The sequence below is a fragment of the Polyodon spathula genome, chromosome 2 (assembly GCF_017654505.1).
Source record: "Polyodon spathula isolate WHYD16114869_AA chromosome 2, ASM1765450v1, whole genome shotgun sequence".
Lineage (NCBI taxonomy): Eukaryota > Metazoa > Chordata > Actinopteri > Acipenseriformes > Polyodontidae > Polyodon > Polyodon spathula.
Window position 1 is genome coordinate 57,799,529 of NC_054535.1, and position 72,089 is coordinate 57,871,617.

Genomic DNA, 72,089 nt, shown 5'->3' on the forward strand with positions numbered 1-72,089 from the left:
ACCCTGCATACCAGGAAAGTCTGCATTTACAAATAAAATTGAATTTGTTTGGTTTTCCACAGGTCCAAGGCTCTGAGTTTAATGATAAAAAATAGACTGTGTATACTGTGTGTCTATATTATTTACGAACACTGCCTCACCTTTTACAGATGCAGAATTGCATTAAATATTTAATTAATCTGATCCAATTTCAGTGTTTACAGTGACAGCGTAATGAAACATTATTTAAATTAAATTCAGCCCTCTCGTTCTTCAAACAGGTTAATGGAATGCGTTGTGGTTTTGCATGTGGATAGAGTTTTGGAGCTCCAGAGATTTTGGGGGTGAAAGGTATTTAATATCAATAATAAAGATACACCAGTACAGTCAGTGGCACTCTTATACCGCAGCACAAAGTGACAATTCACTCAAACCACACAAGGACATCAATATGGTTTGCTATGAACACAGGAATATCAGCGTTTGATAGAAAACACCACCTTTATAAGAAGGGCTAGACATTACTTTGAATCCATTGATTAAACCACACAAGCAAAACACTGATTGTCAACACTCATTTCATAACAAGTGCATTTCAAGTGCTACCAGCCAACACCAACCTCAGAGTCCATTCCAAGTTGTCACACTATTGCACTCCTTCAATTTGCATGGAACTAAGGATCAAGTAAACGCAGCACTGGAAAACAGCCAACCTGAAACACTGAACATGTGTTGTATAATCCCCTGATTGACCATTGAAAGGATGCTGGATTGACAACTATCAGTATTATTTACTTGTTATTCAAGTTTCCAGATTCAAACAACGTTGTAATACAGGGAAGAAAATTGTGATGAAATATTTTAAATGACTTAATTTTCCTTCATCTAAATTTTATTTTTTTCATTGGCATGTAATATAACAATTTAACCGCATAAACACACAACCTATATTTTATATATATATATATATATATATATATATATATATATATATATATATATATATATATATATATATATATATATATTACGCTGCAAGTTCTACATCATGCAGGGAAGGAGTCCGTTCTCAACAATACGCCACTAACACACGTTACATGTATCCATCGGCTTTTCAATGACTTCACAGCAAGTGTATTAGGAAATTTACCATTGCCCCTGTTGTTTGCTACAGTATCTTTGAAGACAAACGTTTACTATTTGTCTTCATACAGATAAAATATTTTGTTGCGGTATTTTTTAAATATGTATCGCTATGATCAATGTAAAGCTGATATTCGGACTCACGATGTACTAAAGCACCAACCTCCAATCCTTTTGAATAGGTGTACGTGCAAAACAATAACACCGTTCCTCAAAACGCAAAAACATTTGACCGTACAGAACATTTTTAAATCAGATTACTGTACAGACAGTATGGCGTTTCTGAAAACTTGATCACCATAGATTTTTACCACAAAAGAATGTTTGATTTCTTTCTTTTAATTTTGTACTGTATAAACCCAAGACCAGGAAGAGGTTTATATTTCACTTTAAAGGACACACATTTGCAAACTTACGTTTGTTTTTTGTTGCCTGCTAAAAACATGGATGGCTGCTCGGGATTTTTTTTTTAAGTGGTGCTTGGGGTGAGGGAAGAGATTGCCAAAACTATGCTGGAATATTCATTTTGTAAGCTTGCTCGAAAGATGCCTGCAACGTAAGCAAGCACACCCACCTACCCAAAGTGAAGTGATGCCTGGATACATTTTGGATTTACGAATCTTTCTACGCACTTTAAGAATATACAGAGAGCATATTGTTTCATTGAAAAAATAAATACATAAATAAATATAATAAAAAATCTTACCATTAATAATTAAATGACTAGTAAATCAGTGCATTCTAGCCAGCTTCATAACAAACCACCAAACTGTTGGGTTTCCTGATGGATTACATTCCTTTGGGAACTTTTATCTGCAGGCTTTTCCCATTCTTCAAGCAATGCCTAATTTTGTGATCTAAACATGTCCCTAGTACTAAAGCAGCAGCAGGATAATTAATTCATCATTAAAACTCCACTATAGCCCAAGCAAAAAAACACAGCTATTCAGGAAGACTACCAGTAGAGGTCAGTATATTCTGTACGTCACTTTCTCGGCGACTTGATTGCGGAAGGGATTGAAAGGATTGACCCCTACACTTCGACCTACAGAAATATGCCAACCACAGATATAAAATGATTAGATAGAAAATGACGTCACTTTGATGTGCGTTTAAGGCGCCATCTTATCTAGGGACAATGTAACAGGGCTCTCAGATTGGCGGTTTTCCAGACAAATTTGGCTTGTTTTTAAAACATCCAGCGGGTAAATATCATCTTTGGTGGCATGTTTTTTTTTTTCTTTCTATTCCTTTTGATTATGCCGCCATCAGTTGGACTTAGATCACCACAACAATGTCCTGTATATTCTTACCATATACTATTATGAAGCTCAGCATCCAATAAAATGACAAATCAGACAAATGCCCACTTGCTTCAGCAAATCTGGCTGAAGAAAATTGTGAACCAGCCTACTTCTTTCCTCGGACTGGTTAATATAGGAATTCGTACATGTGATTGACACGTGGATGCATTTGACGGGGATTCTCTTGGTTAACTGTAAAATAGGGAGAAACAAAAAGGTTTTTTTTAAAAAAAAAAAAAAAAATCTAACAAATTAAGAACGGTATCAGTACAAATACAATTAGAATTTGTTATTTAATTAATTGTTTTATAGACTATACGCCGACAGTTAAGACAATATAATTGTACTGATTACAATTTTAAAAAATGTGGATCACATTTGATCCCATCACAAAAAACAGGAGTGCTTGTACTGTAATTTTTTTCTCACAAAAAACAAGCAAAGCACATATATCATTAAAGTCGTCCATATTATTTCCCTGTGTTATTTTTTTTATTTTGAATAAATATGTAGCACTTATGTCTGTTTTTGTAATATTTTAAGTCTTAAATGTAGGCTTTTTGTTGGTTTAAAAAAAAAAAGGGCATCAGTGAAGACCTGTTGAGGAGGTGGGGATCACACCAGTAAATTGACCTACCGAGCAAACACAACGTTTGCACAACGCGTTGTTGTTAAATTGTAATAAGGTTATGTGAAAAAATAACAAACGTTTTGTTTAGGTATAGTTTACTATTATTAAAACGTTTTGTAAATTCACTGACTTGACGGAAACTGCCGTAAAAGGCCTTTGCACACTAGATCCGTTCCGTCATTTAGAAACCGTCATCCAAAAAATTCGTGTCAATCCATTGCACACTAGATGCGTTAATCGTACCTCAATGTGCTGATGTGCAGAGTATGTTAATAAAAAAATAAATAAAATAAAAACAATCCTGTTAATTCTTATATAAAACACAACAACATTTAAATGTAGTATAAACTTAATGATCAGCAAACGTTTTATAGGCAGTTTGAAAAATTAAATACTGGTCATATGGTGTGTAATATCATGTTTTGTATGTATTGCGTAACAACATTATTGTAGTAGTTATAAATTATTGCATTGTATATAAAAGTTGGGAAGCTAGCAATGAGCTACCGAAAATACTTTCCATCACTTTCATGTACTGCCCCTCTTTTCTGGCTGTTAAGCCTTGACGCTCTCGCCCTGTCAGGCTTCTTACTCTGATGTGTCTCCAGGTTAGGCCATTGTTTCTTTAGTTCTTCGACTAAAATTGAAGTAAAAAAGTATATGCTTCTGATAACCTATACTACACAAAATCCACGTTTTCATGTTTTATAATACATATCATCCATGCCCAAGTTCACGACAATGTCTTTCCAAATATGTTCTTTTTTCCCCCCAGTCTTTGTAATCTTTGTTGGATTTATCATAAAGTAATTTTTGTTTGGCGACACACACAATTAGATTTTCCATTTTGTTCAGGGTACTGCAAGAATCTGTGTGTCTTCCCAGTCGTTTTTCATTGGTCAATGTCATTTTTAAAGCATTTCAAATCTTTTTTTTTTTTTTTTTTTTTAATTGGATCAAAAGTCAAGAAAAAAGCAAAACAGAAAATAGAGACAAAATAGTTCCATACACTAGATATCAGTTGTAACTAAAAATTATCATGGGGGGGGGGGGGGGGGGGGGGGGGTGGGGGGGGGCAATATATAACACCGTGTAACAATTTTTATTTATTGTTTTTTTTTTGTTCCTGGGTAGTAAGTGTTATTTCCTAATTGCTTATGCCTCAAAATTATAGAAAATGGCTATTATTCCCCACAAACTTTGCTTTTGTGACAAGGACAGTGATATTTCAAAATATCACTATTTCCATTGGGAAGTCGGGCAAATGTGTGTCTTTTTGTTCACATAAAGTCAGAAAAAAACAACATATGAATCCAAATTAACATGGATTTATACTAGAGTAATACAAAAATGACTACAAAAGATTTAGAAGTGAGTAGTTTTTTGAGATTTACATAAGAACATAAGAAAGTTTACAAACGAGAGGAGGCCATTCAGCCCATCTTGCTCGTTTGGTTGTTAGTAGCTTATTGATCCCAGAATCTCATCAAGCAGCTTCTTGAAGGATCCCAGGGTGTCAGCTTCAACAACATTACTGGGGAGTTGATTCCAGACCCTCACAATTGTCTGTGAATAAAAGTGCCTCCTATTTTCTGTTCTGAATGCCCCTTTGTCTAATCTCCATTTGTGACCCCTGGTTCTTGTTTCTTTTCTCAGGCTGAAAAAGAACCTTGGGTCGACACTGTCAATACCTTTTAGAATTTTGAATGCTTGAATTAGGTCGCCACGTAGTCTTCTTTGTTCAAGACTAAACAGATTCAATTCTTTTAGTCTGTCTGCATATGACTTGCCTTTTAAGCCTGGAATAATTCTGGTCGCTCTTCTTTGCACTCTTTCTAGAGAGCAATATCTTTTTTATAGCGAGGTGACCAGAACTGCACACAATATTCAAGATGAGGTCTTACTAGTGCATTGTACAGTTTTAACATTACTTCCCGTGATTTAAATTCAACACTTTTCACAATGTATCCAAGCATCTTGTTAGCCTTTTTTATAGCTTCCCCACATTGTCTAGATGAAGACATTTCTGAGTCAACAAAAACTCCTAGGTCTTTTTCATAGATTCCTTCTCCAATTTCAGTATCTCCCATATGATATTTATAATGTACATTTTTATTTCCTGCGTGCAGTACCTTACACTTTTCTCTATGAAATGTCATTTGCCATTTAATAGAGAAAAGTGTAAGGTACTGTACCACTTACCTTACCTGTAAATACAGTATAATCGTAAATCTCGAAAAACTACTCACTTCTAAATCTTTTGTAGTCATTTTTGTATTACTCTAGTATAAATACATGTTAATTTGGATTCATATGTTGTTTTTTTCTGACTTTATGTGAACAAAAAGACACACATTTGCCCGTCTTCCCATTGGAAATAGTGATATTTTGAAATATCACTGTCCTGGTCACAAAAGCAAAGTTTGTGGGGAATAATAGCCATTTTCTATACTTTTGAGGCTTAAGCAGTTAGGAAATAACACTTACTACCCAGGAACAAAAATTGTGTTACATAGTGTAATTATACATAGACTTTATCACTTTTACATATATTATAGTTCTTAACAGCTTTTTTGTTATTAGATTTTTTTTTTACTATATACTAACATAGTGTTCCATTCCTTTTGAAAACATGAAAAAATTAGGTTTTTGGAGAGTAAATGTACATTTATGGATATGGAATTTGGCCAACAAGATCAAGAGATTTACCAGAAATATTTCATTTTGATCTGTTTTCACATATTTTGTTATTCCGAATAAGATGTAGCCCAGATTTAATTTAATTTTATTATTTATCTTTTTATGTATATAGATGATTAGGTCAGTCCCAAAAAAAATTGAGTAACTACAGTTCCAAAATAAGAGTCATAGTTTTAGAGTAAATATTGCAGAAGGAGCAGTTAAGGTCAATGTCAGGTTTTAATTTTTTAAGGTTGTATTTAACTTGGTAACATTTATGAATAATCCTATATGATATCTCCTTAACCTTGTTGGTCAATAAGTATTTATTACAGTGTCCAGGAGCCTTCCCAGTTAACACCTACAAAAATGCAATTCCAGTATGCAACAGCAGAGGGAACAGAGATATTATCACTTTGAATTCTTGTCACTTTGAATTGTCACTTATTCTTTTCGTTATGAAGAAGGTAATCATGTCCTATAAATATATCATTTGGTTCTAAAGAGGGTAAAGGACAAGAGGCACCTTAGGTTGCACTCTGTAAAAGCATTCTCACAGCACAGGGAATGGCATCAAAAACAACAGCATATCCCTTAACTGTGACAGGAAATGTGAATTCAGATAGAAACTCTGCATAACTGAAAAGTTGGCCTGTAGGGTTGAGAAGTTGACTAACTAAGAGTATATACTTATCAAACCAATTGGGAAAAATAAAGACTTATTTTTGTATCTAATATCTCTGTTGTTCCAATGAAATATTTATGAGGTAACAAGTTATGTTTGTAAATTAGAGACCAGCATAAAAGAATCTGTTTGTGGAAATTTCAAAGTATTATAGGAATTTTATTAATATCATAATTACATAAGACTATGAAATTTAAGCCACCTAAATTATTAAAGACATGGGCACGAATAAAGTTCCAAATTGAGGCAGGATTCTTAAAAAAATGTTTAATCGATTTAATTTTAAAAGTTTTGTTTAGGGAGAAGTCTAAAAAATTTAGACCCCCTGATTTATAATCATTCATTAAAACAGATTTTTATATATTGTGGGTCTTGTTTTTCCAAAGGAAATTAAATAATATTCTTTCAATTGTTTTGCATATTTCATCAGAAACATCAAGCGATCAATTTGGATAAAGCATCCACCTTACACCCCGTTCACACTTACTGAGTCGGCTTTGGGCCGCCTCCAAATTTCTGTTCACAGTTGAGGTTTTAGGGGGCCTAAGTGCGTTCACATATGTGGCTGTGTTTACACAGCACTCCTGGAAGTCAACATAAGAGACCGATCTGGGAAATTTGCAGACATAAATATGGCAATCTTATTTTTAGTAACGCTGTGGGTACTGTACTTATTGCATAAGATACGATAATGGTGTGTGTTGGCAGTGCAGTTGGTTACTATGGAAAGAAGCGATCGTGTTGTATCATGCGTAAATGCGGCAAACAAGAAAGTGTACATTACATTAGTCACAATACAGATTATTATATTAACGGTGACTGAATATGCAACGTCGTATGCATTATTTATCAATATTAGATTTACAATCTTAGCTACAATCTGACGTGTGTGTGTGTGTATATATATATATGTGTGTATATATATATATATACACACACAGAGAGAGAGAACACAAGTTTTATCGTTTTAATGAAAGCTGCACGATGAAGCAATACTTACCATTCATGACTGACCCAGCATCATCATCGTCAAAACTGTTGGTGTATTCATTGCTATTTAACAGGCTGGAGATCGCCGTAGGTTCCATGAAGTCCATGATCCGTGGTGGGTTTATTTCTGGCCTGCTGATCAATATTTCCGAGAGTTCTCTGACAAACTTGCAGGTTTTCACTAGAGATAACACAGACATAAAGGAGATAGCTGCTTCTGCATCCAGCGCTCAAAGAATATCACGGACATCTGCAGAGTGTTTTGGGAGATGCTATAGTAATAAAATAATGACTTGGATCGCATTATTGAGGAGTTTGGTGATAAAGAGTGATCGGGAGAGTATCTTTGTCTATAAAGAGGTATGTGAAAAATATAGTGAACAAGGAGTGGGGCTTGGCTGGAGATGCAGGACTGTCCTTTTCCGATTCAATACATTTTGAACCTGCTTTACTCTGGGGGAAATATATATTTAAAACAGCGCATGTGAAAATAAATTGGACCGGACGCGCCTGACAAGCGCTGAATAAATGGACCGCTAAGAGTTCATTTCTGCATCGTCCCAGCTGCTACCCCTTAAAACCAACATTGTTTTGAACTACTACGCTCAACCTAGTAGGGGAGTGGTTTGAGCTCCGTCACCACGCTGACTCATTAAGGCCGGCCCAGGGCCTGCGTTGGGTTCACACATGCAGATAGGCCGGCCCTGAGGCGGAACTGGTACTTTAGGCCGCATCAAAAAGCTGGTCAAAATTTCGCCCGGCCCAGGACCGCCTTTTCATTTTTTTGAGCGTTCACATATGAGATAAGGCGGCCCTGGGCCGGCCAAAACCGCAAGTGTGAATGGGGTGTAAGTCACTAAACATCTTCCACTCAATGATAAATCTCTTTGGAGCCATTAATTGAGTTTTTGTTGTACACTGATAAAGAGTGGGTTAAAGTTTTGGGAGATTCTTGAGAGTTGGTTTTTATTAATGTTAATTCCCAGGTACTTTACATTTTCTTTTACAGGGATGCCATAAATCTCTGCATCTGTACATTTATTAACAGGGAGGAGCTCACTTTTTTATATTGAGGAACAAACCAGAAGCTTTTGAAAAGAGGAGTATTGCATCAGTAGCTTTTGACAGTTGTGTTTGGTCTCTTAAGAAAAGTGTTGTGTCATCAGCTAACTGACTAATAAGACAATTTTATTAGCAATTGAGATTCGTTCTATTTGGCTTGTCTTCATGTGAATTGCTAATAGTTGCATGGCTAATAAAAATAAGTATGGACAGCTAGGGAAGGGCTGCCGAATCCCCCTGTTTACATTAAATTGTTGAGAGGTTCCATGTTGTAATTTGATGGAGCAATTACCATTTCTATAAAGGGTTTGAATGGTTTTAATGAAGCCTTAACCCAGTGCCGTTTCTAGGCATAAGCGACATAAGCAGCCGCTTAGGGCCCCCTAGCAATAAATAAATAAATAAATGCATAAATATATTTTCTGTTAAATTTATTTTCATAAATGATTACAGTGATCAGTTTTCAAAGAATTTACAGATTTTGTTTGTGAGTGAGTCATGCCCAGGGCCATCATGGAATCATGCATCATTCATGCATGCGCTAGGCACCTGCCACCTGCGGCTGCATTGCGTTTGGTTTGCCTGCTAATGTTTGGATGTGGGGGGAAAAAAAGAGCAGCCTCCGGCAGCTTCTTTGAGAATTGCGACCAAATTATGTCTGAAAAAAGATCAAAAATGTTCTAATCTGGCACAAAGCGTAAAAAGAGAAAAACTGAAGGAGGAAAACAACAAGAGAAAGGTATTGTATTATTTGATTTTGCTTTGTTTTTATTGCTGTAGCTTGCTTGCATACTGGCTGTGCCCAGGCGCGTAGCGTCCATTGAGGCAGCCAAGCCCCTGGGTAAAAATCGACTCAATTCTTAATTGTGAAGACCAAAATGACAATAAAAAAAAGTACCCACTTTATTTTTTAAGAGTGTAAAATTGAGATATATATAGAGAGTAGACATATATATATATATATATATATATATATATATATATATATATATATATATATATTTTTTTTAAATTTCTTCACATTACTGTGATCTCGGGCTGTACAGACACTGGGGTGTGTCACATTCGCGTCAGCGAGACCTTTCCCTTTAGTCAGTTTCTCAAGTTACTTTGTAATCTGGTTTACAGGGCAGCACCAACATGAAATTGAGAAAAACACAACCAATTACACATTTCTTTCTGAAGAAGCCAACTCTTAGTAAGAATCAATGTTAAGTGAATTTATCATTTATATTGTTGTTTTTCCTGTGCAATGTGATGTTTAGCTGCAATACGTTTTGATAAATCTTTTTTTTTCCATGTAGAATGTTTTGACACCAGCACAGCAAAAATCAAAGTACCTGTTTTTATGATGACATTAAATGTGTAGCTAAACCGGGATAGCTGGCTGTATGTTTTTTTTTTTTTTTCTCGTCACTTTAACTGGACAGTCAGCTTGTCCAAGTATCACCCTACGTGCCATAGCATAACATTTTATTATAGCATTAGGCTGTGTATTTGCATCTATAGCGACCCGGCCTGTGCGCTAGACAGCACCAGGACCTCTGCGAACGGTTTCCTCCTCCTGAAGTACTGTACTACTTCCTATCGTCGATTTTTATTGAGAAAAGAATATTTGAATTGAGTGAGAATCCTGCTTAGGGTCCACAAAAGGCTAGAAACAGCTCTGCCTTCACCAAAACCAAATAAATCAAGGGTTTTAAAAATAAAATGATGCTCAACAGTGTCAAAGGCTTTATAGAAGTCTAAGAAAAGAATAAGACTGTCTTCTGATACCACATCAGAGTAATCCAAAATATCGAGGACTAGTCTAATATTATTTGCAATGTGTCTGTCTTTCATAAAGCCAGATTGTGATTAGTCAATTATATTATTAAGAAACGCACGTTGAATCGAACGTGTTTCAATCCCAAAATTGACGCATCACTGTTGTACGGCAATTACGGACTCAGTGCGCAAGGTGCATCAGGAATGGGCATGATCATTTCTTTCTGTTTAGATGCACGTTACACTCAGATGCGTTATTGAATCTAGTGTGCAATGGCCTTTACTCGCTATAGTTTAGCTGTTTTCACCATGTTCAAGCGCCAAAACTAAAGAAACAGTTTTAAGCTTTCTTAGGTCAAATGTGAAAAAAATAAATAAATAAATACATCTTATAAACAAAGAGAACTAAGTCGTCAATCTAAGGTAAAATTGTTCATCTCCTTCCGTATGCACTAAACACGTGTTTGCATTATTGAAAAACCGGGCGTTGTTGTGATTTACTGTGCTTACATTATAGACCAACTTACTTACCTAATCTATTAATAGTACTGGGTCTTAATAGTAACAATTATCTAAACAGTGTTTCTGTGGGTAAAAATGTCAACATACAACTGAAACAGCATTTAAATCATTTAACAATCTGCTTTTCATCTCTGTCACTAAGAATTACAGAAAAACTAGCAAATATACTATGGTAGTTATTTAGTCAGAGAACAGAACAAAGAAAACTCTGAGGCAAGCAGTAGCAGTAACACTATTCAAAATCCATCTTGAGACTACCCAAGTCTCACTCAGCATGTAATATACTGTATATTTAGTAGTGGCATCTACTTATTAAACTAAATATTGCCTTATAAAACTGACTAGTGAGTATGCAATTTTTAAATTCGACACAACAGATACATCTCACCACTACACTTCGATTTCAGAAACATATTTAAAACAAAATTAAAATCTCTCCTTCTTTCTGCTGACACAACCGTTGGGCTTTTAAACAAGGTCGGGTTTGGCATAGAATTCTGTTGTGCTCGCACTGCACAAACTGACACAGCAGTCGTTTAGTCCGGTTACCAGCATTGGTGTGAATAAAGCCTCAGAAATTATTGGTCAAAACCTGAGTAGGATCATTTTCTACCAAAAAAAAAAGAAAAAAAACAACACTTGGAAGCCCCTCCCTCGAGTGCAAGTGCAGTGCAGTGTTTGGCTGTTCCATGAATCCTCCCTCAGATGTGGGAAATCAGTCTGCTTTCAATTCACAAATGTCATTTTAATTTAGTGAGCAAACCATATTTATATGTATATAACTAGAGGTCTACCTAAATCGCAATTTCGCGGAAATCGTGAAATTGAGGGGTTACTGCGATATTCACCTCTTTTAAGGGCCAATGCATACCGGACAAGTATGGAGAGAGAAATAAAAAAGAAACCTCATTTCAATGAACTACTGCAAACGCAAGCGATGTGTCTTCCATCTGTAGATAGCCCTTTTTTCATTCGCCGTCCTGTGTGCATTGCACTTAGGTAAGAAAATAAATGTCCTTAGACAAATAATATTTACAAAAAAAGTCTCCAAAGCAGTTAATGTTCTTGTTTGCTGTTCAAATGACAACAATGTTTTAATCCGCCTATCAGTGCGTCTGTACTGGCTTTTCTGTGACTACAGTAGGGGTGAGACAAAGTCAGTGCTACATTGTTTTGCTTTAGGTTGCTAAAATCTGTTTTTCAGCATTGGAGGTAAAATACCAGAAATGGACGACAAAGCAAAAAAAAGTTTGCTTCACAACTCCTCCTTCTCTTGAACTCTGTAGCTGTACCTATCTTCCTTCCCGGGTTTATTTTATTCCACACATCACTGTATATATGTAGATTTGACCCTTAAAATTGAAGTAAGAGAATAAACTTTAAAAACAAAATCAATTAAAAAAAATAATTAGACACCACAATGAAAAATGTAACATGACAGAAAGTGTTGTTTTAAAAAACAGTACTTGGCTCAACAACTTTTTTTTTCTTTGCAAATGGAATTAAAGTGAGTGCAGTAAGTGATTAATTAAAGAGCTCCCTGTGTACAATTGGGTAGATGGATGACTTTACTATTAAACAATGTCATAGGCAGCACATAAGTCTTTCATTCAGGAGGCTATTCCACACTTTTCCCCCTGCATTTATTGCACCTGCATATCAATGCAGACGTTTACAGACAGCAGCACAGTCTGCATCTTTGAGTTTTTTAAGCAACATAGGTTTAGCTACAACAATTTCATTGGCCATGCCATTTTTGTCAACAGCTATCATCTGAAAAGGCTCTAACATGGTAACGTCAAGTATTATACTAGATTGGGGAACAAGCCAAGATAAAGACTTAATTAAATCCAGAGTCTTCTGAGAAAATATGTGTTCCATCTCTGACACTGCTATATCTATAATGTTTAACATAGGTCTCTAATGTCAGACTGCAGTTAGATTTGGCAGTAGATTTAGCAACACAACAGAATCAGCTAGCTGCTTACTCATGGTTCTCTGTCTCTTTGTAGTATGCAAATCTACAGCTGCACTACAGTGCTCATTCCAGAAATCTTCATCTTGACAGATATTTTTTTATTGCATCCAGTGATGCATTTATTACCTCACCAGCAGAGCACTAATCAACAGACTGTGACAGAAGAACAGCATTGGCTGGTTTTAAAGTACCAAGAATATGAACTAGGAACTTTCCAAGAACAAAGAAGCTCTGCCTCTTCAGCTGAGAAAAAAAGTCTGGATGCTTCTGTACATAAGTCTATGGAAGCAATATTATCCTTTGAGACTTCTGACAGTATATCAAGAATACGATCCTGATTATCAACACCACATTTGGCCACTCAGAATGGCTTGTCCAGCAAATTTCTAGCAATCTCTTTAGTGAAGGGCCATTGTACTTTTGAGTAATGTAGTGCCGATGGAAGAATACATACAGGGAACTACAAAGATCAAAAAATCTCTTTGCACATGGTTCACTTTGAATTGCATGCATACTAAGTGCAGCTGATGGTTATAACAATGTATGTGCCTTCATAGTTTTCTTTGTAGCTAAGCCTGCACACCTCCATTAACCCCACTCATCACTGATGCACAATCACTAGAATCATATTTACATTTAATTTCATTAAGAACCGTTTTACTTAATGTCTCTATTACTTCATTTTCTTCTTTTGATGTATACTTTGCATTTTGTGGTATAGTCTTTGGGATCTTTTTGTAGCGTGTATTCAAATAGCTTTATGAAAAGGCCAGTTGTAAAATGTTCCACATCATCTATTTTATCACTATCCCCATGAAGGGGGAGTTCATTGACTACAAGAAATTGTACTATCTCGCCAATGCTTTTAATGTAGTACCTGTTTTCCAATTTAAAAAAATTGGCAGACGTGGCAATATTAGAGAATCTTTCAGGTCCTTAAAGACCATCTACGGCCCTTCGAGGAGATCTACCATCCCCATAAAAAGTAAAGATGAAGCCTGCCTCCTCACAAATTGTGATGATATCAAGGCATTTCACCGAGCTCCTTGGTGTGTCAGGGGTTGCAGTCATGAGTGTCATCAATAGTCTACCACAAAGGCCCATAATAGATGCTCTAGACTCCCTCCCGACAATAGAGGAAATTGAGAAAATGGTGGGTGCAATGAAGAGTGGAAAGAGTCCAGGCCCAGATGGTATTCTGGCAAAGCTATATGCTCAGGATGGCCTCCATATCATCTACCTCCATAGAGTGTTCATTAAGGCATGGGAGACAGATTTTCTTGATCTAGACCTTTGAGATGTCAACATCATTACCGTGTTCAAGAAGTGTAGCAGAAATAATTGTAACAATTATTGGGGCATATCCTTTCCCAGTACCGCAGGCAACATCTTCTTGCATGTCTTGCTGAACAGGCTACAAGCTTCCATCACAGTATGTATTACCAGAAATCGTGGATATAATTTTCACTCTACATCAGCTGATGGAGAAGGCTAGAGAGCAGACCTCTACATGGTCTTTGCCGATTTTTCAAAGGCATCAGATCAGGAAGCTACACAAGCTCCAACAACAGCACTTGCGTTCCATCCCAAATATCCACAACACCGAGGGATTGACCAGCGATGAAGTACTGGACAGGGCGGGCATGGTGGACATTGAAATACTGCTGAGGCAACAACAGCTGCGATGGGCAGGACACGTAATGGTGTTACCGGAGTATCCCAAACATTACTTTCTTTACATTTCTTCCTTTAGAAAATAACTGCCAAACATCAGAAGGCATTGTAGCTCGGTCGATACAGTATTTGTACTTCTAGCACAACACTCTTTAACTTGCTGTGTTATTTTAAAGACTGATGCACAGATCCAATCCCATCAGTAAACACTTTTAGGGTGCGTGGCAGGGGGGAGGTGGTGAGCTCAATCGCGTTCAGATTCAGTGAGTCAGACCTGAGGGGAGCAGAGAAGCTCTGCAGCTTAATGCAAAAATAATTGCCAATTTCAAATCTAATAAAAAATAAGCTTTCCTTTGCTTAAATCCTTTACACAAAAATGATGCACAGGCTTGATACATCGCCTCAGCCTTATATTGCAGCGTGAACTGTTTAGTGTAACTTCCCCTTCATGTCTATTTATTTGTCTATTAATTTATTTATTTATTTATGCAAATAAATGCAGTTGGTAATTTGCTGCTCATTTAGTAACTAACTGAAAAAAAAAATTGCGTCTAAGGGAATCTGACTTCCTTACGGGAACTTATGCATCTACATATGCAAGAATGTCCAGTCAGTTGAAAGTAAGCATTAACTGTAGATTTGTTACTTTGCAGTAGTTTGGTATGTGTCGGTATTTGTTTACTGCACTCCCTTTGGGACTGCGCACTGTATTCATTTTTAACTTGTAGCTCCGAAGTAAAGGTTGCAGATACGTTAAGAAAAACGATTCTAGCTGGGGGTCGACCTTGGCCTTCATTGTTGTGGAGTGAGGCAGTCCGTTGGGTGCCTATCCAGGGGTGAGGGGTGCGTGGTATTGAGGGGGTCCCGGACTTTGGCCCGCCATCCTGAGTCAGGTGGAGGGAGCAGAGTAGACAGTGGGGTAGGCTGAGAATCCTCATATCCCAACTGGACCGCTGCATCCAATGTGGTTGGGCAGTATCTGCTGACCCAGTTTTGGGTTCCTAGCCCCAGCACCTGCACAGACTGTTCAGTAGCAACAAGTTCGGTCACCTCCTCGGCTGGGCAGGTGCTGTGGCAGAGCCACCGGTTCACCTGATCCACCAGCTGTTGTGCCACCATGCAGGGTCTGACTCCTGCAGGTTGCTGGTATTCCCAGAACCACCGGCATAGCGTCTCCTCTGTGATATCCAGTCACTGGAGTATGGCCTGCTTCACAAGGTTGTAATCTAAAACGACCTCATGTGTTAGGGCTTGGTATGCTGCTTGGGCCTTCCCGATCAATTTGGGGTCCAACTGGGTAGCCCACCACTCCCGAGGCCATTGGGCTGCTGTTGCCTGCCTACCAGATAGGCCTCGGGATCATCTTCCACGACACCTTCACCACCCTTCTTTTCAGCAGTGGCACTACTGGTTTGGCCGCCAGTTCCCTCCACTGGTTGGCTGCCAGGAACATAGTGTTCATCTGCTCCATCACTGCCATCAACGTTTCCTGATGCCTCTGCTCCTATGCCTCCATAATTGCTGTCATCTTCGCTGGATCCCTGTTATAATCCCACTCTGACACCAAGTGTGACAAGGATGTGAGTGGCGCAGTATACAAAGGCAATGTCCAAGCAGTAATCACTCAAAAACGTCTGTATTTAATAAATCAGCACAAACAATAAATCAGTCTACCCTATACCACAATCCTCCATGCACGAAATTGTGCTCCTTAAATCCCGGGGAAGTGGTGCGGTGCCCGTGTAGTGCTGTGCAGCTGGGGTAGTGATCTGGGGTAAGTGCTGGCTCTGTGGCTGCAGCGCCCGATCTCCTTATCCCTCCTCTGTAACAGACAAAACACAAACAAAACATGCTCCAGCTGCGCAATCATGTTTCAGCGTATAGGGCCATACTGACATAGCTGCTCCCCTTTTGTACCACCAGACTCCTCCCTGTAATCAACCCAGCGCCTTGGTTTCTCTAATCATTGTCTGCCCCGTGGCTGATTGCAGTGGAGTCCTTCAATGTACGTGTAGCTACGCTCTCCCCCTAATATGGTCACCTTCTGGTTTCTGCCTACTGTTGAGTCTGCCCATCTAGGAGAAAGCACACCACCAACCTTATATAGTGCCCTTTGTGGTCGGAAGGGAGAGTTACAGGTTGAACTCCCTCTCTCTCTGCCACATACCCTCAATATGAGACCATCAGGACAACTGTTTATCTCTTTTAGCTCAAAACCGAGGCAAGCCTGTCTCAAAACAGCCAATTTCAAACTTGGTCACATCCTGTGAGTTCTGTTACAGCCTCCATGTCATGGATCTATAAAAGTCCAATCAGGGAAGTGTCTACTACATGGGCACAACTAAAATCTGTCCCAGTACAGGACATCTGCAATGCTGCTACCTGGGCCTCCTTCGAGACCGTTATTAAATATTTATAGCTTGGACGTGTCTTACTTTCAGCTTACTTTTGTTCACTCTGTTATCTGTGGCTTTCTCTTCTAACATCTAACCTACCACCCGTTGTCGCTATGGTTCACCTTGTGTGTGGAGTTCGTCAGACAAGGTAAGAATATGAAGATTATCTGTAACATGGTTTCTTAATTTGGACATTGATCTATAATGACATGGGCTTTTTATAGAGGAGGGAAACTGACTTTGGTGCCAAAAATTATTATATTACAATGATCTCTGAGTAAGAGATTGGTTTGTTTCTCCTGACCCAAGCAACTTGGAGACTATGAGTTCACTTGATGTGAGGAGTTAATCATCCTGCAAAGAAATCATATTACAGGTCATTTTTCTATTCTGTTTTCTAGTCAAAGTAATAAAATCTTATGTTGCTTTTTATGTTACATTTAGATTTTATGTAATTGTAGCTATTTCTTTCTCACATCAATATTTGTTCTTGCGTTAGCTGCAGTTAATGTTTAAAAGTTGGTTCAGTGCCACATGATTTGAAATCTGGTGTACATACATGGTGTTTAAGTTCTAAAGAAAAACTCACCACCTGGCAGTTCTTTGGGGGATTTTTCACAAATGTAGTTAATTCATGATTTCCGCAGCCACTGACAAGTAAGCCACTGTGCACTGCAGTATCTTTTCATCATAGATCTTTCAAATATAGATCATGCTACACCAGTGAAGCACACTTTCAGCCATAGTGAAGCAACTGAGAAATTCCTCTCCAGCTTGAATTATTGCATCTGTCACACGTTGATGGAAGATACCAATTAGACTAGGTTGGATCACACTGGAGGGTAAGATATGTAGCCCGAGACATGGAATTCCCATAGGGGTACTTGCTAAACATTTGAAATGGAAAAAGTTAGGGGTAGGGAAATCTACTTGTCCTGGCAAATTTACTGTAGTGACGTTTGTTTGTAAAACTGTAATAACAATGCTCTTGACATGAAAATGTTATCCCACCCTTTATTTCACAAATGGAAACTGTTTGCCATGATGTCATTATGTTTTCCAAAAAAAAAAAAAAAAATGTTCATATACTAGAAGCAGTAGCTCCCATTATAAACATGATAGACTGTATCCTGAAGGTTATAGGTTTTTTATATTTCAATACCAAATACAGAATAATATTTTAAGTTGAGATTTTAAGGTGCACCTCACCAGATACTGCAAGATGCTGTTTAGAACATTGATTGCTCACTGGTAATTTTGGTGTCATTTTGTTGTATATTTCAGGAACTTCTTCAGGAAATTCTCCAAGTTATCCAGGGCAAAATGACATCTCATGTACCCTTGGTGTTTGAAAAAAGAAAGCCTGTTCCTCTTAAATTGCATACACCCAAAATTATGGAAGTGTAAGTAACTTGAATTTGAAAATGATAATCAAGTGCACAAATAGGTTCATTTAATTCAACCATATTAGAAGGCTGAGGTACAATAAGTGGAACACTGAAACTAAGAGTAAGAAGATGACCAACATTAATCCAGTCATTATATTATTTATTTATTTTATTTTAAACAGCAACTACTTTACATACAACCGTAGGAATACCAACATTTGTAACTTGTAAAGAGCATATATTTAGGTCTTTCATCATTTTTAGATCAATTGAATAGACACCAGCGTGTCACATAATGAGTTTAATGAATTGGCATAATGAATTTGCTTTGCTGGGTAATTTTTCTTTTTCTGTAAGGGCTTTTGTGGCGCCATTTATATTAAAATAATAGTTTTAAGCCTGCTTCTCTTGTAACGCTTGTGAAATACAGACATAATCAGACTGGACTGTGGGAAAAGACGTGGAGGAACCAAAGAGGAACGAGAGTGGCAGAGGCTGAGCCACAAACACAACAAAATGACAGTACCCTTCTGCAGTACCTCTTCTGGCCTGAGTCCAGGAGGTGCTGGTGATCCCACTGGTTACCACCATGAGTGGCCGGAAATGGCTAAGCGATGACGTCAGAGCAGAAGAAAGAACTGAACACACTGGCAAGGTAACTGCAGTTTCAAAAAGATGCGGCATGCACCGTTTATTAAATAACAAAAATAAATAAAATATTTACCCCCCCCCCCCCCCCCCCCCCCCCCGGGAGTGCAGAGCTGCAGGTATTTATACAGGTGACCATCTCCCGATTAGCAACAAATTAATCACTTAATTCAGGAGATGGCCACCTTTTGCACAGTTTTAGTTAAAGGTGGATGGGCTTCCCATCCACGCTGCAAAAACAAAACACACATGGCGCTTCGCCTTCATACAATAAATAATAATTAAACAAAACACACGACGCTTGCCGTCATCTATATACAAAATAAAACAGAATACAATAAACAAATAAACAAATACAAAATAACACAGGGGCGGAGGGGGAGACCCCATTCTAAAAATAAACCTGAAAATTTAAGCAGGGCTTTCCTACCGCCCTGCTACATTCCCATATATTTTTTTTTTATTAAATTTTGTTTGGCTGCACTTGCACTGCTTCAACACAACCTAAAAAAGTTAGTGGAAACTCGGTTTCAGAAAGCTGTGCGATATCAATAGTTGCGCAAGGCCAATTTGTAAGACAGAAATGTATCCTCCCACATTTTAATATTAATTAAGTTGTTTGAATTTGGAAGGATAATTTATCTAGTTAAAAGAAAACTACATGAAAACACACAATATGAAAGTACTACCAAAATAAAGTGAGAAAAAGGTGACACTTATTTTTCTTTTTCCATGGAAATTGCCCCAATAACAGATAGAAAAACTACAAAAAAACTACAAAAAAAGCAAAGTTTGTACTTTTGTACTGTGTCTGAAATAGACCCAAATAATGTTTAACTTAAACTACAGTATGGTATACTTTGTAGTTAGTTCAGTGGGGTAAAGTAAGGCCTTCACAACTCATACTTCTGTGTAGGGATGCAATGGTTATGATTTCCCAAACTGAAGCCAACATTTTCATAAAATTCCAAATCCCTACAACAGATAAAACGGAACCAAAACCACATTTTTTGTGCAATGACAAGGTGTTGGCAGTCTCAGCACTAAACCGGTGGCAATTACAGCAGCTCATCACATACTCTGCAAATAACAGTTCATATTAACATCCCTTAATCATTTTAATATGGTCATATTAGCTGAACTCATCTAAACAAATAATTAAGTACTATATACTTAAGGCTTCTGTTTTTCTGTATTTATTAATTTTATTTTTCAGTGTTTATTTTTAGCTATTTTCAAACTTTCTTCCAGTCTAGATAACCAAATATTGAACTTCAATAAGAACTTGCAGAAGGAATTGTACGGCTATTCAAGGTTAGTCCAGAAGTGTAGCTTTTGCAACTTCACATTTGTCTTTCAAAAAGATGGTGGTGTCATCTGCCAGTTGACATCTTCAATTCTTTATCAAACATATTTATACCTTGTACCACATTTCCATGAACCACACAACTCCCGTACGTGCATGAGTTGTCCTTAATAGACTATTCAAGCACTGGTAAAATCAGCTCAGTTTTCTACTGTGCAGAACTAATTTATTTTAACGTTTTTGCTTTATTTATGGACTATGCAATACCTGCATGATGGGTGTCTTCAGTAACAGTAATACCTATAATGTATCAATAATAACAATCAATCATTTTGTTACAAGCTTTGTAACAAGTCTGGCATAAAGAATCTTGGCTGTTACTTAATTAAACCCTTGTAAAATAATTTTAAAAAAAAGAACACAAAAATGCTTACCATTAAAAAGAACAGTCCTACTGCAGTAACAGGCACAGTTTACAGTGCCTCTGGGTTTCTGATCGCATCAGGTCAATTCCAAATTTTTTAAATCTTTTGATGGAAATGTCCGGTCTACTTTTAATGTTTTCAAGCAAATTGGCTTCATCGCCGCAATTCTCCCTTGTCTAGCGCTTATTTAACATGTTCTGTGTACCAGTCTGACAGAGGGCAGGATCGCTACGAGCACTGAATGCAACCCTCTGATTGATGGAAGTATTATTGACGATCCAATCAAAACCGCCAATAAAGCCAAAATAAATTCTCCACCAAAATTTCCCGTTATACGGTAATTATACACCCTGGTTTGGTTCTGGTTTGAACACCAAAAACAAGTGAGGTGAGAGAGCCATTTTTACTGAATAAAAAGATTTGAAAACATTTTGAAAATTTTCTTTGTCAGATGCAATAATCTGTGTGTGTGTGTGTGTGTGTGTGTGTGTGTGTGTGTAAAGAGAGAGAGAGAGAGAGAGAGAGAGAGAGAGAGAGAGAGAGAGAGATTATGTGACGTTATAAACTACGAGACTATTAGGTTGAGTGGTTTGTAAACTGTCACAGAAACCCAAGATGGAATTAGTTTTCTTTAACTCACTGAAACCCATCTATTATTTTTTTTTTATAATACGTGGATATTAATATTTGAAGGCCATCTATTTAAGTGATAGTGCCCGTCATGTGATAATTGACCACAATGGGAGTTATGTATTCCAAGCCGAAGTTGAGGGCACTAACGAAAGTCAAGGTCATCTTGATCACACAGTAGAGCCGTCATCGAGAGAGCACTATCGCTATTAGAAAAATATTTTTTTATCATTATTTTCTTTAAAAAAAACACTTTAAAACCTAGATTTACCTTGAACTTGTACTGATTCGTTGGGTTCCTTTCCACTGAGTAAAGATGTTCTAAGAAAATAGTCCTGAACATTTTTTTTAAATAAAGAACAAGGATGACATACATATAAAGAGAAAAACAATTACTTTTTATTTAGTACATCGATTTTAATTTTTTATTTTTATTTTTTATAGTTAGGGTTTTAAACCCCTATTTATAATCGGGACATTGCCTGAGAAATGAACAGAGTAATTACTTACAGTCCCTGTATGACAGAGCCTGAACTGCCAATACAATCTCTCATTAAATACCACTCTAAAAAGCTTCCTAACTCACCATGTTTGTCCCTTCAACCATGGGCGTCCGCAGATTTAATTCTAGGTGGGGGCAAGGTGTTTAAAACTAGTCGGGATAATGTGGTTTTATATCGCATACTATATTATTAGATTTCTAACCCTCATTTACAACTCATTGTCACATTGTCACATCGCCTCCCGTCACATTGCTTCCTCTGGCCTTTGACCAATTTTGCAAATATTTCTACTTGTAGGCGTACAACGCTCTTGTGGAAGAAGCCCTAGCATTCTGCACTGTACCGACTACTGTGTCTGAGAGCCCTAAGGCAGACAGACAGTCCTGTTCAGGGGCCAGACCCACAGCTGGAGTCTGCCTGGTTCTGGGTGCCAGAGGTTGCCTTTCGTCTGAATGAGGCGATCCATGCACAGCGGGATCTCTCAGGGCTGGCCTCACAGCAACTGGCAGAGGTTCGAAAATAAGATTCTCCTGGGCCACCTGGGACCAATCAGGAGAACTGTCACCTGGTCTCTCCTGACCTTCTCAAAGAAGACAGAGCAGCCGTATAGGCGGGAAAGTGTACAAATGCTCTTTGAGCCATTCGTGCACTAGGTCATCAACGTCTAGTGGACCTCTGCAGCTGCATAGGGAGAACCACAGGGGACAATGGGTCTCTTTGCCATAGCAAGTAAATCGACCTGGGCTTACCCGAAGTGCTCCCAAATGCGCTGCACCACCTGAGTGTGCAGTCGCCACTCTGACAGGTGAGGATCCTCCCTAGAGAGGAGGTTGTCGTCCAATTCACCACTCCTGGGAGGTGTACAGCCCGGAGGGACAGGATGTGTCTCTGTGCCCAGATCAGTAGCCAAAGGTCTATGCGGTGTAACCCCGGGGACCGAAGCCCTCCCTAGTGGTTCACGTACGCAACTACTGACACGTTGTCCGCGCGTAAGGATATGTTGGTTGCGGAGCACAGGGAGGAAATGTTGCAGCGTGAGATGAAGCACTTTCAGCTCCAGCACGTTTATGTGCAGGGATGTCCAGCGACCCGACCGGGCTCACAGACTCCTCTGCCTGCCCAGACCACCCCCAACCGGAGTTGGATGCGTCCGTCATCACCACTTGACGATTGAAAATCACTCCCATTCTTACATTTTGCTCAGGTGAGGGGCTTGCCTCCATCAGCTTACAGCTTTCCAACATAGGCAAGACACTGTCAGCTAACAGGGTGTAGCCAAAAGGCACTGAGCCACGCTTAAAGCGAGCGCATGTGAAGCAATCCCAGTTGATGGCTGACAAAGCTGCGGACATCAGACCCAGTCATTTTTGGCACAACACCAATTGCACTGTGGACCCTAGTTTAAACAGGGCCAGACAGTTGCGAATGGCAGCTACTCAGTCGTCCGACAGGTAGGCTCGCTTCATGAGGGAATCCAGCCAGAGACCCAAGTAAACCGTACTCTGCACCGGTATTAATTGGCTTTTCGCATCGTTGAGGGTGAGACCCAGCCTCGACAGATGCTCCGTCACAATCGCAGTGTGGGCCACTGCCCCCTCCTGGGACTGGGAGCAGATCAGGTAATTCATCACCTTAATCCCTTGCAGCTGCAAGGGAGCTAGGATGGCAATCATGCACTTGGAAAATGTGCAGGGGCGCTAAGAAGAGGCCGAATGGCAGCATGGAAAACTCGAAGACGCTCCCCTGAAAGGCAAAGCGGAGATATTTCCTGTGCACTGGATGGATAGGAACGTGAAAATATGAGTCCTTCAGGTCTACTGTTGTAAAAACGGACAGACAGACTGGAGGATGTGGCGATGTGTGACCATCTGGAACCTCCTCTCCCTCAAGAACCCATTGCGGTGTCTCGGCTCTAGGATGGGGCGAAGGCCGTTTTCATTTTTTGGCACCAAAAAGTACCTTGAGTAGAACCCCTTTCTTTGAGAGGTGTGTTTTACGAGATGGATGGCTTGTTTTTGAAGTAGTGTTTCTACCTCTTGTTTGAGGGCCCAAACCTGAAGAGGGTCGTTCACGGAAGTGACCTTGATCCCTCAAAAGGGAGGAGGTCCCGAGTGGTGTGTACGGTGGCTAGCACCAAGGATTCTGAGGTGCAATTGCGCCATTATTGCAGATGGTGTTGTCTAAACGCGTGGGTCTGAGGCCGCAAGCCTTCAGGGACCCTGCTGGGGCTGCTGAGGCTGGGGAGGAGGCTGTCTGGATTGGTTCCACTGGAACTGTCTCTCTGGGCTCTGGGGCCCCACATCCAGCGTTTCCCTGTCCTTGCTGACGGCTCCTTGCCGCAGAGGCCTGGAGACAGTGCCTGAGGTTGCAACGTGGCGCAATAGGGATCAAAATAGTCCGGTGAACCGTAGTGACTGCCGGGCGCCATCGCCTCCTCCTTCCACATGCCGGGGAATGGGAGGGGAGCATTGCAGCCACCTGTCGAGACGCCTCTCGCTGTTTGTGAGAGTGTTGCAGGATCTCCTGTACTGCTGGTCCAAAAGTATAGCCAGGGGAGATAGACGCGTCCAGTAAGGTGGACTTGCCCACATCCGGGAGCCTCGCATGAGACATCCACAGCTGTCTGCGCACCACCACTAAACCTGCCAGGCTTCTATCCAGGGCTTGCCCTTGGAACCCCGAGATCTACAGTAAAGTGCCCAAGACTGCGCATAGGAAGGGCTTGGGAAGGGTAACAGGTCTCCCGTGTTTTGCAGCATGCCGTCCAGGTAGACCATCAAGAGGCCTGCCCTGTTTGCAAAGGGTGTCACCTGCTCTTCAGCCACATAAGCCTTTTTCAGATGAGCTTCCATGATCTTGCATTGGCTGTCAGGGCATACAGGATGCTTAGACAGACCTCTTACTGGGGGGGCTCACACGAGGACCGGTATGGTGGAGTCCACCAGAGGGAATTGTGCCAGTCCTATTGCCTCTGCACCTTTCATGAAGGCAAGTGCGGCTGCACTCTTGGAGACACTGGCCATTGAGGCTTTGACCTCCTCTAGAAAGTCCAGGAACACCTTAAATGACTGGGGGGGAGGGGGTCAAAGTCTGAACTGGTCTAAATACAAACCTGCGCTGCTCGGAGACTTCCTTCCAGGGAACCTGGAGGAAGTTTGCGGCTCGTTCCATAAGCACCCGAACCGAGCTCAACGGCGCTGGAACCTCAACGTGTGAGGCAAGCTCAGAGCTGGGGACCGTGACCTGGGTCAGGTCTGGGTCTTGAGTCTCTCCCCATAGGAAGGCCCCCTCATCCCAGGAAGCCTCTATAGACAGCGCGTCCTGTTCCCCCTCGCTCATTACCATTATTTGGGCCATCTGACCCTTTAACTCGGCAATGTCCCTTGCCTGAGGGATCTAGAGCAGTTGCAGGATGAACTGGCTGAAGCCTGCACGCAAAGTTTACTGTGAGCCGGGCTCGAGGGCTCGAGGGGAGGCCTGAGATCCAGAGGCCTAAGACGGCTCTCCCAGGCTAGCTGCAAGGGTGCCTGTGAACTGCGCCATTCTGGTTTTCTAAGGTTTTCTCATTGGATCCGGTGCAAATAGAGCAGAACTTCTTGTCTGCCAAGGCAGCAGAGGTGTGATCTATGCACCGACACTTGACACACAGGGTGAGTTTGTCCTGCGTGGGCAGATTCCACTTGCAGGATGTGCATAGGTGAAAATTAGAGCGGACAAACGCAGAAGCATCAACGAGGCCGAAGCACTGAGGCGTCGAGGCTATGAACATGAGGCAATATGTTATTTTGGACCGAGGGCATCGATGCACTGAGGCATCCATGCCATGGGGCATCGAGGGTACTGGGGTCGAGGGTGCTGAAAAACACAGAGGACACCGCTGTAGGGAGCTGTGGAGCATCTCAGCTGTTGAGCGCCGAGGCGACAGGTCTTCTGAAGACTTTGTTGCAGCTGTTTGTTGATTTATCGAGAATTGAAAGCTTTGTTGCCAAGTTTGATCCAACGTGAGATTGAAGACTTTGTTGCTGAGAGGAGAGCCTTTTGTACTGGACACTTCAACAGATTGAGTTTCCAAAGCAGCAGACCAAAAGTCTAAGTTTCAAGGAACCGTTGAGTGTAATTCCAGTTGCATTTTCCTTTCATGGAACTAAATTAATTAATTGTAATTCACATTCACAAAGAACTGAACTGCTAATTATTTAGTTTGCACACTTTGCATGTGAAATAACTTTTAGTGAAACTTGATGAAGTAACTATAAATAATCTACCTCATATTGTTGTATGAAGAATTTCTTTAAAAGTAAACTTGCCATATCCTTAATCTATATACCATTAACAAGCTTGATGTGATATATTTTAAGGTTGTCTGCATCATTTCAGTTGAGACTGTGTGTGTGTGTGTGTGTGTGTGCGTGTGTGTGTGTGCGCGTGTGTGTGTGTGCGTGCACACGTGCAAGCTACTAGCTATGTCACAGCTTACTGAGCTGCTGCTTTGTGTGTGAGGAGACATGCAGTGTCATATTTCAATTGCCTGCTGGCCAGCATGAGTGCATTGAGAGTTTTGAATGGTGTTTTGTGCTTAGAGACTAAGAGATTTACTTTCTGATTTTTCTGTTTATTATTTGTGTATTTAATAAAATACTACTATTGATTAAACATTCCTTGTGTTTGCACGTGTATAAGTGTTCATAGTAAATCTTCAATCTTTGTAACACATCAATTAAATATTAAGAGAACTAATAACCCAGATGAACATTAAATTATCAATTATTTAATTTTTCCTACAATCTAATGTGATATTTACACCTGCACAAATATCTGTTTTGAACCGGGGGCTTTCTTTTGTTCCTACAAGTAATGTGAATGTACTGGGATTGAAGATAGATTGCTTTACATTTCTATGCCAGTTACACCTGAGAAATCACTTCAACTCTATCAACACAAATACATATGTAGAGGGAACGACGATTAAGACAGATCAAATAGAAAGAACACCTTTTACAAATAAATCTTACTTCTTACCAAACATCACTCTTAATCCTAGCATTCTAACTTTTGCTAATTTAACACAGGTTGTCCACATACAGTAAGTATTGATGCAGTTAAATTTTTATTTAAAATCTAGACCTGTTGAAGCCATTCCACCTTCTCAATTAATTATAGATTTACCTGAACTGTGGTTAAACTCTAATTACTTTGTGTTTGTGAGGGGTAATATTTTTCTCAAATTAAAGGTACAGCAGTGGGTTCAGCATTTGCCCCAAATTATGCTAATTTGTACATGGAATATTGGGAAGAGAGAGATTGATCTACAATAACAACTATATTTTTCTATCACTAATTTCTCTTTGGCTTAGATACATTGACAATGTCCTACTAGTATGGTCAGAAACAAAAGATAAACTTGATCAATTTGTGATGTACATTAATTCTGTACATAGTCATTTAAAATGTAAATGTGAATTTGATCTAGATAGGATACATTTTTTGGATCTCGAAATTTTGAAAGGGGAGAATAACACCCTTCAAACTACTGTATTCAACACCAATGAATTGGAATTTGTTGCTTTTGGGAAAAATCGACATCCTCATTTGCTTATATGAAATATATCGAGAGGTCAGTTCTTAAGAGTAAGAAGATATTGCAGTACGGAATTACAATTTAAGACGATGGAATGTACTCTAAATTTACCACCTGAGGGTATGATGAACGAGTTCTTAACTAATCGATGTACAAAGCCAAAGACTGAGAAATACTCCTTAAAAATACAAAGAGTAATTCAACTATGTGTTTCAACTCTGAATTTAATCATTTGTCTAATGATATAAAGGGGATAGTTTAGAAACACTGGCAGATATTAAGAAGTGACAAATCTCTGAATTTGATAATAGAAGAACAACCTTATTTTTCCTTTAAACATGCAAAGAGTATTAGGGACAGATTGGTTCATTCATTCAGTCCAAAACTGGACAAAACCACTACATGGTTATCTAACCCAGATGGTAATTGTAAATGTGGGTGTTGTGTCCACTGTTCAAACACAATAAATACCAAAACTGTTAATCATCCAAGATCCAGTAAAAATATAAAAATGAAGGGCTTTATTAACTGCAATCCTACAGGAGTAATTCATAAGTTAACTCGTCCATGCTGACTGGTCTACATACGTCAAATGAAAAGAGCCCTGAAAGTAAAAATCTCTGAACATAAACCAGCTATCAGGAAACAAAATCAAGACTATGCAATAGCCAAGCACTATAAAAAAAAAAAGCTAGTCATGAATCATCCCCACACTCTTTATGATTTGTGGGGATAGAGAAAGTTACGTTACCAACTCGAGGTGGCAGTCTAATGCATTTATTATTATGGAGAGAAGCATATTGGGTATTTGCCTCCAAACTTTAGAACCCATTGGTCTCAATGAAGGAATCAATCTGTGTCTAATGGTATTTTTCTAATGTTTACATAATTATGAATATTGTATTTGAATCATTGTTGGACATGCTTAGGATAATTAATGAATAGTTTTTCAATGATGTAAATGTAATCAACTATTTATATTGTTTCTAATGTTATTAATTCCCATTTTTAGGAATTTGTAATATATTGAGAATATTTATTTCATTTTAATGGAATTAACAATCTGATATGTATAAATCTGATACAATGTGATATGTTAATACACTGTGTGTTTTGTGACGAACTGTCTAATAACATATCTAATAGATCTGCGTTTCATTCTAAAGGTGGAAATTGAGCCAACAGTTCATTGACAATGATTATCAGCTGTATTTAATAGATTCTATGAACTCCATTTCTATTTTCTACTATATATATATATATATATATATATATATATATATATATATATATATATATATATATATATATATATGCGCATGCCGCTTATTATCAACCTCTCGATTTCCAGCAAAAAGTTGTCATTAAGCAAAAAGACACTGTTTTCAAGTGTATTTATGTGGAACAGCGATATATAGGCCTACTGTAGTTGCACAAATATGCCACTGATTTACGTGTGTTTTAAATGTTACAGTATTAAATAATGTACATGAGAAACACAAAATACCCAAACAGAACTGTTTACTTCATGTGTGTGTAAAACAAAAAAAAAGGGAGTAGGCTTAAATAGTACTATACAATGATGTGTTACAATTGTCCTTACAATGAGTAAAGCAAACATAAAAATATGTGTTGTACTTACAATCAATTCAAAGAACACAATTTTAAAATAAGAAATTCTCTAATGTCTGCTTTTTACAATGTACCACTTCCCGCTGTACATCCATCTCAATTTTGCATGCAGCTTCGTAGCCAGTTTCAATACACAGCTGCAAAGTCAGTGTGTTATAAAAGCTGCATGAAGTATGTGCATAAATCATGCAAGTGTGCTCTGTAGCACTGGCAACTAGTAATAAAATTGTCAATCCTGTCTCTACTAGCCAAGCTCAGCTCTTGCAGCTCTGGCCTGTAACTGTCTTATTATTTGCAGGTCCCTTCCAGGCTCAAGACAAACAAACCAAGACAAAACTTTCAGAGATTCACTACAGGGTCATAATCAAACAACCCTGTGAACTGGGGGGGGGGGGGCAAGTAAGGGGTTTATTTACATTCTACAGTCAAAGAGAAAACAATTGATACCAATATAAGTGATAAATAAGCTCTGTTAATTTAATGGGTTTTTTTTAGCATTATTATTGAAATGTGAAATCTGGTATTTCTGGGGAAAAAAGGCTGCTCATTCAGCCATACATGAAAAAAGATTTACCCGTGACCTGCTGTGACCCCCTTTTAGGGGAGTATACTTGTTTTGTAGAATCTCTCAGGTCATGCAACGCCGTTTTAAAAGTGAGAAATATAGACCCAGACATTTTATCCATTTATGCTTGAACATAAAATGTCTCAAGGTTTGAGTCCTTGTAAAAACACCAACATATATCATTATCTACTATAGAATACAACAAATGTCTTTATGTTTGTATGTTCATGTTGTGTTCATATTTTTTGCACATGAATGCAAATCACCACAGGTACTTTTTAATATGATCCTTGCTCAAAGTAACATAAAGTGTGTCTTATTATTTTTAAGTAACCAGCAACAACGCAGTGCATTCAAGTCAAGCTTTATTAAGAGGTAACACTCTAGTATGTGGTATTTGCATGTAAACGTTCATATCATTTTGATTACTTAGGGAGGATAGGTTGTAATACAAGACATCACATTTTAATGAAAAATGTGCACATCATCTGCATCTAGGAAGTAATGATGAATTCAATTGAGGCTTCATCAGTTGTTGGCTGTAGGTTTTTCAGGGGTGGGTTTGCTTCTATGCTGGTCAGTCGGGACTCAAGCTTTCACCTTTGTGGCCGTGTGGGTTTCCACTTTACGTGTAACTGAAGTGGTTCTCTCTTCCTTTTTTATTGCTTGAGCAAAGCAGAGAGAAGAAAAATGAAGCAATATATATTGAAATGCATATCAAAACAAAACTTATTTCAGCTTTGTAGGAAGCTATTTAATAGTTTAAAGTCTAAAAGCAGTAACATGAATATTATGGGCTATATTCATTAAAGAAATGCTTTGACTTATATTGTTTCGCTATTCTCTGGTGCTATTCAAACTAATATATATATATATATATATATATGTCATTAGTTTGAATTACACCATAGAATAGGGAAATGGGAGGTAACATAGGCCAAAGGGGTATTTCTTTAATGGTATTATTTTGCTTTATACTTTTCTTGCACTTTATAGTTGCTTATAAAAGGAAATTTGATGCTTTACAGCACTGCAATGGGTCAAGATTCCAAAATAATTATCTTGAACCTAACATAGCCCATCTACAATTTCAGGTTTCGTATCCTAAAAGTCATGACTGAATGACAGGTAGTTGAAGCTGGATCTGACTGAAATGGATTTAAGGAAAATTGGATTAGTTACCTGAGGCACTCTCTGAAGAAATCCCCAACCTTTGCTCCTCTCCTTCCAGCAGTTTCCTGTAGGTGGCGATCTCTGCATCTAGTTTGAGTTTGATGTTGAGAAGTTCCTGGTAGTCCTGCATGTATTTAGCCATCTCAGACTTGGTCTCCCTCAGCTGGCACTCAAGCTGGGCAATAATGTCCTGCAAGTTGGCAACTCTTTCCAGATGATTAGCTTCCATATCCTCTAGTTGCTGCTCTAGGACACTGTTGCGACCTCTCAATCCATCGATTTCGTTTTGCAGATCTGTGGCTTGGGACTGGAAGATGGTGATTTCTTCTTTAATGGACTTCATTTGCTCCTCATGCTTGGAAGCATGCTCCTTCAAGGTGTCAAACTTGCTCTTGTACCACTGCTCGGCCTCCTGGACATTCTTGGCGGCAACCTGCTCAATCTCGGCTCTGACCCTGCGTAAGTAGGCTGCCAGGTCTGGGCGACTCGAATCCAGCTCAATGGTTACCTTGGAGTCTTCAATCTGCTTTAGGAGGTCAGCTACCTCCTCATCGTGCAGTTTCTTCAGGAACTCAATCTCTGCCACCAACTGCTCAACCCGCTTCTCCAGCTCAGCTTTCTGTAAGGTGCCATTGTCCACATCCTGACGGAAGTCTTGCAGGATCCTCTCTGCCTCCTCTGGTTTAAAGAAAGAAGTTTTACAGATTGAAACCATTGTTTTGAAAAGGCAGTATTAATATTTAATTGGCAGCATCAAAGTGTGGCTTTGAACACTTAATGAAGAAATATTAGTAGTACAGGAGTACAAGTATTTATTTTTTATTTATAAAATGATTTAATTAAAAAAAAAAAGGCATATCGAAATCTAAATTGTTTGTCATTGGAGCTGTCATGGGAAACCTCAAATCCTATTCTAGGTTCACACATAAGTAACTGCTTTAATTTTCAATGAAGAAGGCATTGATAGAAAATATAGTTTTGCCAACTACTGGTGTCACTTAAAATGTAGGATAAGATTGGTCTGTCATAAAAGGTCAGATCTTTGAAGAAGGGAGTGGCTATACTAGTACCACTAGCCTTTCACAGGGAAGCAAATTTGTTTCTCAAAAGATTATGGCTATGGAGGCCCAATAAAAATGGTTCTTTTGACAAGGCCTAAATATCTAGCTAGGTTTTTAACAGGGTTGATTTCTACCCTCATTAAGACTCCAGTTTCAAGACGACACTTTTATGGTGAGAACCCTTTCATGATGATTTTGAAAAACAAAGAATTGAAAACAATGCCTTACCCTTGAGTTCCAGCTCCTCGTCACATTTCAGTCTCCATGCCTCAATCTCCTCCTCGATATACCCCCTCTCAATGTCGGCTGCTCCCTTCTCTTTTGTCAGCAACTCTATTAGGTCCTTCATTTCCTTAAACTGCAGCTCATACTCCTCTCCAATGGCAGTCGGGCCCCCCTTGAACCGGGCCTGCAGGTCTGCCAGCTCCGCCTGTAGGGCAGCGTTCCTTTGCTGTAGGTTCTGTACCTTCTCGATGTAGCTGGCGAATCGGACATTCAGCTCCTGCATCTCCTCTTTCTCGTTGGCCCGGTGGATTTCTGTACCAACTTCAACTGCGGAGCCCTTGAAGCCTGATCGGCCTCGTGAGGCAGCACTGTAAGAGGCTCCTCTGTGGGAGTCGGTAGAGGTGGAACGGAAGCCTGCCCCTCCACAGCGTGAAGGAGATGGGCTCTGAACACGCATCCTGCTGGAGCCACTGACTGATAAGGTCTTCTGGGAAAAAGATGTGGTTCTCATGGTTGATGTGAATGTTTGTTTTGGCTTATTCTGTTGAGACAAGTCCTGTGAAAAGAGGATGTTCTGAAGCAGGGCACTTTCCCTTTTCTTTTATGCCTCTTGAAGTTGTTTGCAGATACTCCAAACTTGGACCAATGCTCTCCAGTCGTGCGCCTGCAATTTTTATAGAACCGCCAGGAATGTAACAGTTACTTGGAAACTCACAGCTTTTAGAAACATTTTAAACTGGGAGGATGACTCGTTACCAAGTTTTGCATCATACTTCTTATTAGCTATTGTAGCATTGCATTGTAATGAAGGGCATTGCATTGTAATGCAGAGGCCAGGCTTCACTCCCCAGTACTACATTTCTCCAGCAGCACGTATTGAGCTGTTCTCTGAGGAGGGGAAGCAGTTTGTACTCAGTTTTGCTGGTGCATTCAAAGGCAAGGCATTTTGCATATGTGGTAACACTTACGTAGTGTCTTGACAACAGTTTTCCTATACACTTAGAATTTTGTTTTTTATGACCTGCTCATGCTTAATATCAGACAGAAATGTCAGTATTTTGATACCCCCACAATGTTTAAATGGTGAATATGTAATTTTCTTGTCTTATACCTTGATCTCACATAATGGGCAGTATCACATCAGATACTGTCCAAAGAGTTCTGTTCCTTGAAACAATCAGAAACAATTACTTATATAATGGTAACTTTTGCTCTTTTGATGGCTTTGATGTATATTTGAATTTAGTGATAATATGAAATAAATTATTATTTCAGTACCTTTACACGTTACAATCTGAATGCACAGCAGACTTTTTTTTAAAAAAATGAATCATTTATGCTACTACATTGCCATAACTAACTTAAGGATATAAATAATTCTGTACTAATAATGTGACAATATGTTGGCTTACATTCCCATTTTGACTAATTGAATATGCACTTGAGTGTGAAACAGTCTGACGGTAGATTAATGTCTCAGATTCTCATTAAGGTTGACGGGGACTATCACAAATGTGTGAGTAGTTGTTGCTTGTGAATCCTATAATAGTATGAGTGATACAAACCATTTGCCATAAGCAGATATCACTTGGAAAGACTGACACTGAAAGCAAGGATTCAACATATGTAAGGAAAGCAGGCGGATTTCCAAGCATTTTAGTCCTGACTGATAAATGGCTGGACATGAAGCAGCGTTTTTTAGTAGAACGCACATTAAGTACAGGTCAGTGTATTTTTCAATTACTTAAATGAATTCACTTTTCAGAATGTAGTTATTAAAAAAAAGTTGCTCTATAGCACTCATTTCAGATCTGTTTGGTTTCATTTTATCTGGGGCATTCTATTTTTATAGGCAGGTAATACAGTTAATTCAAACTGAACTACTGTTTGCAGACATTGTTTAATAACCCTTGCAGATAGCAGTGACAGCTGCATTTTCTTACCTGGCTGTTGCCTTATACCATACCTAATGCACATTCATTTGTATATGGCATTTTGTATGTATCCACCCCAACAGAGAAGCACATGTACATATTTAACAGCCATACAAACTATGAAACAAAGGGTTAAAATAATGGCATAAAATCATTTATTTATATATTTTATTGATTCCATAATGAGTATGAGCAATTTGCAAACATATCTGAGCGTAACATCTCACTTTGAGGGCATCAATGTAGAGGAGTTTTGAATGAGGAAAAAGACAGCAGAACATATTTTATAAAGTTAAAATATATGTGCATATTAGGAAGGAAAAAGCACACAATTAATCTCAACTTTTTAGAAAGCACACACTATTGCCCTTTCCTATTGTTACTTTAGTTCAAAGTTTAGCAAAACCATGTTAAATTATATTGTAAAACTGAAGATTAGTGTGAAATTGTATGTGTAACTGAAGCTGAATACCAAGCAAAAAATAATTAATCAAAACTCTTCACAAGTCACATACTGAAAATGTATGTCCATTTTCTGACTCATTCTATTCTTACCCTAATTGAAATGCAGGATAATCCGTCACCCCTTCCCTGAGATCGAACAACCTTTAGTCGGCTACTTGTGTTCTCTCTCAGGCTGCTATCTTTGGTTGAAGTTTAAAAAAAAAAAAATGTGTTTTTTCTTTCGAAAATTATACTAAATTAACGGTAATTAAATTGTTACTGTGTTATGTGAGAAAAAATGCTTATCTGTGTATTTTTTCTTTCACAGAAATACTAACGCCGGTGCTGGGCTCAGGTGTCCTGCGTTAAACCGAGACGTGCGCTTCAAGTTAAGCTGCTTGCAGTTTTTCTCACAGAGTCTTGTTGCCACATTACTTCTGCTTGCAGAATCAGTGTGAAGACTGTTAGGGTTCTAGAACCTTGGTTGTAAATCTCCCTCCCGACCTGTGAGGGTACTAAGCGAGGACAGAGTTTTTTTGGACGGGCTGGCTTGACAGTTCTTTCCTAGGGTCGGGAAGTCGGTCAGTCTGCAAAAAGGCTAGACTCTGTTGCAAGAACGTATTGACCTGGAAGGGAAACAATTTAGCAGCCGCAGATTGTAAAGGCAGCTGCATTAGTTTATCAAGGGGTCATGCGTGACAGCATATAAGGGGGATGGAGAATCGTATTCTCTTCCTTTTGCATTTGGTTTGTAGTTCTAATTTACAATTACCTCCAGGTGCAGGGGATAATTAACAATAAAACAATTATCAAATTAATCAAAACCAATTAAATTAAACAAAACGTGCATTTGCACAAGTTTTTAGGCAGGGAGGAATCTGACCCTCCCCCTGCCACCTTACAGTGGGCATCCCTACAATTGCTCCTGTGGTAACTGTAGGTCCTAGACCTGCTTTGTACATTGAATGATGTTACCTTTTGCCGATTCACTAGCAGTCGCTGGACTCAGCTCTGCTTCGGATCTGACTGTTCCGCAGTGTATTGTTGCTGCTCTGGTTTCTGCTTGCAGTGCCATTGCAGGGGCTGTCAGGGCTCTGACAGCAGGCTTCCTCCAGTCTTAGGGCTGTGCTGACTAGTCAGAAGCTATATAGGTGGGCATCCCTATATATTGCTACTTCTGAAACTGCAGGTCACAGACCTACCACCATTCTTAGTGAACAAGGTTATCGTACTGGTAGTGCCGTGCACTGTACTGTACCACGCCCTATGCACCGTACCGTGCGTACCGTGGTTTGTGTACCACACCGCACGGACCATGCCCCATACACCGTATATTCTGGCCCCAGTGAGACTCCAAGGCATCAGATTACTCAATTACCTGGACACATAGCTCATTTGTGCTCAGTCTTCAGTGCAGGCAGTGGCTCATACGGAACTCGTTACAGACCGCCTGCATAGGTTAGGCCTGTCAGCGAACCGTGCAAACAACCAGCTCACACCGTCGCAGACAGCCTCCTATTTAGGAGTCTGTCTGGATTTCAGGTCCAATTTGTCCGCTCTGTCAGAGGACAGAGTACAGAGAATAGCTGCTTGTTTGAAGCTTTTTCAGCTCAATAAAAAGCTCACAGTAATGATGTTTCAGAGGCTTCTGTGCTTGATGGCAGCAGCTTCCAAGACCCTTTCTTTTGGTCTTCTGCAATTGCGTTCTCTCTAAGCCTGGTTCAACACAGAGATTTTCAGCCTGCAATGAACCCAGGCGATCTATTGACAGTGTCTTGGCACTGTTTGCAGGCGCTATCCTGGTGGACACAGCCTGCTCACCTACATTTAGGCATACAGCTGGGCAGTGTTACAAGAAGAAGAGTTATCACCATGGATGCGTCAAGCCTCAGCTGGGGCGCCGTGTGGAATGGCAGGGGAGCGCAAGGAATATGGAGGCCCCTGTGGCAGGATCTTCATATAAATATTCTGGAACTGCAGGCAGTGTTTCTAGCCTTGCAGAATTTTTTTACAGGAGGTTCAGGGGAAACATGTGCTCGTCCGGACGGATAATACTACTGTTGCCTTTGTTGGGCATGAAAATTCAGGGTCACCAAGGTAGTTCTAGGAGGCAAAAAGTAAAAATGTAAATCCAAACCAAGGGCACAAAGGTGATTTTTAAACACTAAAAATTTGTTGTCTTTTATTATCTCTCTCAGATTAATTACATAACTACTTAATTAATGTGTTTTGTTTGTTATTGTGTGTTTACAATGTTTTAAATTTTACTGTGTTATTAAATTTTTTCTTTTACTGTGTTTGTAATTTTTGTTGTTTGAAAATTTCAGGGTAATGTTATTTATAAGTCCATAAAAAATGATTTGAACAGTGTGGTGACTGATTATGTACCTAAATAACTTTAAAACAAGTCTGTTAGTGCACTGCCGTGTCACAATGATGAACAGCTGGATATACATAATGTTAGATGTTTACATTTGAGAGACTATATCGTTTCACAGTTCTGGAACTGTACAGTTTCAAAGGATTTAGTTGTGTTATGGTGCATTGCTGGACACGATTCAGAAAAAAAAGGTCTGCTGTTTTTAAGCATACACATTCTAACCCCTTTCATGAAAGCACACATTTCACTAGTTAAAAAGCAGAACTATGTAAGGTAGTGAGAATATATTACACAAAAATAAATGAAAACAGAAATCGATGCACTTCTCAAGATTGTGTTTCGTTCACTATTATCTCTCCTACTCATTTCATAACATAGGGAACTGCTACTAGTCATAACTACTTTGGTGTAAATAACACCAAATTACAAAACAGCAACGGTCATTGAAATGTCTATTAAATTAGCAATTTATATACACTGAAGACATGAAAGGAGTCAGAATGTGTATTGCACCTTTGCATTTTATGTATTGCAATTTTAATTTTTTTTAAATAAAAAATGTAGTGGTCGCCATTATTTTTATTGTTTTCTCCCCAATTTAGTAATGTCTAATTTTTTTTATGCTCAGGGTACTGCTACCACCCCTGCGCGGACTCGGAGGGGTGAAGACGAACAAACCGTGGACAAAAGGAAACTGTCTATACACTAGCGATCTCATTGGTCAGCCTTGAAATCCCCTGCTCGGTTTTTGATTACTCCTTTTTGTTTTTGAGCAACTCGATTGGTTGCAGGCTTGCTGGTGCTTTTCTGTTGAAATTCAGACACTCGAGCAGTAAATCAGTATATCATCGTATTGCTTGCAGATCTGAGAACGGTAAGTACCAGGTTTTTTATTTTTTTTCTAATTTCATATTCAGTATGAAGAATTTTTATCTGGACGTTTGCAGTTTAAAATACATTAGATTCATTTTTGCTGCATAACTGGTTTGCCTTATATTTTAATGCAGTTTACAAACATATGGTATAAGAAGGAACATTTACAAGAATTTTCATATGAGGTATTTGCAAATTAAACTTAATATTAAACGCAAGCAACTATCAGGAGTATACAATGACTAAATTATGTAGAACTTATTTTTGTACTAAATCAGTATTAACCATGTTTGATCTAAATATATAGAATATAGCTGTATACAGTGCGCCAGCAACATATTAGAGAATATTTTCTCTAGTATTTTGTTAGGGCATTAGGCATTGTCATAGTTATTGTATACATAATGTATATATATATATCTATATATATATATATATATATATATATATATATATAAACGTTGTTTATATATAATGACAAATAGGCTTGTTTATCTTCTAATGACAAATAGGCTGTATGGAGCTTGTCTTCTCAGGAAAGCTTGTCCTGACAGGAACAGCACACGTTGTCCTCTCAGGAAAGCTTGTGCTGACAGGAGTAGTGAACTCAGTGTCTTTGAGGAATGGTACAGTGTTCTAGATGCAGTTTAAATAACACAAAACAATTATCCATATTGACATATAAATAAAACTTAATGTTTACATATATATATAAAGAAAAAAACAAAGAACCATATTTGTATTTTTTAACAGCAACAGCATTTAAATGTCCTTGTTAATTAAATTTCTAGACTCATTTTTCTCTCCTCAAGGTCCCTTGAGACACTTGTCAGGTCATTTGAAAGTGTCTAAGAAGTCAAAAAGGAGTGTCGCAAACTGTCAAGATTATCAGTTCATTGGATGAGATTCCGGATTTAATTCAATAAAAGCTCAGTCAATTGGATAAAGAAAGCCAAGGCCATTTTACTTGGATGGTTAGAAGACGTCATATAACTTATTACAGGTGTGACCGACAATGGAAACCATGTGGCACCTCATCTGGAAAGCCCACAGTGACAACAGCTAATGCCTGTTCCGATGTTTCACTTCAAGTGCTGAAAGAGGGCTGTAACTTAGCTTTAGTAGCTTGTGGTCTCATAATGGCCATTCTCTTCAGAGTACAGAGTGAAAGAGGGTAAATCTCATTGATCCAGTGTTGTTAGGCCTAGTTAATGTCTTGCTGTCTTTAAATATGACGACAACAGTAGAATGAGTACAGATGCATGACCATCATGATGTTGCTGACAGAAGATATCACTTAACCAAATTACATCTCTTTTCTTAAGCAACACTCCAAAAATTCTCACAGATTTGACCACAATGATGCAGCTAGTGTGAATAAACTTATACAAACGGTGTTAAAAGAGGATGTCCTTTTTTTTTTAGTCGTCACCATTTTTTAAACCAGTTTTTCTCCCCATTTTTGTAGGCCCAAATATTATCTGTATCCCCGACTCACCACTCGCAACCTCCCCACCGACTCGGGTAATGCCGGCTGGAACACGCGTCCTCCGAAATGTGCTCCTACCAATCCGTCATTTTTCACACTGCGGGGCCACCAGACCTATAGTGCCGGAGGACAACACAGATCTGGCAGCTCCACTGCGAACCACAGACGATATATCGGTCACAGGGGTCGCTGGTGCGCAGTGAACCGTGGATTTCCCCGCCTACCTAAGCCCACACTACCCGGGCAGGGCTTGGCCAATTGTGCGCCACCTCCTAGGAACCCCCAGTCATGGTTAGCTGTGACATAGCCTGGATTCGAACCTGCGATCTCCAGGCTATAGGGCGCATCCTGAAGCACTTTTGTGCTTGCAGTCTGCTTGGAAGAAATGCCAGTTAGAAAAATATGGCAAAAATGTAGTGTTTTTGGATGCAATATATTCAGGTGTGTCTGCATATGGCTATGCATTGTACACAATCCTTGATAGGAATGACCATGGACACGGTGTCCCAGTAGCCTTTTTTTTGTGACCAGCTGTGTAAAGCAACAAGTTCTACAAAAAATTCTTAAAGCTCTAAAAAGAAAAATAAATTAATCCAACTTTTTCACCCAGGTATTTATTAGTTTGTAATTTGTTTTTATTCAGAGTAAAAAGGGAGCAAGTGGCATACACTTACAGGGTGAATTTTCAAAGATTTTTCCTGTAGAGCAAAATTTGCTCCAGATTTTCAGAAACTAGGTGTAAATGTTTGCAAGTATAAATCTATTAAAGAGACAACAAAGGTGTGAAAAAGGAAAACATAAAGTAAGTTAATATTTTCATAATTTTAGCTGCATTATAGTTGGACATTAAAAAAGTGGAGCAAATGGCTTTGAAAGTTGTCATTATTATTATTATTAGTTTTTTTGGTAAACCACTTATGCCTTTTGAACCAAAGATCATACAGCAAACAATTTATGATTATCTCAACAAGCTTTTAATTTTTTTTTCCTCCAAGTACTCATTGCTTTGATATCAACTATGTATTTCTTTAGGGGGATTATGGTGGACAAGGATTTCACATTGATACAAGGCTTGCAGGAAGTACTCTCCACCACCAGGATTCTGCTTTGCTGGTTTCATGTGCTACAGGTATTGGTAGTGCTGTTAGACTAAGGCCTAGACCAAATCAAAACTTTGACCTTTATTGTATTGGAAGTCTTGCCTTACTGTAAGTGGGACAGCATAGCAGAATGTAGATACTGTAATAGCAATCCTTGTTCTTTTTTTTTAATTAACAACAAAAGCAGATGAACTGTAAAAAATAAGTCATGTGCCTACAGTATGTAATATTCCCTCACCAGTAATTTATCATTAGATGTTTCTGTTTGCCTTCTGATGAATTAACCAGTAGCTTTATAAACTACTATATGACTGCTTTCCATACCTCCTACCTGGTGGCAGCACTATTTACTACTTAAAATAGTAACATTGTTTACATTTGAATTTGTAATGTAATTGGGCTGAATGTTATGGTTATGTTTTCCAGGAAGATTTTGCAAAGGAATGAGCATTACTGCAGTCTAAAGGGTTTGCTGTGGTCTGTTACCTAGAACAAAACTGGATTTGCTGTGGAAAGCTGTGGGCAAACTAGGGAAGAAGTTTCAATCATGAAGAGTCAGAAACAAACAATATTTCAGAACAGTGTGTTACTGATGAGTATAAATCATTTTTCTTTTATGGTTAGAGTATTTATCTTGGAAGTACAACATTGGTATGCTGTATTACTTGGTATAAAATATCAGTCATATTCTTGTTAGTCATTTTATATCATGTTCTATTTCAGCCATCACTTTCAGATGACAACTCAGAAGTTAATTAGCATTAAGTAAATGTGTATTTTTTGTATTTTCTTCTCCAGATTCTTCTTAAATGTGAAGTATTAGTTTCTGCATGGATTTAACAACAGTCGACTCGATGACCATTTGCATCTGCTTTGTGCCAACATTTTGAGTTACTTTGGCTATCTAGACAGGCTCCAACAATCAGGTCGAGTGCACAATGAAAGACAGCAGAAAAAAACAAGAAATCAATCTGAAAGCAAAATAAATGCTTGCTAATAATTGGCAGGAAAAGATTGCCTGGGTTTCTGAGTTTGTTGTTGAAATTCCCAACCAATCTACCTTTGATGTGATATATACTGCAATTCTTCATGAACAGATCTGTAACTGTCCAGTAGCAGCCCTTGAAAAGCAGTGTAAACATCTGGACTTGCTTGCAATGATTGCTGAAAAAGAGGATTCTGAAGTAGTGGATAGGTTATGTCAACAGGCAGCAAAATACATTTTAAAATGTGAAAGTTTTGTTTTACATGAAGCCTACCTGACAGTGAGCAGTCCTTTTAATGGATTACAAAGTGCTGTAAATGCATGTTCTGGACAGTGCAATTGCCCTGCAAATAGTTTTAGTTGCACATGTGCTTGTCAGTATTTGTGCAAGCTTCTAAAACCACATGTAGATCTGCCTCAAATGCATTGCACTACAACCAGTACTGATCCAGTTGTCACGTCAGTTGACAAACATTCTGTAGGATGTAGCAACATCACGGGCAAATGTTCCAGAATGATTGAAGAGCTTTACCACTATAGTAAATTTCAATTTCATTTCATGCAGATAATGCATTATATGCTACCCTGAAAGAAGCATACATCACGTCCTGGGCTCATATATCCCAAAATGGCGAAAATGGAAAATTATGCCATTACATCCTTAAAGGAAATCTGTCAATACAGCACATGCAACATTGATTAGAGCCTTTGAGCACGATTATACTCTCACACCAAATAACTGTGGACCTTTGCGTAACTCAAAAAAAAAAGACCAAGACTACATTACTAATTCTAGGAAGCGGCAGGTGAGAACCAGTTTCAAGGGTAAAACTGCATTAGGGTTTAGATGCTGGGAGCAGCTAAAGACTATAAATAATGGACTAAAGAGAGAAAATGAACTCTAAAAAAAAAGGTAAATATTTGTGTGTATACAAACCTCTGTAGTTACCTTTGTGTGTCCACCCTCGCTGGGACGGCTTGCCCGCCTAGTGACCCCTCCCTTTTGTCTCAGATCTGTTTGGTTAAATCCTTATAAGGACTACCATAATTGCATGAATCTGTAATAAAGTTCCATTTGACTTTATAGCTTGCTTCAGTGGTGTCCCTGTTAGAGCTCACGCTGCAGTTTAAGAACAAAACTGCTACAGTATGTTCAGCCTTTTAACACAGACATCCTAAACTCTTACTGTCTATAAACTGAAATGCTTTTGTTGCACACTTGAAATAAAAACAACTCAAGCATATTGTAGAAAATAAAACTGTTTATTTCTGAAAATCATAATACATTGCTTTAGTACAATGCCATATTATCAGTATCTCTCGTATTACAGGCAGCATACAATTTTACTTTTGGTTTCAACACGAACGTCTTAGTTCTAATTGGCGAACACTCTATATAACCACAAACTCACTAATGCCATAATTAATCACATTAGAAAATGTTCATCAAGGATTTAAAATAAACTGGCAAAACAAACACAGATAAGCAAATGAAAAGAAAGGCCCTATTATTCATGCAGGCTTCCCACACTCTCCATACTCAACATTCAGAAATTTCCCACAACACTATCAGTCCTCAGACTGGGGTGATTCATTGGCAGTTATTGGACACGTCCTGTGTTAGAACAGGTTTTGTTTTTGAACACCTAGTACCATCATGCACTATGATATCTAGTTGTTTCTTCTGCCACTTTATGCAGAGAATTATGTCTACAAAAGGTAAGTGGTTTACACTTCAACCTTGAATCACAGAATAACGGATCATTGACCTTTTACCTGAACGTGAACCCAACAACTGCTCTCACTGGCTAATGCGGCCTACTAATACTAGCTTTACTAACCTTGATCAATTATAAAGGGTGTATGGTATTGCTTTTCACTTGACCCCCTTTGCAACAACAGTATTTAACTACTTCATTAAGCAATCTTAACATTTAACTGGCATATGCAGTTTTCAGTAGTTCACAGTTCAACGTGCAGTGGAGTCAGCAGTTCAGTATAGTCCATAAACTGGTCACAGTCCGTAATTCACTTCAGTGCCACAAATTGTCACAGTCCATGGTTCCATTCAGTGCCACAAACTGGTTACAGTACATATCTTAGTCCATGTCAAAAGTCTCTTGGCACATCTTGGGCTGCCCAAGACTGTCATAAGTCAGTGTTTTGGGCTGTCTTTCTCTGCTGGGGTATGTTGTCCTGTGGGGAGAATAGGGTTCTTCTTCTAAGTGACTGTAGTCACTTTAACCTGCTCCTGGATCAGGTATGTTCACCTGAACAGTTTGGTCTGCTTCTATTTCCTAAATCGGCAGGCGTCCCGCGTTCCTCTGTGTCCATGACTGCATGCAAACTGCATAAATCCCCACTGATCATCCTCCTCTTCCAAGTCACTCTCAACTTCACTTAGAGCATGCTGTGGGGCTTGTGTCTTCTCACCAGCCTTGTTCCAGTTCTGTGACTTTTTCTTTGTTTTACTTGGGAGGGCCTAATCAACAGGCAGAAAGTCGCAAGGTAGCAGCATGTTTCTATGCTGCATTCTTGGTCTACCAGTGCCCATTTCAAGTTTGACTTTGTACACTGGAGTGTCCTTGTGTTTTTTTTGGGTAAGGCCCACCCCTCTCAAATTTCTGCCAGGGAGTAACTCTGCATCATAAGCTTTTCTGTCATAGTATTCCTTGCCTTTTTCACCTCTCAGTACTGTTTTGGATGGTATCTGATATGCTTCTTGCATTCTTATCCACTTCTCTAAGCAGTCTTCATGTGTGTCTCCCTTTTCTGCTGATTGGAGTCCAAACATGATATCAATGGGGAGCCTGAGGGCTCTTCCAAACAATAAGTAGAAGGATGAAAATCCTGTGTCCTCGCTACGCGTACAGTTGTAAGCATGCATAACTTTAGCAAGAAAAACCTTCCAATCGGCTTTGGCATCTTCTGGGAGGGTCCCCAGCATACTCAGGAGCATTCTGTTGAACCATTCTACTTGTCCATTGCCCTGGAGGTGGTATGGGGTTGTGTGTAAACCTCTGACTCTGCAGTACTTCTAAAGCCTAGAAAACAGTAGATTTTTCTCTGCTGCTGTCTTTGCAGATTTATTCGCGGTTGCATGTGCTTGAGCAAAGCGGGTGAAATGGTCCATCACAACAAAGATGTACTCAAACTCACATTGCACTTTTCAAGATGCAGAAAGTCAACAGAGATCATCTCAAATGCTTAGGTGGTGACCGTGTTTGATAGTGGTGCTCTGGTTGGTTTGTTTGGTCGTTTTTGCTTGAGTCAATTGCATACTTTGGTGACATAATGCTCCACATACCTCTGCATGTATGGCCAGTAAAATCAGTCCCTTACTAAATTTATGGTTCATTCCACCCCCAGGTGTCCTATGTCCTCTTGAAGCTGCTCGTAAATGTCCTGGTAGAATTGACAGTTTGTTAATTTAAGTGGTGTCATCTGGAACACCCCTTTTTTCTCCTTCTGGTGGATGCTGTTTCTTGGTTTTAAACTGCAACACCATTCCGATTACAGGGTCATCTTCTTGAGCCTTTCTTATGGCTTCTTTGCTTACTATAGCAACTGGAGATGGTAAGCTGTCACAGCCGACCTATGCTACTGCAGATGTGATGGTCATAGGGCAGATCCATGGCACTTGCTCTTTATGTTGTATTTGGATTGCCTGCACAGTACTACTAATTACTTCAGGGTAGATTTCAATGTCTATCATTCAATGTCTATCGTCAAGCAGGAAAGACCATCAGCATAAGCGTTTGTCTTCCCTGGACGATACTTAATTGTAAAGTTAAAGTCTGCCAGCTGAGCCACCCATCTGTGCCCTGTAGCGTTAGCTTAGTTGTGGAGAGGACATAGGTGACTGGGTTGTTGTCTGTGTAGACAGCAAACAAGGGAGCAAAGTAGCCCTCTTCATTGCTAAAAACTGCAGTTTACCAGAATGCATGTGTGGCAGGAAATGGCGTTGTGGTGATGTCAGACCAGAAGGAAGCACACATAGGTCAGGTAACTTCAGTTTCAAAAAGAGACGTGGCGTGCGCCGTCTTTATTTTAAATACAACAAAAATAAATAAAATATTTAAACAAAAGAAACACTTGCTCACAGAGCATACAAATAAATAATCAAACAAAAACAAATCATGAACACAGTTAAGGTCCGGCTGAGCAGTAGCTTTCACAGATCCTTTAAGTTTCGTTTTCATTTTTAACTATCTCTCGCTCCTCTCGTTCCTCCTCTGAACACCCCACCCCAAGTGCAGAGAGCTGCAGGCTTTTATTTACTATGGCAGAGGGGTTAAACTATCAATTCTCCGATTACCCCTCGGCCACATTATGCATGAGTTTAGTAATTCTGTGACTGCAATCTAGTTTAACAACGTACTAGCCGACAGCCACACATTACCACAAGGTTTTTAAACAAAACAGACAGAAACAATAACATGCCGTTCACCGACATTTATATCAATAATAAATAAACAAACACAAAACACAGTACAGGGGCGGAGGGGAAACCCTGTTCTAAAATAAATAATACTGTACAGGGCTGCTCACCCTGTTACAGCATGCAATAGTTATTTTCTGGTACAGTCAGTGTTCTTAGCCATAAGCGATGACCACAAGCTTGTCATTCTGTTGCTGATACAGGACTGCACCTAGTTCTTCTTGGGAAGCATCACAGTGCAGGATAAACGGTTCTCTGAAATCAGGATATCCAAGAACTGGTGGATGAGACAGTAGATCTAAAAGATGATGGAGGGCCTCTTGGTGTTCTCCCATCCATTTAATTGGCTGGCGAGATGAAAGCTGACCTTGACCTTTCTGTTTCAGAGATGCTTTTAGTTTACACCCGCTGCCAACCGTCTTATCAGCTGTTAACAGGTCATAGAGTGGTTGTGCTAAACGAGAGAAGTTTTGTACGTACACATGGTAATATGAGAATGCTGGTACTCATGTAACACTGTGTGCACATTCTTTACCTATTCAAATGACTTACTATGGACCAAATTGTCATCAAGATATAGTTGACATAGCTCATCTCGTAGCCCTGATAAGCACTCTTCTCTGGAACTCTGTACGGGCAGAACTGAGACCGAAGGGGATTCAGATCCACTTGTACAGTCCCCATGGAGTTATGAATGCTGTCAGCGGTTGGCTTTTCTCCTCCAGAAAATCTTAGTGCTAAGCTTTACCCTGGTCATGCACTGAAAACCAGGAGCTCCCAGTCATGCTATCTAGCATATCCTGAATTCGGGGAATAGGGTGGTGATCTGGAATGGACTTCTGATTAAGCTCACAGTAATTGCAGCACAGCCGTAGACTCCTGTCTTCTGCACGCAAACAACTGATGAGGAATATGGTGACTTTGATTTGGTTATCCACCCCCGGATCAGCAAGTCTTAAAGGTACTCTTTGACCTCCTTGTGTAGTGGCTTGGGAACAGACATATACATTTTCTTCACTGGAGTGTCAGCTTTCAGTCTGATCTGTAACTGTAGAGAGGGAATACAGCCTATGTCTTTGTCATTCTTAGAAAATGCACCACATTCTTCTCTTAGCATTTTTCTTACCACCAGCTGCTGTTCTGTTGAAAGCAGGTTTAGAATGTGTTCTACAGGTTTGGCTGCAGTGGGATAAACTCCTTTCACCAGGTGGATGTGTCCTAAGAGAGCGTTGATTAAGACTGAGATCATGACATGTATCATTAGTAACAGGAATAATTATTCTAGACAAGCTGCCCTTCTGAAGACAAAGAAGAGTTTCAGCAATGGCTAGTCCATCAGGCCATCTTGGGTTCTCATCCGGTATGAAGAGCACTTCTGGTTCCCTAAAAGTGGCCCTGTGTGCACACAGCATCGAACACCAATGGTCTGGCCTGCTGGGATAAGCACTCTCTGTCACCACACTCTTACTGCACACACACTGCAATCAGCTTCATCAGTGTCTCTGCTTTCTTAGAACCACAAGAGAAGGCTGAACTCATTGCATCAATAATGATGTCTGTAGACGGTCCAGCCTCCATATCAAGGTTGACTAGTGCTTCAATCACATTGTAGCCAATGATTAGTTCCTCCGGCATACCAGGCTCACAGGACACAAGGGCAGGAACTCTGAGTTCAAGTTGTGACCTAGTTTATGTTCCGAGCTGGAATTTTACTTCAATCCATCCAGAAAATTGAATTTTTATCTGGTTCCTTGCCTTCCCTGTTAGTGTGCCAGGCCCTAAGATGTCTTCAACAGCTCTGATTTTGGTGTTAGGTAGGTGTTTCTTTCTCCACTCTTCATTAATGAGGCAGACCTGGGATCCAGTGTCCCATAATGCTTGTGTGGCAATGCCATCTAAGGAATATAAGATTAAACATTTCCTCCCAATTAAGTTAAGCAGCTTTAACTGACATTTTGGTGCGATGTGCCTAATGTAGCAGGACCCTTATTGTCTATTATTGTCTTGTTTTGCTTTTTCTACCTCCATGGATTCTAATTGACTAATGCAATTACATACTTTCTTGTGTGTTTCCTTGTGTTGCTCCTGACAGACTTTTGAACAGCAGAACACAGTGTAGGATTCTTGAATATTTTCAAACTGCAGAGTGACTGTTCTTTTTTACACCACTGGCAACCTTCCCTCGTTTCCCTGCTGTTTTTGTGCTGTACAGCCTCTGGAGAGATGGCCCTGCTGACCACATTTAAAGCAATGGTTGCATGTCTCGCCCTCACTTGTGTCTTGACAAGCCCTGCATCCTCACTTTTGTGGTTTGGGTCTGCGGCTGTGCTCCACTGAAAGGTTTTTTTTTCATTTCTGCCATGTCCAGCTTCAGCGGTTTCACCACATCGTAAAGGTCTGGATCCACCCTCTTGTCCATTCCCACTGCTTTCCTGCTTTTCTCTGGTCAGGGTGTTCCACTGCTTGGGGAGCTGTTCTGTGCAACCTGTTGAAGAGACTTGGAATTCTCTGTCCTGTTACCACTTTGCTCATGTATTTGCACTCCGGTTTGCAATTCATTCACTTTTGTTGTTTTACTGCATACATTTTTCTTTTGCTTTTGTTGTCTTTCCCATTCAAAGCTGGCTGCTTCATTCATATTGTCAATAAGCACCTCATCAGCTACAGTCTGGTCATCCAAGTAGGATTTCAGCTGGAACTTAATATGGTCATTTAACAGTCCCATGTTCATCGACCTCAAGAACTTCCTCTAAATGAGCTCTGCATTGTACAGGTCATCAGCCCCAATTTGGAAGCAAACAAGAGCCCCTCATTTAATTCAACTGCCCTAAACAGGAAGTTTTGTGGAGATTCACGATGGTCTTGTAAAATACTGACTAGACGATGGTACAAGTCAGCAGAGCCGTCTTCCTTAAATGACCCTTTGAGTTGATAAAGGGTGAGGTCACTTATTTTTCGATCATGTCTCTAAGATTCAGTCCAGGACTACTTCAGTGTAACCTTTCTGCAAGCCTGTGTCAACCTGGTGCATCAAGTTTGTATATGAATGTTTGTCTTTTTGGCCCTTTTCCCCCAATCTGATGTAAATATTGTCCTTCAAATTTCAAGTTCGGCCAATGCATTCTAAGGATATGAAATATATACAAATAAATTATTATTTTCCTTAGTTACATAAGATATACACGTATATTATGTAAACCATATTACAGGTTAGTATCACAGACATTTGAATGCATCCTTTGGGTGTAATGCGGGTGTAAGGAGCTTCAGCACCTCCCTTATTCTGTCTCACAATCAATCAATTCATAAACAAGTGGATCAGTTGCTTCCAAAACAGTTTTGGAAGTAACACGGACACCACTGGAGAATTTCTCTGAATAATTACAGACTGACTCATTTAAAGCAAGAATAGATGAGCATTCAAATTTTCAGTAACTTTTATCACTTCTAACATTTCACTTACATTTTATGAAGTGAAATGATTAGTTAAGGATTCTCAGTTTTTGCAGTGAAGGGATTTTTTTTTTTAACACATCAAATATGGTGCAGTTCCTTTTTTAATAAGAAAATTGCTAGCTGTTAAACAGTGACCCTAAAATAAATAAATAAATCTACCTGTACTTTCCGAATCTTCAGTCCTCACTTTCTTATATCACTTACTTCCAACTATCTTCTTTCGGTTCATGTTTAAACTGTAATTTAAAAACAACCCCAAAAATTACCCAAACAGTACATGTACATTTACACACAACCCAAAAAAATTACCCAAACAGTACATGTACATTATATATATATAATGTTTTATATATAGGCTTACTGTCAGGCTTTTCATGGAATAACTAAAACTTTTGTCATTTAGCAAAATTCTTAAAACTTGAAAGAATGTCATGAAATTCATGAAAACAGACATTACGTGAAATTACTATTACCTGGTCATTTACTTTGTGTTTAACATTTCTGAAAAGATAAGCTTTGTGCTACTCCTGTCAGGACAAGCTTTCCTGAGAGGACAGCGTGCTAATTCCGTCAGGACAAGCTTGCCTAAGAGGACAGCATGCTACTCCCATCAGGACAAGCTTGCCTAAGAGGACAGCATGCTACTCCCGTCAGGACAAGCTTGCCTAAGAGGACAGCGTGCCACTCCCGTCAGGACAAATTTTCCTAATAGGACAGCGTGCTACTCCTGTCAGGACAAGCTTTCCTAAGAGGACAGTGTGCTACTGTCAGGACAAGCTTTCCTGAAAGGACAAACAGAATGCTACCCCTGTCAGGACAAGCTTTCCTGAGAAGATAAGCTCCACATAGCCTATTTGTCATTAAAATGTAAAAAATTAAAAAAAAAAAAAAAAAAAAAAACACTACATCCATACATATACATACAATGCCCAATGCCCTAACAAAATATTAGAGAAAATATCATATTCTCCAATATGTTGTTGACACACTGTATACAGCTATATTCAGATCAAAACGTGGTTAATACTGGTTTATTACATAATTTCAAGGCTGACCAATGAGACCAATACTGTATGGACAGTTTCATGGTGTCCTGTAAGGAAAAAAAAATGCTGAAAGTCCTGGCAGGGAATATCCGTGGAACCTTTGCTACATCTGCGTCCTCCAAAGCGTGTGTCATCAGCCGCCTGCTTCTTTACACACTGCAGACTCACCATGCAGCCACCCAGAGCTACAGCATCGGAGGACAATACAGCCCTGGGCACCTTACAGATGTATGGCAATTTTAAGCCTGTTCTCTCACAATTCAATTTAACTCTGTCTAATCTCATCCTTTCTGCAGTACTTGACAACAGTAAATTCACATAATAATAATAATAATAATAATAATAATAATAATAATAATAATAATAATAATAATTATTAATATTAATATTATTATGCACCCATTGCTTACCTGAACATTAGGTCAATCAGATCACATCAATGCCACAGCTTTACAGCTCTTCTTCCTTTTCAAATGTTTTTGAGTTAACATGGTGCTCACAGACAAAATCTTATTGACAGTGCCACGTGTGATTGAAAATTCCTTGAAGTGCAGTCATACTGAGCTCAGTCTAACAGCGTCCCTCCCTCTGTTTGCCCTTCATTAACCAAAGATACAGTAAGTATCTCTCTTGGCTTAGTGCTGGGAGGTGCACAGTAGAAAGAATGGCAAGAATAATACATTATGATAACAAGTCATTTTCCTCGCAGGACGAGATTATACAGAGAACGGGCCAGCTGATGCAGACGGTAGGAAAAATCCAATAAAGCCAAAGGGTTTTATTGGATTTTGTGGCCCTCTTCTACCTTAAAGTTGCCCATTTCTGTTCTAAAGGAGTGGAGTGTCTTTTGTATTAGTGCCTGCCAGTGGTTAGGGTTAGGGTTAGGATTCTGGGAGTAATTTTATGAAGATAAAACCCAATATCTCTGCAAGTTTCTTTTATTACTGCATGTGGCAAATTGTTTAATAGTGTGCAGGTGAGGTCATCAATAAAGACAGACAGACAATTATAACCCAGGTGCAATGTTGTTTAACACTAGAACTGCCACGGTAGTCATTTTGACGGTTTTCACTTTTAAAATTTAAATTACTCTGCGTGTGTTAAAGATCCATGATTGTCTGTTCTTGACTTTTCCTAAATGCATATTAAATATACTGACAGCGTTTGAAAGTCATAATCGCAAAAATAAAAAAAGTTATAAGCACTTCTACAAAGAACAGCCAAAATAGTCATTTTGATGGCTTGTTACAATACATGCTTTTATTGTCAATATAACCTACAATGCGTTATTTTTTACATGTATACAAACCAGTTTGTTATCTCTGCTTCTGCTGAGTTTACAGCGGTATGTATATTAATAAAATATTGCTTTTGAATTGTAGATATGTGTTATCCAATTCTCTATTGTAATCCTATCAATTCCTTGGAGAACTGCCGTCTGACTGTCTACATGAGCATATAGTCTGCTGTCTTATAATGTTACTATTACAAGAATTTTTTTATAAATCTTGATATTTTTGCATTTTGAGAGCAACTAGATATATTTGCATTGGCAGCAGGAATTTGGAACGACTTCACTGAAAACAGGATTTCCCGATTCAAGCTAAACATAAAACAATACATGGCCAAGCATGTCGCTGGACACTATATACGTCAAACAAACCTGTCAAATTTGGGATCAAGTTTTGACTGGCAGTGGACCCTACCCCTACCTGTGCAAAGATGAAACTCGCTCAGCTGGTCAGAGACTGGGTGACAATGTGGTACTTAGACCTACATAACCGTGCTTAGGAAAAGGGATGAATGTTACACTAATGACAATTTTTTATTTCACTGTAATTAGCAAAACAGTTGAAGAAAAAAAAGCCTGTTTGGAACAATAAACAAAGTGAGAACAGAGTTTCCACCATCTGCGCAAAACTTTCACGTACTCCGTGAAAGCAATCACCGGTGTCCAGTTCCTGTATTTTACAATGTACTGGACATGGCAGCGATCAATTCCTTCATTTTGTACAATGAATGCACAGGGGAAAATATCACCTTATGAAGCTAGCCATGGAGCTTTGGGAGAAACATTTTGATCAGAAAGATGCAGGGAAACGCAGGATACAGTGTGCATCAAGTGACACACGCAACAGAAAACAATGAATAATAACTAAATCCAATAAAAAAAAAAAAACATCTGATATTTGTGCCCAATGTGAAAGAGCAGTACGTGATAAATGCACACGACAAGTTGATAAGCGTTACATCTGTGTGGAATGTACTAATATGCGCGCTACTTTGAATGTTTCCCTGAATGCGCATTCCCGTTACACAATGTGAACGGAGGTATTTTCTTTTTTTAGAAATAATGATTCTGTATATAGGCCTACATATAACCAGTTTACAGCTAGTTACTGTGGCAAAGTGGCTGCTGATTGTGAACAGGTGATGCAGTGCAGGAATAATCACAGACAATTGTAATCCGGTTTATATTCTTTTTTCAATCCGGGTCTGGTGACCAAAAGAATAAGACCCGGCAATACACAACAATGTGTAATGCGCAGAGCTAATACAAACGGGATTACAGCCCAAATAATAATCCTTATCCGCGGATACGGATTTAGCTGCACTAATGGTTCATTGGTCATATTAGACGAATTTATGGATGATAGTGACCTTAGTAGCGTTCAGTTGGTTGAAATTTTTAACGTAACGTCACTTAAAAAAGCATCCGCCTAATAAATATTGTAGCGATCTACGGAATGAGCAAAGCAAGACAGGAATTCAGAGCTAACTCAATTTTTATTTGCCAACACAGAACTGATCAACAGGCAACAGAGTGCTGCGCTGTTATATGACTCTCCAGTTGCTATCAGATGCAACCACGCTCTCTAATCCAGTTCTCTCCTATTTCCCAGCACTGTTCCATTCGTCTCTAGTCGAGGTTACATACTGAGAGGATATCTCCCGTTTTTCATTAGGAAAACATGACTCCTCTTTTACAGCACCCCCCCAAACCCTTCTGCTCTCTTTTACTGTGTGACCCTTATTTGGGAGTGCTGCTGCCATCCCCAGACAGGATTGGCTCTCCAGTTCCACCGCCGCTACAATATGTTTTATATTGAGTAGCCTAATAAAACACGAGAAACTCTACATGACTCCTGAAATAGTTTAATAATCATATAATTTAATAGTGAAACCTACAACGCAATACATGACGGCTCAGCTGTAGCGGTGCTACACATATACTGCTATTTATTGCCAGTTCTGTGCAAGGCTGTGTTTTGAGTAGCCTATTTAAATCATCCTTAGTCACTTTATTTAAAAGTTTCCAGCAAAGTATGTCTTTCTTTTATTTGACTGGATTCTGAGAAATTTGGCTCTCTCTTTTTCTTCTTGGATTTCTATGGCGGTTAAGACTAACAGGTAAAAAAAAAACTTAAGACGGTGCAGCAACTGACAAAGTTGGTGACCTTAACCTCTTACGCCCCCGTTCCGCGGGCGGAACGTCGGTACTGCATTACACATTTCAAAAATCATCTGTAATATTATTACAAAAGCAAAACAGCAAATAAAACTGACTCAATATCAAAAACGTTGTTTTTCTACCGTCAAACAGCGAAGGAATTTTTCGAATTCGCCGTTTCACCACTGAGATATTCCCTTCACAATGTATCTAATACCTCACGGTTCAAAAACAACTCTGATCGACTAGCTGTGCGTTTCGCTGCTCTGGCCTTCCACGTATCTGTTGATGGTGAAATCTCCCTAATCACGTTGAAGGGGAGGTCACAAGCTGTCCATTCATACCTTGACTTTGTTTGTAACCTAATCCATTGAAGAGTAATCGATGTATGTACGTAAAAAAGACACATATCTGCAAGCGAGAGGGCAGTGTTACGCATATAGGATCAAGGTTTCTTACCGTTTTCTGATCATTTTTCAATTTGTAAAATTTATAAAACCAAACGAAATGGCAAGCAGTGTTCCAAAGCATCCCAAAATAAGTTGATTCAGTCTTTTTGAAGTTTTGTTAAAGTGATGGCGAAAATGACTTTCTGGGTTGGACAGAGCTGATTCAGCGTCTGTGAAGCAGCATTTGAAGATGGATTGGAGCCTCTTCAGGATTTGTAAGTATAATGGAGCCACACTACTACGTTATTATTATTATTATTATTATTATTATTATTATTCGTAATTTTCAATATGCATTCATGTTATTAGAAAATGCAACCATTTGACTCTCAAGGGGCACATAAAAATAACATTTTTTAAAATATTTTTTATTGCATAGTAAAGAACAACACCATGTCTCATCTGTGCTGTGCTGCTGTATACGGTCCCTGATCTTTACGATGCAATACAAGTCGCAAGAAGTAATTGTTGCTTCCCGGCCGTCTTTATTATTTCTCATTGATGTTCATTGATTTAGATTATTGCATGGGAGTGTTAAGCAAACTTTTTTATATTTCACCTAGAGACAGTGTAGGTTTCTTAGCTTTTCAAGACAAGCTGTCTGCCTGTTCCAACAATCACTCACTCGGTTCCTTTGTTTGCCACATGTCAAAGTAAAGATGAAAGGAACTGAGGTGTTTTCAGTCTGGCAGCTTGATTTAGAGCAGCAAAGGTGTCTGCAATCTCATTATTATTATTATTATTATTGTAGACATTTAGCAGATGCCATTATCCAATAATCACGTGTCAGCAGTGCTTGAATGAGTGTAACCACTTTATTTTGAAAAAAACTCATTATTTTGCTTCTTGACATTTACATACTTTCAAGCAAGTGAGTAACAAAAATACAGTCAGGTACTGAAAATTCAGAGCTACAAAAAAAAATCTCAGTAGCAACATTTTCCTGCACAAACACACAGTTATGTGAGAGCAATGTGCCTGACAGTTGTGGCATATGAACTGAGAGTATGTGTCATGCATACTCATCATGGATACATTTTGGGCACCAAAAAGCACTCCAAAAAGGCCACCTTTTGAATGAAAGGTTGGACAAATAAGTAAAAAAGAGGATTACAAAATCTAATTCATGTGGCAATGTATAGCATGTGAGGTGCCAGAAGGTGACCTCCCTTTTAGATCTTGCTCAAGAAACTAGTGTATGACTGGCCATAAAGAGTTACACAATATTAATTTCTGGAGAGGTTTGGGGACCCTTGGGCCTAGCTTTGTAAAACCTCATGTAGAATTTGATCCCTTTATTCAATCAGTTTCGATTTTTTATCCAGTGTAGTAGACATGCTGGTGAAGCACTGGAAAAAAATCTGGCTCTTTTCATGTGCTACAAGGTGAAAAAATGATGATAGAATATAAACAAATGAAAAGCATTTCTTGTTTTTTGTTTTTTTTTCTGGATCTCTCCTTCCAGTGTGGTACTGAGTAAGACTTATCAAATCTGGTTTTAGTCCTAATGGCCAGGGGGTTACCTTGAATTCAAGCCCTGAACCATGCCTGTGCCATCTATACTTTGGAAGATAACGTTTATGAATTTAAAAATAAGTGACGCACCACTAAAATAAATGTTTTGCTTATTTTAAATTCATAAAACAATCTTACATTCACCAACTGTAACCATTTATAAACTCAAGATCAACTAACCATTTTTCCTTTCTTTCTTTTTAAAATGATATAAATGGACCCTTATACAAATTAGATATTGGAGCATTTTAGACTAATTACTTAATATGTATCCTTCAGCAATATGCATAGTATAGGACTATATATATATATATATATATATATATATATATATATATATATATATATATATATATATATATAACCATTTTTAAACCATATTTTACTAAAATTATTAAAAAATTACGTTTATAATTCACATTATATTATAAAACATAACATATAATAATAACATAGAACGAAACAGTATGTTCGGCCTTTGGCTTTGTCATACATTGCAATTCCCATCCAGTAGCAGAAATGTCACGCATTTAAAATTGCTCTTTAGAGTGTTCACCACTGTTAGCAAACGTTTGCGACGAACAGACCACAAACACAAACAAGTTCGCACACATTCGCGTAGTTGAACGCAGCCAGCTTACTTTGCGGCTGTGTTGAAGTTTCGGCTCATGCTGGCCCAAGGCGACAGCTCCGGGTACGTGCTTAGCTGTCTAGTGATACACACTTACCAAACAAACAAACAAAACACTCACTAATACTTTTACAACACTTTCTCTCCGTCTTTCATGGTCCTTCCAGTTTCTCAAGACAAACCAAGCGAAGGAAAACAATAAAAACAAAATAATAATACGATGTCAGACTTCCTCCAAATTGGTACTTGTTTGGTGAATCCAATGTCCACACATTCTTGGAGGATTTAGACCGCAACAGTTCGGTAACGGAACCGACAGTAATATTAAAAAAAAAAAAAAAAAAAAAAAAAAAGTCAAGAAAAAAATGAAACCGTGAGTACTTGACGCCTCTCTCAGTACTGCTGAAATTAATACAGTTGAAGCCAATAAGAAGAGCGGAATACTAAAAAGTAACCGCTTGGTCTGTGTCAGTTTTTAACGATTGGTCAACATAAACAAAAAATAATATGGCATGGAAAACTGCATCTAAGAGTGAAATAAACAGTTTTAAGAAGTTTCTTTGATGATGTGATAACATCAGCTGGCACACTGTATTCGGTTAGCAGCAAAGGATTGCTAGCTGGCCTGAACCGTTTTTTAAATGCCGCCACAATGGGATGATCTGTAAACCTAATTTCAGCTACTCACTTTAAAACAGCAAATATGGTCTTCAATTCTGTCCTGAAAACTTACACGCGACAACAAAAAGTCAAGTCACAACATCACCCACCTGTATCCCAAACAGACTTAAACAAACTTAAGCCATCGGTACTCAGGAGGCAGATCTCTCTCAACCCATTTTATCAGGTAGTTTATGAAGCTATTCGGCACCAGCTGAAAAAGACAGGAACTCCTGGAGTTAAATCCTTTCTGGAGTACCGTCGTCAACTCATAAACAAAAGGCAGAAACAAACTCCCCTACTCACCAAACAGTGCCACCTACTGCTCAAACTGTCCATCTGTGTAACCAGTAATTTAATTTAGAAAACTGAATATTCCTGATACAGTTAACTTCATGAGACAAATACTGAAAATATTCTGTTATTTAATTTAATTTATTTAGATTTATTTAATTTATTATTTTAAAAAATGGAACTATCACATTTATTGGAAATATTTTTCTTAGCGCAATGAGATATTTAGAAAAAAATAAACCTATGTTCATGTTTAAATAAAAAATGAGTCTATCTTTATTTCTAAACACTAGTAGCCCATTTTATAAGCGCAATAATACAGCCCAGGGTGTTGGTTGTGCTAGAATGACCTCACTCTCCCTGGGCATGCGGTTATGCGGTTATTGTAGGACAACCAACACCCTGTTGTGTGTGTGTGTGTGTGTGTGTGTGTGTGTGTGTGTGTGTCTGTGTATATATATATATATATATATATAGCTCCTTTATAATGCGTTCATTTTAAAGTAATTGTATCTCTAAATGTCAATTTTTTTTAAAAGCCAAAAGCCGCAATCCACAACTTGCTTTAACTATCATTGAAAAATAATATACTTTATCACTTTGTTACAGGATGTGCTCATCATGCAAGATTGCACTACAGCAGAGAAAATGCAGCATTGTATTTGTATATAATTTTTTGTACATTTTTTTATGTAGTTAGTGCTTATTGAAGAGACATTTTCATTGTTTATTAAAGTAACCTGGTTAACTGGGGGGTAGACACTATGGTCAAATTATGGGATAAAGTGAGAATGTTGGTAGCAATAGTCATTTATTTTATTTTATTTTTGGTAAATGTAAGAATTAATACATTACACAGGAAACCACACACACACACACACACACACACACACACACACACTCACATTATTATATATATATATATATATATATATATATATATATATATATATATATATATATATATAGTAGCGTGCACAGAGGAAGGCAGCAGCAGGGCTAGTAGGTGACTTAATCACATACAAAGACATAAGCCCGATATACGCTCCTTGCAAAGGAGCCGGTTCTTTTGTACAGCAGTATCGGTGCTATGCTTTAGTGTGAGAGGTCTCGGGTTCGCGCCCACCCTCCTCCTGTGTGTGGATTGCCTCTCCCTGTGTGATGCACCTGCCTGTGTTAACCGAGATCGCTACAGGGAATCACAAAGTCTCGAAGGCGACCTGGCATCCTTCTGTTCCTTGTTGGGCGCGACCGGGGGCTCCATTGTCCCCCATTCTGGTTTGGAGCAACAGGGTCACTGGTTGTGGGGTCGGGCATCTCAGGTCATCCACGTCTATATCTGGGTTGCGGACTGTGGGGATCTCTTGCAGCAGGTTGAGATCTGGGGGTGACGACAGTGGTGGGCCCAATCAGGGTGGCAGGGCACGGGTGGACCCGGGCAGGGTGGCAAGTGGTCCGCCCCCAGTTCCTGTCCCCAAGTACGGTGCCATGCGGTCCTGGTGTATGATGACCTTCTGGCCCCTTAGTGGCAACTGTACCCTGTAAACTACAGGACATGGAGATGGAGATAAAAGCAATAGAGTCAGAGCTGAAGAAGGAAACTGCACACCAGGAGGTATGGGAGTCTCATTCAGTTACACGGAGCCAAGATGGCAGCACGGCATCACTGGAGGCAGCCATTGGCTGGGCTTTAGACAACAAGAAGGCGGAGTTTGCAGAGACTGAGGGCGGGCCAGAAGTGAACCAGAATGTAAATAGAGGGGAAGGCAACCAGCTAACCCATAGAGGGCAAGGCTACACTCCAACATTGAAATATGATGGGAAGGTAAGCTGGAAAGCATTTATTTCAAGGTTTGAAGCTATGGCAAACAACTATGGATTAAATGAAGGGACAAGGCATCCAATCTATTTGACTGCATAACTGACCGGGTACTTGAAAATCTGCAATATGAAATAACAGGGATAAACCACAATTACGCATTGCTTGTGTCTGCACTGACAATGGAGGTTGGCGGAGGCAGTTTATAAAGGCTCTGTAATGAGCGTTGTGTCGTGCACAGAAGGGACAAGGATGGAAGTGCTTGTGCTGAGCCGACCCAGGTAGATGTGACAGCCCCAATCGCAAGTGCCAACCCAGATTGTGATGCCAGCCCCAATTAGTGTGCCAAACATAATAGAGTCATCAAACCCGAGTTACTGACCTGAGTGGAAATGCTGGAATGAGGGGAGCTAATGTCCCCAAAGTAAGGCTAGCGCAGCACAGTCAAAGCAGGTAGTTACAATGAAACTACTTACTGGGAAGCCTATTTAATACAATTTAAAATGACTGCTCTGATTAATCAATGGAGTCCCAGCGAGAAGGCAGGGCAGCTGGTGGCTGCATTAGAAAGGGAAGCCACGCAGGCACTGTTGGATCTCGGTACAGCAGAGATAGAGGACTATGAAGCCTTGCTCACAGCCCTGGGCTGCCGGTTCGGTAGGAGTGAACCTGCTGTATGGTTTAGACAGCAGCTGGCTGTCAGGACGTGAAGACTAGAAGAAAGACTAGGCGTCCTTGCCACAGACGTGCTGTACCTGGCCCGCAGAGGGTACCTGAGCCAACCACCCGCCGTGCATCAGCACCTTGCCACTGAAGCCTTCATACGTGGGTTAAATCCTTCGGCCCTGCGCCAGCAGATCAGGATGGCCACCCCCGCCTTTCTGGAGCAGGCTGTGTCCCAGGCAGAACGTGTTGAAGCTGCGCTTATGGACGACGACCCGGCTGGCCCTGCTGCCCCCAGAAGCAAGCCTCAAGCAGGCACAGCTCCCCCTACTGCCAGGAAGACCCAACTTGAAGGTCCAGAGAGCTATGGCGACCCTGGCAACCCTGGCAACCCTCCATGGATGCCCAATCTGATTGCTACGATCAGTTCCACTACCACACAGGTCCCCCATGCACCTCCATCTCGCCCACGCCTGTGTTGGTCCTGCGGGCAATCTGGGCACATCCAACATCGATGCTCAGTTGCAGCTGCTCCACCCCTCTTCCCCCAGGGCCAAATCTTATACCCTGTCACCGCGCAGGCACCCCAGTACAACCCAGACCAAAGCTTGCACTGAGTTGTGTTACACCCACAAGCTCTTAGTTCTGGCCCCGGCCTACAATATGCCACCTGGCTGTAACAGTTCAGCTCGGGTCCCCGTCAGCAGATGCCTGGTGCCCCGCAACTGCTGCAAAATACAAACCCTCTTGTGCAACAAGCAATTCTATTGCTGCAACCAGCTAACCCAGGCCAATGCTTGCCACCTGTCGCCGCACCCCAGCTAAACCTGTACCATTACCTTAGCATAGCACCCCTATCTCAACAACAGACAAGACAGCATGGGCCCCTTGTTCATTCCCTCAGAAATACCACCCTGCACCCCCAGTGAAGACCCAGCCCTGTGTCCAGGAGGACGGGGCTCCGCTCTCCAGACCAGCAGCCAATGACTGGCCTGCCCGGCCAGCAGTTGTCGTGGGACGCACGTGGACCGGGGACTTCTGTCACATGCCAGTCAAAATAGAGGGGGTCCCCTGCACCCCACTAATCGACACCGGATCCACTGTGACCCCAGTCCACCCAGATGTTGTGCCAGAGAAGGTCTGCCTGCAGGCAACCACTGTACAGTTAAGGGTGGTGACCGGTGAACTGGCACCGATGCACGGCAAGGCCACGATGGCGATCCAGGTTGTGGGTCACACCATACACCACCCGGTGTGGGTTGCAGCAGTCCAGGGCCCCTGCATCCTCGGGATGGATTTCCTGCGTTTCACGGGGGGGCAGCTCGAACTGAAGACAGGGACACTTATGCAACAAGGAGGCCCACACACGCTCCTCAATGATCCAGAGGTCCTGAGCCCTCCTCGGATCACCAAGCCCAGCTCTATCAAGGAGGCCGCTGCCCTTTGAGTCTATGCGGACTGCACCCTCCTTTCAACCTCACTGACATCGACCCCCCACAGCACCAGAGAGCTGCTTCTTTGTCATCATCTGGCCCAGGGGACCTCAACCCTTTCCCGGGCTCTCTGATCACCATGTTCTCAGCCCTGCTTCACAGTCGAACCTTCCACTGTCACTACACCACTAACCTCTCTTGGCTCGAAGGAGGGCATCGTCGTCGCCACAGTCACTGACGTATGGCACAAGAATCGTGGGGGTCTCCAGCCAGTGCAGCAGCAGCAATTATGGATTCTTCTCTTTCGCTATCATCACAGTTTCGCCAGTCAGTGTGAGGATGTGGGCCGCACGCACCTGGTCCAACACCACATCGATACAGGAACAGCACCATAATAGAGCCATCAGACAGCCCCTGGGAGGCACCGGTCATCATGGTCTGTAAGAAAGATGGAAAATGGCGGTTCTGTGTCGACTACCGGCACCTCAACGAAGTTACACTTAAAGACTCGTACCCCTTGCCCCGTATCGATGAGTCCTTGGACTTGGTCACAGGGTCCTAGTGGTTTTCATCGCTGGATCTGTGAAGTAGGTACTGGCAAGTCGCCCTCGCCCCAGAAGCCCACCCCAAGACCACCTTCTCTACCGGCCATGGACTCTGGTAGTTCACGGTGATGCCCTTAGGACTCTGCAATGCACCTGCAACTTTCGAGTGCCTTATGAAGAAGGTGCTGACTGGAGTACCCCTGACAGAGTGCCTGGTCTACCTAGATGACATTCTGATCCACAGTGGTACATTCAATGCCACTCTAACATCTTTGGACCAGGTACTACACCGCGTCACAGAGGCTGGGCTGAAACTCCATCCAGACAAGTGCCAGTTTTTGAGGCAAGAAGTCAGCTTCCTGGGGAATCGCGTGGGTGTTGACGGTATCACGACAGAGCCAGGTAAGAATGACGCTGTAAGGTACTGGCCAGTGCCCACTGACCCCCAACAGCTATGAGGATACCTGGGCCTGGTGTCCTATTACAGATGATTTGTCCCCGGGTTCACCACAACGGCGGTCCCGCTCAACAGCCTGCTAAAGAAAGAGGAACCGTTCGTCTGGACCGAGGATTGGTAACGTGCTTTTGATGACCTCAAATCAGCTCTGACCTAATCCCCCATCCTGATACCTCCAGATCCTACGTCTCCTCTCCTCCTGGACACAGATGCCAGCAATGACGGTATTGGAGCTGTGCTTTCCCAGGTCGGCCCGCATGGGGAGCAGATCATTGCCTACTACAGCCGGGTGCTGAACAAAGCTGAGCACCAGTACTGCAACACCCGTAAGGAGCTCTTGGCAGTCATTGAAGCCACCCGCCACTTCCGCCACTACCTCTGGGGCCTCCACTTCACGATCAGGACAGACCACGCAGCGCTCCAGTGGCTGATGTCCTTTAAAGAGCCGGAGGGACAAGTAATGAGGTGGATTGAACAACTGCAGGCATTTGACCAGCACTACACAGGGGAGAAACATGCAAATGCCGATGCCTTGTCCAGAAGGCCCTGCGAGGTCGATGACTGTGGTCATTGTGCAAGGCAAGAGCAGAGAGAACAGATACTTGGCACTGGGAGGTGGAACTGGACTGGGGACGAGGGGAACCAAGAATGGCAAGAATGGCAACCACTGGCAAGAGTGGCAGCAGCAACCCACCTGGGCAGATTTTGCTCCCCTCTCCGCCACCACTAAGGGCCTATGGTCGCAATGGATCAGCCTGGCCATCCGGGAAGGAGTCCTGCAGCGCCGTTGGGTAGAGCCAGCATCAGGCGAAGCAATGTGGCATGTGGTGGTTCCGAAGAATATGCAGGTACAGGTGCTAGCTGCCCACCATGGTGCCCCTGGGTCCGGGCACTTTGGGGTGACCAAGACCCTGAAGCGTATTTGTATTCTATTGGGGACGCTGCCGCCAGGATGTGGAGGACTACTGCCGGCGGTGTGACGTCTGCACTGCCAGGAAGGGTCCCCAGGAGTTTCTTCAGCCAGTTCAGGGTCTTCAGCCCCAAGAAACAGCGAGGGAGGTGACCGAAGCTGGACAGCAAATGGGTGGGGCCATGTGAGGTGCTGGAACGAGTTGGGGAGGTAGTCTACAGGGTACAGTTGCCACTGAGGTGCTGGAAGGTCATCATACACCGGGACTGCATGGCACCGTACATGGGGACGGGAACTGCAGGCAGACCACCTGCCACCCTGCCCGGAACTCTGGGCCCTCCACCATCGTCACCCCCTGAGCTCAACCTGCTGCAAGCGACCCCCACAGTCTGCAACCCAGTTATAGATGTGGATAACCTGAGATGCCCGACCCCCACAACCAGTGACCCTGTTACCCCAAACCAGGAGGGGGCACAATGGTCCAACATGGTACAGAAGGATGCTGGGTCGCTTTCAGGACTTTGTGATTCCCTCTGGGACGAGGGACTAAGGAGGGGACTGTGTAGCAACCCGGACAACTGGGGGCTCAGAAGACCCGCTGCTGTGGGTGTTATGTGTTGTATGCATTTATTGTTAAGCTGGTATGCATGCGAGTGTGTATGTGCAGCCGGGAGTGAATGGGGTTAGTTAGATTGCAGGGCTGCGGAGGACTGCGTGTGTGCACGGGGCGGTGGTGAGCGTGTGAGTGGTGGACGTTAGGTTTTAAAAAGTGTGTGCTGGCGCCGTCAAGAAAAGGGACGGCGTTACATTGGTGTTCAGAAGCGGGAACCAAGATCGCTACATTGGTGTCAAAAGTGGACGCAGGTACACCTGCATGTAATCGTCGGACTGTAGCCTGGTGAGCAAATCCGGGGCGGACTTGAGGCTGGCAGGAGAGAGTAGGGATGAAACGATTACGAATATTCGTGATAATCGTATCACTAAAAATGTTTAATTATTAGATAATATTAGAATAAGATAGTCACATACTCACTAAATGTAAAATCATCGGTGTGTACCAGGGTTGCTACGATTAAATAAAAAATCTATTTTTCGATCGATTCCTCATAATATACATGGATATAAATACTGGATGATCGATTCAATAATTACATTTTTGTAACGCGCATAGTTAATACAATTATTTAAGTTTATCAACGAAAGCCCTACCTTGCTATTTACAGTATTTCTAATGGACAAAGACTTGTTTTGCTGCTTGTGTTAACTAGCATCTGATTTGTTGGTCCCATCCTACCAGCGAATCAGTTTTGAAAATTATTTGTAAGTACACCCCTCTCTGTATTCAATGTGCTAAAAAAAAAAAAAAAAAAAAAAAAAAAATACAAAGTAGGACGACAGACTTGTATTCCTGGCAAACAGCCTGTAAATAAATTGCACATTGAAAAAAAACTTACTGTATATACCTTGCGCTGCTTTGGAGTTTGAAAATGAACTGTTATATAATGAATGTTTAACAATATTAAATAACGTTAAAAATAAATGATCAGTGATATTAAATGCAATTTAGAAGTAATGATCAGCTATTAGCGGGTGTGCAATTTGTGCTAAGCAAATCAATGTATTATTATTATTATTATTATTATTATTATTATTATTATTATTATTTTGTTTTTTAGGGCGGGATTTCCGCATTGTGTTTCACAGATAGTGAATGTTAGGTGGTACAATATTAACTAAATACAATGCGTGATGATGCAGCTGTCGTTAAATAAAAAAAAAAAAAAAAAAAAAAAACGTTTTCCTAAACTCGCGTCTAGTTTATACAGCTTACATTCCAAAGTAGTGTAATTTGTTTGGAATAGATATTTTAGTAACACTCCTGTAGTATGTTAAACCTGCTAGGCTTGTTGCGAATGTTGTGTTTTGTTTTTCTTTTTCTTTTGATGCTATCCAGGCGTAATTACCCCATTCATTCAGTTGTTGTGCACAAGCTTTTAATGAACTTCAAGGATATTAAAATGATTACGTCACGTGAAGAGGAATGCACTGAAAATGTATTTTGCAATCATCAATATTTACTAGAACGATTATATTTTGTGTAACCAATTAATCGATTGCCATATATATATATATATATATATATATATATATATATATATATATATATATATATATATATATATATATATATATATACACAGTGCCTTGCAAATGTATTCAGACCCCTGACCAATTCTCTCATATTACTGAATTACAAATGGTACACTGAAATTTCGTTCTGTTCGATATTTTATTTTAAAACACTTAAACTCAAAATCAATTATTGTAAGGTGACATTGGTTTTATGTTGAGAAATATTTTTAAGAAAAATAAAAAACTGAAATATCTTGCTTGCATAAGTATTCAACCCCCACACATTAATATTTGGTAGAGCCACCTTTCGCTGCAATAACAGCTTTAAGTCTTTTGGGGTAAGTGTGTACCAGCTTTGCACACAGTGTCGGAGTGATTTTGCCCATTCTTCTTGGCAGATTTGCTCCAGGTTGTTCAGGTTGGTTGGACGACACTTGTGGACTGCAATTTTCAAATAATGCCACAGATTCTCAATGGGATTGAGATCAGGACTTTGACTGGGCCACTGTAGGACATTCACCTTTTTGTTCTTGAGCCACTCCAATGTTGCTTTGGCCTTGTGCTTGGGATCATTGTCCTGCTGAAAGGTGAATTTCCTCCCAAGCTTCAGTTTTTTAGCGGACTGAAACAGATTCTCTTGCAGAATTTTCCAGTATTTTGGTCCATCCATTCTTCCTTCAGTTGTAACAAGATGCACAGTCCCTGTTGATGAGAAGCATCCCCACAGCATGATGCTGCCATCACCATACTTCACTGTAGGGATGGTGTGTCTTGAGGCATGGGCAGTGTTAGGTTTGCGCCACACATAGCGGTTTGAGTTTTGGCCGAAAAGCTCTATCTTGGTCTCATCTGACCACAAAACCTTTTCCCACATCGCAGCTGGGTCACTCTCATGCTTTCTGGCAAACTCCAGACGTGCTTTCAGATGGTACTTTTTGAGTAACGGGTTCTTTCTTGCCACCCTCCCATACAGGCCAGTGTTATGCAGAGCTCTTGATATGGTTGACTGGTGCACCATTACTCCACTCCCAGCCACTGAACTCTGTAGCTCCTTCAAAGTGACTGTTGGCTTCTCTGTGGCTTCTCTCACAAGTCACAAGCGCTGAGTTATGAGGGATGGCCCTTTCCTGGCAGTGCCTGGGTGGTGTGATGCAGATTCCACTTCCTGATTATTGATCCAACTGTGCTCACTGGGATATCCAAACACTTGGATATTATTTTGTACCCTTTCCCTAATCTATGCCTTTGTATTACTTTATCTCTAACTTCTGTAGAATGCTCTTTGGTCATTTTCCTTCAGATTCACAACCTTACCAATGATCCTTCAACAGTGGGGTTTTTATCCAGAAAATGTGACAGCAACTTTAATGGTTCACAGATGGAGGCCAATGGTAAGGTAATTGTGTCCTCGTTAGGGCAATTTATTTCATCTGTGCTAACTGGGAGAATCCACAGCACAGGGGTTGAATACTTATGCAAGCAAGATATTTCAGTTTTTTATTTTTCTTAAACATAACATAAAACCAATGTCACCTTACAATAATTGATTCTGAGTTTCAGTGTTTAAAAATAAAATATCAAACAGAACGAAATTTCAATGTACCATTTGTAATTCGGTAATATGAGAGAATTAGTCAGGGGTCTGAATACTTTTGCAAGGCACTGTATATATATATATGTGTGTGTGTGTGTGTGTGTGTGTGTGTGTGTGTGTGTGTGTGTGTGTGTGTGTTTTTCTTGTAATGTATTAATTCTTACATTTACCAAAAATAAAATAAAATAAATGAATATAGCTACCAACATTCTCACTTTATGTTATACTTTATAACATTCTCGCCCTCCTGGATTGGTGTAATACTCCAGTCCACCTTTCACTTCCTCCATTCATTTCCTTTGTAGGATAATATTATGTATAAAACACAATATATATTTTAGCTCAAAGAGCCAGCTGCCCAACGTTTCGATATGTTGTACATATCTTTCTCAAGGGAGCCTGTGTTTGAAGCAAAACATTGGAGGTATTTATAGATGTTTGACGGCATGACAACTACTTGTTATTGTTTATATTCAAATCCATGATTTATTCTTACATGATGTAATGGTGTTCTATATATTGTGACATCACTTTTACTTATATCTTTAAATCTATATTAATTCTAATTAACATTATTTTATATAAACTTATATTTATATTATCATGCAATGCTGGCTCTGATGATCAGCCTTGATATGGTCTCCCCAGCGCATCAGCATGCACAACTTTTGAATTAATTTTGTTTATTTAATTATTTTTAACTTTTATATATTTATTGGAATTAATTAGTTCATTCTTTTCTGTTGAGTCCCGCTGGCATAATTGTGTTCAGTCTATTTATCCATTTACTTTCTTTTATTCTTCTATATGTCGCATTATCTAATTTTAGCTGTTCTAATACTACAAACTTTACATCATTTATGTCATGTCCTTGACTGGTGAAGTGCTGTACTATTGGTTCATTCATTTTTTTATTTCTAATTAATGAAAGGTGGTTCTGAATTCTTTTGTATAAAGTTGTTCCAGTCTCTCCAACATATTTTATTTCATCACATTTTTCACAGGCTATTCCATAAACAACATTACTATTTTTACAGTAGGTGTTAGTTTTTAGTGGATATGTGGTTTCTTATGTTTAGTTATATTTCTACTTTTGTCCATGTATTTATATACTTTACATGTACTAGTGCAAGTATTTGTAGAACCTATTTTGTCAATTATTCTTTTATGTTTACTGTGAACTAGAATATCACCTAAATTAGCTTCTCTTTTGAATGCTACAACTGGGGCCTTAAGAAACACTTTTTTCAATTTTTCTGAATTATGTAGAATACGCAAGTGTTTCCAAACTATCTTAGAAATATGTATATAGTGGGGAAAATACGGTACCATAGGATGTACAAGTGTTGAAAAAGCACAACAACAAAAGCAGGAACAACTTCAAACATGCCCTTCCGTACTTAGCACTCAGTGGAATTAAAAAACATGAGCAGTCAACAAGCAAGGTCACTTTAATAACTTTTTTTTTCCAGTGCGGTGCCCTCCCTATACTGTCCTCTGTTCCACCCTCAATTATCAGCATATAATTTCAATACGTTCATTAAAATGTACACGTTATAGGCTGTTATGCCACCAGAAAAACAGGCTACCTCTGGTAGGTGACATAATCACATACAAAGACATAAGCCTCAAGACTACCTGAGTAACGCCAATACTCAAAAAACCCTCCCTTGACCCCAGCTGTCTAATTTAACTTCCATCCCATATCCAATCTTCCTTTTCTCTCCAAAACTCTTGAAAGGGCTGCAGCCAACCAGCTGATGAAACATCTTACAGATAACAATCTGTTTGAATTTCTGCAGTCTGGATTCTGTCCACATCACAGTACCGAAACTGCTCTGATCCGGATTGTAAATTATCTTCTGCTTAGTGTTGATGCTTCCTCTATCCTTGATCTAACTGCTGCTTTTGATACCATAGATCATAGCATTCTTCTTGACCACCTTCAGAAGTATGCTGAGATCTCTGGACCCTGTCTCTCCTGGCTGTCCTTTTACCTATCAGGACGCATGCAGTCTGTCTTCTATGATGGCAGCATGCGCAAACCCGGTCACCTGCAGTGTCCTCAAGGATCTGTTCTTGGACCTCTTCTTTTTAACATCTACATGCTTCCCTTGGGTCACCTCATCCACCAACACAGCCTCATGTTTCACTCCTATGCAGATGACACCTAGCTCTACCTAAAACTAGACCCAGGATGTCCCTCTGCCATAGTCTCAGCTTGGATCCAAGACATCGAGGCCTGGATGTCTGCCAATTTTTGCCACCCTCTTCCTTGATGCCCAAATCTCCTCGTGGTCAAATCTTCCTTACACCACCTCCATAACATCTCAAAGGTCTGCCCCTACCTTTCCCTCCGGATGTAGACATACTCTGTCATGCATTTGTCTCATCATGACTTGACTACTGAAACTGTCTCTATGGTGGTCTTCCGTCACGAGTAAACTGATTGCAGCTAGTTCAGAATGCCGCCGATAGGATCCTTACCAGATAACTTAACATCAGCCCCTGTCTTGCCCAACTGCACTGGCTACCTGTTAAGTTCAGGATTACTTTCAAAATTCTTCTGCTTGTCTACAAGGCCCTCCTTCACACAGGTCCAGAGTAACTCTCCAACCTGCTGACCCGCTAGGTCCCAGCCCGCAAGCTGAGGTCCTCTCACTCTGGCTTGCTTGTTGTACCCAAGCAAAAGTGCACCACACTCGGAGAGCGTTCTTTTAGCTTCATGGCTCCCACTCTCTGGAACTCCCAGCTTTAGTGCGTGAAGCTCCCACAGTCGTTTGCTTCAAATCAGCTCTCAAGACCCATTTATTTTCTCTTGCTTTCCATGCTTTTTAAGTCTGATATCAATTAGCTGTTGTCTAACTTGCTATTTCAGATTTTTCACTTTTTTTCTTCTTTATGTTGTGATTCTGTATGACACATGCATCCACAATGTTTAGAACTCACATCCTATATACACACACACACACTGAGTGTACAAAACATTAGGAACACCTTCCTAATATTGAGTTGCACCCCCTTTTGCCCTCAGAACAGCCTCAATTCGTCAGGGCATGGACTCTACAAGGTGTCGAAAGCATTCAACAGGGATGCTGGCCCATGTTGACTCCAATGCTTCACACAGTTGTGTCAAGTTGGCTGGTAGTGGATCTCTACTCCAAATAGCTCGTTCCATCTCATCCCACAGATGCTCAATTGGATTGAGATCTGGTGACTGGGCAGGCCACTGCAGTAAGCTGAATTCACTGTCATGTTCGTGGAACCATTTCTGGACAATCCTAGCCATGTAGCATGGGGCTTTATCCTGCTGAAAAAATCCATTAGCAGATAGATACACTACTGCCATGAAGGGATCTACCTGACTGGCAATGATGTGGCATTCACCCTACACCGTCACACCACCACCACCAGCCTGCAATGTTGACACACGGCATGATGGATGCATGTACTCATGTGGTTTTCTCCATACCCTAGTCCTCCATTCAGTGTGAAACAGTAGGAATCAGGATTTATCAGACCAGGCAATGTTTTTCCAATCCTTCAGTGTCCAGTGTCCAATGTCCAGCGTTCCTTAGCCCACTGCAACCACAGTTTCTTGTGTTTTGCTGAAAGAAGTGGAACTCTGTTAGGTCGTCTGCTGCCATACCCTATTCGTGTCAAGGTATGACGAGTTGTGCATTCCTTTATGGGGCTTTCGGCATCAATGTTGTACTGGACTGTCAGTTGACTAACTGTAGCCCATCTGTTGCTCTGCACAATTCAGTGTCAGCCTCCTTTGGCCTCTTTCAGACCAGAAACCAATAAAAGTGGTTGGAGATTACTGTTGTAACCTGAACTGACATTTTCCAAATGTGTCATCCTGCTTTACAGTAGATGACAAACACTTATTAAAAATGTCGGTGACACCTGAAATTCAAAATACGTTCTAAAAGGTAAATCACCATGACCAATGTCCACCGTTTGCAAGTTTGACATACAGATGGACAGGTGCTGCAGTTTACCCATATAATCTGCTACTCTAAATAACTTGTTTTAAAGATTTTCCTATCTAGTTTCATTGCAGTTGAATATGCTCTTTTCTAGATATATGTAAAAGTGAAAGTGTGACACCCCTAGTGGGGATAAGTAGTAACTGAACAAAAATATAAACGCACCATGTAAAGTGTTGGTCCCATGTTTCATGAGCTGAAATAAAAGATCCCATAAATTTTCCATATGCACAAAAAGCTTATTTCTCTCAAATTTTGTGCACAGATTTGTTTACATCCCTGTTAGTGAGCATTTCTGCTTTGCCAAAATAATCCATCCACCTGACAGGTGTGGCATATCAAGAAGCTGACTAAACAGCATGATCATTACACAGGTGCACCTTGTGCTGGGTGCAATAAAAGGCAACTCTAAAATGTGCAGTTTTGTCACGCAACACAATGCCACAGATGTCTCAAGTTTTGAGGGAGTGTGCAATTGGCATGCTGACTGCAGGAATGTCCACCAGAGCTGTTGCAAGAGAATTGAATGTTCATTTCCCTACCATAAGCCACCTCCAATGTCGTTTTAGAGAATTTGGCAGTACGTACAACTGGCCTCACAACTGCAGACCACGTGTAACCACGCCAGCCCTTGACCTCCACATCCAGCTTCTTCATCTGCGGGATCGTCTAAGACCAGCCACTTGGACAGCTGATGAAACTGTGGGTTTGCAAAACCTAAGTATTTCTGCACAAACTGTCAGAAACCATCTCAGAGAAGCTCATCTGCGTGCTCGTCGTCCTCACCAGGGTCTTGACCTGACTGCAGTTCGGCGTCGTAACCGACGTCAGTGGGCAAATGCTCACCTTCGAAGGCTACTGGCACGCTGGAGAAGTGTACTATTCACGGATGAATCCCGGTTTCAACTGTACCGGGTAGATGGCAGACAGCGTGTATGGTGTCGTGTGGGCGAGTGGTTTGCTAATGTCAACGTTGTGAACACAGTGCCCCATGGTGGTGGTCGGGTTATGGTATTGGCAGGCATAAGCTACGGACAATGAACACAATTGCATTTTATCGATGGCAAGGTTTGAATGCACAGAGATACAGTGACGAGATACTGAGGCCCATTGTCGTGCATTCATCCGCCGTCATCACCTCATGTTTCAGCATGATAATGCATGGCCCCATGTCGCAAGGATCTGTACACAGTTCCTGGAAGCTGAAAATGTCCCAGTTCTTCAATGGCCTGCATACTCACCAGGCATGTCACCCATTGAGCATGTTTGGGATGCTCTGGATCAACGTGTATGACAGCGTGTTCCAGTTCACGCCAATATTCAGCAACTTCGCACAACCATTGAAGAGGAGTGGGACAACATTCCACAGGCCACAATCAACAGCCTGATCAACTGAGATCAAGGAGATGTATTGCGCTGCATGAGGCAAATGATGGTCACACCAGGTACTG

General features: G+C 40.2%; 2 protein-coding genes and 1 long non-coding RNA gene across 5 annotated transcripts in view; all 3 read right to left on the reverse strand.

Annotated features, from left to right (window-relative positions):
* Nucleotides 1-2,064, reverse strand: part of LOC121298742 (major facilitator superfamily domain-containing protein 10-like) — a 17,285-nt gene extending 15,221 nt beyond the window's left edge. For all 3 annotated transcript variants that reach the window (XR_005947304.1, XR_005947303.1, XM_041225961.1), the window contains exon 1: nucleotides 1,829-2,064. The gene's annotated coding sequence lies outside the window, so the exon portion shown is untranslated. The remainder of the gene's footprint in view (nucleotides 1-1,828) is intronic.
* Nucleotides 2,065-29,833: 27,769 nt separating this feature from the next.
* Nucleotides 29,834-32,622, reverse strand: LOC121298754 (vimentin-like). The gene is made up of 3 exons (XM_041225970.1): nucleotides 31,948-32,622; nucleotides 30,668-31,336; nucleotides 29,834-30,150 (listed from the first exon to the last, which is right to left on the reverse strand). The coding sequence occupies exons 1-3, from the start codon at nucleotides 32,453-32,455 to the stop codon at nucleotides 30,074-30,076; spliced, it is 1,254 nt and encodes a 417-aa protein (XP_041081904.1). The 5' UTR covers nucleotides 32,456-32,622; the 3' UTR covers nucleotides 29,834-30,073.
* Nucleotides 32,623-42,475: 9,853 nt separating this feature from the next.
* LOC121298767 lies at nucleotides 42,476-57,029 on the reverse strand. The gene is made up of 3 exons (XR_005947323.1): nucleotides 56,909-57,029; nucleotides 49,206-49,282; nucleotides 42,476-48,713 (listed from the first exon to the last, which is right to left on the reverse strand). It is a non-coding gene; the product is annotated as an uncharacterized LOC121298767 (long non-coding RNA).
* Nucleotides 57,030-72,089: the final 15,060 nt, after the last annotated feature.

Bases quoted from the DNA above. Each gene is read 5' to 3' on its own strand.
- LOC121298754 (XM_041225970.1), bottom strand. From the start codon at position 32,455: ATGAGAACCACATCTTTTTCCCAGAAGACCTTATCAGTCAGTGGCTCC. The intron at 31,337-31,947 runs GTAAGGCATTGT...TCTTTAAACCAG, and splicing joins CGAGGAGCTGGAACTCAAGG to AGGAGGCAGAGAGGATCCTG. The intron at 30,151-30,667 runs GTAACTAATCCA...GCTTTGCTCAAG, and splicing joins TTCTTCAGAGAGTGCCTCAG to CAATAAAAAAGGAAGAGAGA.